The 70,480-nt window shown below is 53.1% G+C and overlaps 6 non-coding genes across 6 annotated transcripts; 3 read left to right on the top strand and 3 right to left on the bottom strand.

The window, feature by feature from the left end:
• Positions 1–7,322: 7,322 nt before the first annotated feature.
• Positions 7,323–7,395, bottom strand: TRNAF-GAA. The gene has a single exon. It is a non-coding gene; the product is annotated as a tRNA-Phe (tRNA).
• A 21,565-nt stretch (positions 7,396–28,960) lies between these two features.
• TRNAI-UAU lies at positions 28,961–29,054 on the bottom strand. The gene is made up of 2 exons: positions 29,017–29,054; positions 28,961–28,996 (listed from the first exon to the last, which is right to left on the bottom strand). It is a non-coding gene; the product is annotated as a tRNA-Ile (tRNA).
• A 1,105-nt stretch (positions 29,055–30,159) lies between these two features.
• Positions 30,160–30,253, top strand: TRNAI-UAU. Its single transcript has 2 exons — positions 30,160–30,197; positions 30,218–30,253. It is a non-coding gene; the product is annotated as a tRNA-Ile (tRNA).
• Positions 30,254–37,957: 7,704 nt separating this feature from the next.
• On the top strand, positions 37,958–38,039 carry TRNAS-ACU. The gene has a single exon. It is a non-coding gene; the product is annotated as a tRNA-Ser (tRNA).
• Positions 38,040–39,885: 1,846 nt separating this feature from the next.
• TRNAT-UGU lies at positions 39,886–39,959 on the top strand. Its single transcript has one exon. It is a non-coding gene; the product is annotated as a tRNA-Thr (tRNA).
• A 15,968-nt stretch (positions 39,960–55,927) lies between these two features.
• On the bottom strand, positions 55,928–56,009 carry TRNAS-UGA. The gene has a single exon. It is a non-coding gene; the product is annotated as a tRNA-Ser (tRNA).
• Between the last annotated feature and the right edge of the window lie 14,471 nt (positions 56,010–70,480).

Genomic DNA, 70,480 nt, shown 5'->3' with positions numbered 1-70,480 from the left:
AACACTGTCATCAATAATCCTACCCCTTCAGGAGTGCAGGTTAAAGTAGCCTCAAGCTTACAGAGTAAATCCCGGCCCATCAAAGGGATCGGACAAGCTGGGGAAAAAAGAAAACGGTGAGAAAAACATTTATCAGCATAAATAACATTTAGAGGCAAAGTGAGTCCCAGAGACTGTGGGTTGCCTTCCACCCCAGTTGCAGTATTAACCTCAGAGGATAGCCAGGGAGAGGGGGCATGATTTAAAAGAGAGAAAGTAGCTCCAGTATCAATGAGGAAAGAGACAGGCAGTCCTTGGACTGAAAGGGTTAGACGAGGCTCTTTGCTGGGAGGGGAGAAAGTGAGGAAGGAGCCAGCTAAAGACATTAAGGACATAAGACCATCACATTGTTTGCCTTCGCCCCCGGGGTACCGTCATTGAGAAGGCTGAGCTTGCTGCAGCTTCTGCTGTTGCCCGTAGTTGATCCAGGCCTGAGGAACGGGCTGGGCTGGTGGTGCAGGGGTGTATTCGTCCCTGGTGTAAGTATCTGCGGATGCGACCGGACCCTCTGGGCGTCCCCAGGGGCATTCACGTTTAAAGTGACCGGGCTGTCCGCACTGAAAACAATTTCCTGGTGGCTGGGGTTGCCAGGACCCTCTTCCCCGAGCACCCTGAAATCCCTGCCACGACGGCTTCTGCCTCGAATACCACCGCGAAAAGCTAAAGCCATCAACTTATATTCTTCCTTTTTCTTCCCATGCAAAATCAGCTACGTCCAACACTGAAGTGACTGACTCACCTCCCCAACCAGGGCGAAACTTTAAGAAATAATCCCTTACAGGGGGTACTGACTGATTCACAAAAAAACGAAATAAGAGTAGTATGCATCCTGCTGCATCTGCTTGATCTTTTGCCTAGTAATTACTCCTCCCGAGGTGTGCCCCTCCATTTCCTCCTTATCACTCTGCAGAGATTCCAATTTGGAGTCCTGCAGATCCCCCTCTGCACTCTGGAGAGAGTCCCCTTGCGGAGGAATAGGGGCAGGTGCAGTGGGGACCAACTGACGAGTTAAAACACGCTGTGGTTTACACCCTTCATCGAAATAACATGGAGGGGGTTCACTCTCGGAAGAATACCTGACTGCCATAATTTTTAAAGATTTCCACAGCTCTGCTGCTGTGTCCCAACAAAACCAGTAACATAACTGTCCCGGATGGTCTTTTTCGATCTGGCTCCTTACTCCTCTTAAGGCAGCCTGTTCGAAAGAGCCATCTGAAAACCACCTCATCTCCGGGTCGGCCAATACCGCGGTATACACAGTCCAATTCCTTACACACAGTGTGTACAACTTCCTCCTAGACATACATGTCTGTACTGGGAGTTTCCCTTCAGTCCCTAACTAATTTACAATCACCAGCGGACTCTCAAGAGGCACGCTAGTCCCTTGACCCATGGTGTCTGACAGGAGCCCTCCAACTGGCGTTTATCCTGCTGTCCAGTACACGACCCCTCAATATTGAATTGGCTGGGAGAAATCTCCCGTGGCGCCTGCCAATTCGTATGTGAGTGGTCTGACCACTGGACAGAGGCACCGCACCAGAAGGAATCCCGGACGAGCCCCCAAATTGTTAGGTAAAAAGCAAGTCCTTACTCACCTCTCCAGCACCCGAGTTTGTGCGGAGTTGGTATGGGGCTCACAAGTCTGTCAGAGACCAGACAACAATTCGTTGATCAACGGGCTCACACCATCCTTAGCTTACAGAAAAGCTTCGGAGTAAGTGTGGCAAGTTTATTAGGGTTGAGCATTAATATTTATACACAGAAGTAAACAAAGTGATTAACAGATTATAATGGTCATGCATAATCAATCAAGATTCTACAGGATAAAACAGGTTAAAATGTAAATTAGAAAAAACAAAGGGGAGATGGCTACTTAAGGGGAGGGGGGTGTCATGAGTAGTTCGCAGGTCAGAGCTTTGATTAAAAGTTTCAGACAGAGACATCAAGTCTGAGTTAAGTTTCAGTTCATCAAAAGTTCAGACCCAACACTATCTAACCAGGGCTTAGGTCACCTTAACTATATGGGTTGGGGGGGTCACACCCTGAGAGACGTCGCTCTGCCAGTTCAGTGCCCAGCGTACACCAGCCCTTAGATCCCTCTTGGTATTTCAATGCAGGCACTGACCTGTGAGAGGAAAACATCAGCTCACAAACACAGAGACTGAATTCCCACATTTAATTTTGCTGCACTTTCCAGAAAGTCACAAAATTCAATTCATTCTTGCTAGGCCAGAGAAAAAATAAGGGGTCATTCAGTCCTTTGTAGAGAGCTTCAGTTTGTAGCAAAGTCCATCCAGAGGTATGAAGCAGGACTGAAGACAAGATGGAGGCGAGGCATCAGCCTTTTATAGTCTCTTGCCATGTAGTCTTTGTCCCAAGGACACTCTATACAGCACCTGGAATAGAAAAACCTTAAAGTTCTGTCCATAGGCAGGTCCCTGCAGACCTTGCTGAGTCACAAGGCATATCTGCCTTCTCTCAATGGGTCGATTGTACAGCTGATGGTCCTTAATGAGCCATCAAACAGGCTAGACAGAACTGACACCAACTTGTCTGGGGTGTTCCCCGGAAGCAGAGCACAAGTTTGAAATATGGGCAGCATAGAGCCAATATTCATAACATCAACTACAAAAATGATACACATCTAGAGATAGCATCATTATAATCAGCCAATCAGAACCTCTCCATAGACCCCTTACACAACAACCTTTCTACCATATTGGCTGAAAATATAGAACAGTGGTCGCAACAGTGATCTATACAGTTATAGATTATGTCAATAACGTCACAGGAAGTGACACGGCATCAGTGAGACTGATACTGTAATGCTGCCTCCAGTTTTGGTGTCCTCATTTGAAAAATATGTTGTGAAATTGGAGCTGGGGCAGCAAAGAGCCACCAAATGTTCTGAGGGCTGGAGAAAAATGCCTTCTAGTGATCTATTGAATGAGCTCAACCTGTTTAGCTTATCAAAAGAAGATTGAAAGGTGACTTCATGGAAGTGTTGAAGTGCCTTAATGGAGAGAAAATATTGGGTATTAAAGGGCTCTTTAATCGAGCAGAGAAAGGCATAACAAGACCCAATGGCTGGAAGGTGAAAAGAGACAAATTCATATTACAACTAAGGCACAAATATTCAACGGAGAGGATGATTCACCACAGGAACAAGCTACCAAGGAAAATGGTGGATTCTCCATCTCTTGATGTCAATCAATGAAGACTAGATGCCTTTCTGGAATGTGTTGCCCCAAAAGTAGCTCTTGTGTCATACAGGAGGCCTGTGATATGCAGGGGGTCAGATTAGATGCTCTAATGGTCTCTTCTGGCCATAAAGTCGACTAATTTCTGAAAAACTTGAGTGTAGCATTGGGAGCAGCATCTGATGTTTCCTATCTAGCCGGCTTGCTGCCTAGAACGAACGCTCCTTGAGTGGGGTGATCCACAGGGAGTAGCTCAAACCTCCAAAGTGCCTGGCCAGGGGCAGGACATTAGCACAGCAAGGAAGGGGTGTGGCAGTGACATCACAAAGGCTTTTTGCAGGACCTCAGACTATTGGTCAAAGGTGGTGGGGAGGTGGTGACCTCACAGAGAGATGCTGACATCAGCCAGGCCGGACAGGGGCGAGGGGCCAGGGAAACCTCAGAGACCCCTGTGGCTTTGCTTCAGCAAGTCTCCTTCTCCAGGTCTCTCTTTGAGGACTGAGAGAGTATTCGGCTTCACGGACGTGAGCGCCAGGAGGAACCTCTTTCGAGTTTTCTCCTTCCCTTTCAGTGATTTTACAAGAAAACAGCCGACCTTGTTTAGAAGGTAAGAGCCTCCTCGAGGGAAGGGGTGTCATGGTGGCGTCACAGTTCGGATGCCGGTGCCCCCCACCCCAATGTATGGAAGTTCCCGCCACCCTGCTCTGTGTTCGCAGTGCGGGAGAGAGCAGCATCCATGGCAGTGATTTGCTCCTGGCTGCCGCAGCAGAGCAGCAGGCTCAGCTGTGAGAACTTCCCGGAGCTATGAAAGGGGAGGGGCCAAGGCTCTGTAGCAGGAATGCAGGGCAGGCGAGTTCACGGCAGGCATTGTGGGATACTGGAGGAGGCCAGTTATGGTGATATAATGAACAGCAGCGTCTACTCTGTCACTTTAAGTTTGCTGCAAAAAGCTCTAGACCTCTCATCAAAGTCATTTTATTTTGTCAGCAAAACAGGGCAGTTTTGTCACCAGACGTGGCATTGCAGTGTGTACACCAGCCACAAGCTGCTGACTGAGGGAGCTTAGTGTGTTTTTCACACACCTGAGCAATATAATTCTGCTGAAACAACTTTGTAGTGCAGACCTGGCCAAAGATTGACTCACACACAGCTTGCAAGGAAAACCTCACCTGCTCCTCTGCTTTGCAGAATCCAAACACAAGCAAAGCTTGTCAGGTCCCGTAGAGATGGCAGGGAGTCAGGTGTGGGCAGGGCCGGCTCTGGCTTTTGCCGCCCCAAGCAACAAAACAGCGGGGAAAAAGCGGCACGGCTGTAGCAGCAAAGCGGGGTGTGGGGCGGATACTGGCGCAGCTGGAGCGGCAAAGTTGGGGACAACACAAAAATGGGGGCTGGAGCAACAAAGCAGGGGTGGGGAAAAACAACGGCACGGCCGGCAAAGCAGGGGAAAAACCAAACAAAAAACCCTCCATGGCGGCCAGAGCCAGTGGAGTCCCTGTGCTGCACAGTGCGCACCCGGTCTAGCGGGGGGGACGGGGAGGGAGTGGGGGGAGAGAGCCGGGGGGCGGCCAGCGCGTCAGGGGCACTCACCACGTGGCCCCGACCGCCACACTGCCTGGTACCCTCACTCCTTCTCTAGACTAACCAGTCCTAATATACTGTAACATGGTTATATTCCACCTCCTTCACTGGTCACACCCAACAAAATTAATTATACAGCAGACAGAAACAATCACAGAACCAGACAGAGACCATGCAAATAAACATACAAAACAATACAGAAGGGAGGATTTCACAATTACAGATATGCCTTGTGACCTTGCTGAGTCACAATAGACAGGGTTTTTCAGCTGTGTCTATTGATAAGTGAGTTCTTGCCAGACAGGATGCTACCAAACGAAGTTTCCCTTTCTCTGGAGGTGATGGAATATCAGGGCAGGATTGTATTCCTCACAGCCCAATAGCACCCTATTTCAGTGTGACTAGTTGGGAATGTGTGAATGTGACCAGACACTTCCCAGCTTATGGCTGCCTTTGCTGCTTAGCCGAAGAACCAGGCCTCAGACTGTCACAGTAAGAGAAGGCCATTACACAGACAGACAATGATTTTTTATTCTTTCTTTTATATCTTTATAACTAGCTAAGTGATAAAAATACACCTAAATTCTTAAAGTACAGGCCTGAATATCTGTATCCTAACAGTCCTCGAGGTCAGGCAGCCTCGGGGTAAGGGGGTGGGGACTCAGATCCTTCCACAGGCCAATTCCACCAGGGTCATGTATAAACCAGGGAAGTTTGCCACAATAGCCAGACCAGATGCCCCCTTTACACTTGTGCTCTGTCCTCATTGCTTCTCTGTCTCTCTTCCCCTCATCTCTGCTGCTCCCCCTCTGGGCTTTCTCAGCACCTGGCCCCACAGCCCTTCCTGCCAGCCAGAGACTGCGCTATCTGCACTTGCAGCCTGTCTCCTGCTTGCTAAGGAAAGGAACCTTTCCAGGAAATGGCCACAGCTTCCGGGAATCCCTGTGTGGCTGTGAACAGAGTTTGGCTCCTGGCACACAAGGCAACTTAAAAGCTGAGCGCCCAGACAGGGGCTTGAACCCTGGACCCTCAGATTAAGAGCCTGATGCTCTACCACCTGAGCTAGTTAGGGAAGAGCTTCACCATTCACCACAACAGTGATTATCCCAGTGTGCAGGCAAGAGTGAGCAGGCAGGCAAAAGAGAGGCCAAAAAAAGTCCCAGGAACCCCTCCTCTTTTTCTGCACAGCCACTGCCTGTCAGCAGGATTCCTCCTCCTCCTCAGGGAGACTAAATCTCTGTGCCTAGACAGCCGGTCCATCCGCTGCACCTCAATCCCCCATGACCGAGCCTCCCTGCCAAAGCCCTGCACCTGGCCCCATACAGTTAAGTCTCACGTGTCGCTGGGAACTTAACTTCTTGTGCCCAGAGAGTCTCGGCCCCCTCAGCAGATGACCTGAGAAACACAGTGTCCAGCTTTTCCAAAGAAGTGTTTAGACCCCCTCATCATGTGGCCTAAAGGATAAGGCATCTCCCTGTGGATCGGATGATTCGGATTTGAGTCCCCTCGTGGTTGTGCTCACTTTGTGCTGCAAGTCCTGCTCCCTTCAGGGCTGGAACCTCTTCTTGGCCGCTCAGGCCAATGCTCCGGCTTCAGCTAGAGCCCCAGGAAGGAGTTGGGGGGTGGGTGTCACAAAGGCTGGGGCATGAGCCCCAGGGGCTTCCAGTCTCGCCTTTGCCCTTCCTGACTTGCCAAAGAAAATGGGCGGCTGCCCGGGCTAGCGTGTGGAGCAGTTTCCCTCTTCCAAGTGTGCGCCTGTCCCTGTGTTTGAGGGGGGTTGCTACATAGCACCTTGGGAGCCTGGGTGTTTCTCTGCTTCTCACCACCTGGGGAAAAGCCTCTTGGGGTAAAATCTCCTGCCCCACTGAAAAAGTGAGCACCTGGAGTGGGAACGGTAAGAGGCCCCACCATGGGGGCTGGCCCTGCTTTCCTACCGTCTTCTGATGTTGGCCACAAAGCATCAGCAGCCGCCCCACATGCTGGTGACCTTCAGTGGGTGTTTGGCATGGCAGGGAGCAGCCTGGCTGGGTGTTTTTGTGCCTGTCTGAAGGCCACACGTAGGCATGGTCCTGCCCTCCTCTAGCGCTGACCTCAGTTGCTCTGTGGCTTTTAACCCTTCCCTTGGAGCTGTCAGCACCAGCTGCCTCTGCTCTAGGTGCGCAGAGGAGGAGAGGTGTTGCTGGGTCACTTTTACAGATGCCCCTTCCCTGGTACTGCCCTTGCTCAGCTGCACAGAGGAGCTTCCATCCCCAATCCCTGCCTGTCACTGCCCAGCAGCCCTCTGGTGCCACTCCTGAGGGTCACCCTGCCTCACTCTCTTCCTGCTGTGTTGGGAAAGACAGCTCCCATCTCGCCTTGTTAAAGGTCAGGTGGGCCAACTAGGGGCAGAAGCCCCTTCTATGTTTTCCTACTGCAGAGCCCAAGCTCAGGGACTCACCTTGGGTGCAGGCACTGCTGTGCTCCCACAAAACAAGCCACCCCTGCACAAAGAGAGAGGAAAAGACCTGCCAAAGCCTGGGATTGAACCAGGGCCCTTTAGATCTTCAGTCTAATGCTCTCCCAACTGAGCTACTTTGGCACCTCCAAAATAGCATTTTCGCCTGTTGCTTCTCTGTCTGGGATGTTTTTGTCAGATGTTGCACACAAAAAGGACAGGAAAACGAACGGCTGCTCCACACCCCCACCGGAGGAACCCAACGCCCTTAGCTGTGGGGAGTAAGAAGCGCCGTTGGCTGACAGGGCCTGTCCCCGAGGAGCTGGAACAGCAGCTGCCGCCTCCCCCTCGGCTCCAGGCTGTGGGAAATGCTCATTGCCTGGCTGCATGGGTGGCTGCTGCTCCATGCTCTGGAGAGCGTCTGTATTGCTCTGTCAACCCCCCGTCTTCACTGAGCCAGTCTGGTAAGGTCCCAAGTGCCCCCTCCGGCCTGGCAGCTGAGAGTCTGTGCAAACATCAACCCCCCTGCCAGCCCCCACAGGCAGCAGCAGCGCCAGCCCCAGCACCACAGGGGCACTCACTGCACTTCCTGTGGGGAAATGGCTCCTTGGTGTCCAGCTGCTAGAGTGAGAGCCAGGGGAGAGCAGTGTCTGGCTCACCCTGGGGGAGAGAAGAGACCTGGTGAGTGCGGATCTCCCTCAGCCTCCCCCGCAATGCTGGTCAGTTGTATTGTCACTGTGATAGTCAGTGCTTCCCTTCAGGGCCGGCCCTAAAGGGGTGCAGGGCCCAGGACAAATCTCCCCCTTTCAACCCCAGGCCCTGTCCCCACTCCACCCCATCCCCAAGCCCCACCCCTGTCCCATCTCTTCCCGGCTTGCACCTTCCTGCCCCATTCCTCTCCCTCTCCCACCTCCTGCCGTCCCTGCTCCTCCCGCTCCCCACTCAGCGCCTCCTGCACCCCACTGAACAGCTGATCACTGGCAGGTGGGAGGGGCTGAAGGGGAAGAGGAGGAGCTTGTCAGCAAGGCCTGTAGTGGGGGGGGGGGAGCTGGCTGCCAGTGGGGGCTGAGCACCTATTTTTGCTCTGTTGGTTCTGCAGCCCCGTAGCTCCCATGGAGTCGCTGACTTGGCTCCTTTCACACCCTAGAGAGAGGAGCAGAACCAGGGCTATGGCTGATCTATGGGGCACCAGGTGAGTGGCAGAGGCTTCAGGTGCTAAGAGTTTGCCTGACCCCTCAGGGACACAGTGTGAGGGGGTGTCCCAGGGATCTCTATGAAAGGAGCAGAACAGAATTTACTTGGGGTGGGGAGAGAATTGAGAGTATCTCAGGGGGTTGTACAGAGGTGTTGCCCGGGTGAGGGACTGGCTAAAACACAGGCCTCGCTGTGAGCAGAATTTGACCCTGCGCAGGGGAACCCTATTGGATTTCGACTCCAACACCTTAACCACTCAGCCATCAGCACAAAACTGTCCCAATGCTAGAGAAACTGGTAAAGAATCACAATGTCCAGGCTTGAAGTCATCTGAACTACAGGATTCCCACAGCAAACCTGGCTCCCAAAGCACAGGGGGGATTTGGGGTTTGTTCTCTTTGCTTAGCCATGTGCAGTAGCTCATGCTCCAATACGTCTGTTAGTCTATAAGGTGCCACAGGACTCTTTGCTGCTTTTACAGATCCAGACTAACACGGCCCCTCTGATACTCCTAGTGACACTCTCCAATGGATCCCCATCCTCCACCCACCGTGAGGTAGGTAGGAGCGGATCATTATTATCCCTACTTGAAAGAGGGAGAAGCTAAGGCTGAGAAAGGAGAATTGACTTGTCTTAGGTCACACAGCCAGCCAGTGGCAGAGTTGGGAATAGGACCCAAGAGCCCTGATTTTCAAACTAACCATCAGATCTTGAATTTCAGATATTGAATGACCTGAATAAAGTGCTCTCGGATGAGCTCCAGACCAACAACAGTGCACAGTAATTATTCAGCAAGGATTTGAGGAGAACTGCAATGTTAGAGAGAATCATGAACTGCTCAGAGACAATTAATGCAGAGAAGTAGCAAAATTCATCAAACATATGACTGGTTATGACTTATTTACTTGGGCTTAAAAGAGAACAACAAAGACCTGAATCTCCTCCCTGTCAATAACCCCCTGCTCAGCCAATCAGGGTAGAGACTGAGGATGGGAGGCTGAGGGTTCTCACCAGAGATCCCAAAGGATGGCCCAGGTCACCGGTGGGGATCACTGCCCGAGCACTATTTCAGCCTCACATTTTTGAGTGGACCTCCCACAGTGCGAGCTGCCGAGCACTCCCCCGCAACACACATGCACACACACACACACCGCTCCTGCTGTTGGGAGGGGAACAGGAGAAAGGACAAAAGAAGCAAGAGACAAAGAGAAAGGAGGAAGGGATGGATGGAGGAAAAGGTGAAAAAAAAGGACAAACCCTAATGACCCCTGTGATTCTAAGGTACAAAATCCCAGGTGCGCAATAAAATTCTGCCTCCTTAAGCTCGTGTTTTCATTGCCTAAAATTCAATGGTCACCAGATGGATCAGACTGAACAGGTTTCAAACCTCGAGGAGGCTCTTACCTTCTAAACAGGGACGGCTGTTTTCTAGTAAAATCAGGAAAAGAGAAGGAGAAAACTCGAAAGAGGTTCCTCCTGGCGCTTACGTCCGTGAACCCGAATACTCTCTCAGTCCTCAAAGAGAGACCTGGAGAAAGAGACTTGCTGAAGCAAAGCCACAGGGTCTCTGAGGTTTCCCTGGCCCCTCACCCCTCTCCTGCCTGGCTGATGTCAGCATCTCTCTGTGAGGTCACCACCTCCCCACCACCTTTGACCAATAGTCTGAGCCCCTGCAAAAGGCCTTTGTGATGTCACTGCCAGACCCCTCCCTTTCTGTGCTAATGTCCTGCCCCTGCCCAGGCACTTTGGAGGTTTGAGCTACTCCCTGTGGATCACCCCACTCAAGGAGCGTTCGTTCTAGGCAGCAAGCCGCAGGGCCGGCTCCAGACCCCAGTGCGCCAAGCAGGCGTGTGGGGCGGCGTTGTTGGGGCAGGGCGGCATTTGGCTCCGGCGGACCTTCCGCAGTCATGCCTGCCGATGCTCCACCGGAGCCGTGGGACCACGAGACCGTCCGCAGGCACTTCTGCCCCGGCCGCGGGACCGGGAAGGCGGCGCGCGGTGCAGCGCGCCGCCCTGCTTGGGGCAGCGGAATTTCTAGAGCCACCCCTGGAAATCTGGCTAGACAGGAAAACATCAGACGCTGCTCCCAATGCTACACTCAGTTTTTTCAGAAATTAGTCGACTTTATGGCCAGAAGAGACCATTAGAGCATCTAGTCTGACCCCCTACATATCAAATGCCTCCTGTATGACACAAGAGCTACTTTTGGGGCAAACACATTCCAGAAAGGCAGCTAGTCTTCATTAAATGACATTCCTTGGTAGCTTGTCCCTGTGGTGAATCATCCTCGCTGTTGAATATTTGCATCTTATTTGTGTAACCCCTTTGGGGTATAGAGAGCATGGCCCCTATAAATCTTTTTCCCAGAAGGAGGGAGGAGAAAGGCAGTCTTCAGGCCCTGGAAAAGGAACGGGAAAAACCTGCGTAAAGCCTGAGAAGGACAGGCCCAGTCGGGGACAGCCCAGGACAGGAGCCAGGAGGTGCACTGTGCCAGGGGGGGAATCGCCGAAGAAGGACAGGCCGGAGCCGGATCCTGTATCATGGCTGCCCAGAGCTGCATGGGGCTGTGAGTACTGGGGCTGGTGACTCTGCATTGGGAACAAGGAGGGAGGCTGTAGCTAGTTAAGTGGGAGGGTCGCTCTCGGGGGCTTTGCAGAGAGCGGCAGAAGAGGGCACCGGAGGGGTTTGCTGGGGAGAGTTCACTGGCACTGAAGATGACCAGGAGCACCCAAGACTCACCACTGGACTGGAACATTATGTAAGCGGGGGAATGGTCCCGCTATTGTGGGGAACTTTCCTGGCTTCTGTGTACCCCGGTGAAGTGGGCTAGCGAAAGGATCTGAGTCCTCGCTCCCACTTCCTTTACCCAGAGGCCTCCCTGCCCTTGAGGACTCTCCTGTTTGGCAGAGTTCTCGTAGCCCCAACAAGACTGGGCCCAGGATTCCTGGGGGGCTCAACCCCCAACCCTGCTGTGGCCACCTAGGACAGGGGCTAAGGTGTCCCCACTCCGGGGTACCCTCTCTGCACTGGGCACCTCCCTGACCCACTGATTATTCCAGACAATTTAAAGCAAATACAAGTTGTTTACTTAACAATCAATTTAAAGAAAAGAATAAGAATAAATGGGAACGGTTACAGGGAAACAAATCACCCTGCTCTGTGGCAGGGAACATTACAAACAATGTCTCTGGACATCAAAGCACTTTGCAGTCTGTTCCTTGTAGGCCCCAGGCCTCCTTCTCAGGCCCTGGCTGTGCTGCAGGGATGCTGTGGGTGGGACACTTGAAATGGTGGTGACCACACACCTCCGGGCTTTGGGTGGTGGGATCCTTCTTTCCAGTGCCAGCCCCCCAGCAGGTTAAGGTCCCCCTCCCAGCCTGGCCTGCATGGACCCTTGGCTGGAGTGTCTTTCTGCGCTGGGCCCTTTTACCAAGGTTCCCCCCTTGGCTGGCCCCAGTTGCTCACCACACTCTGGCTCTCTGGCTGCAGCTCTGCTCCCAGCACAGGATCTGCTCTCCCTGGGATGTGCCTCTGGCTCTCTGGCTGCAGCTCCGCTCCCAGCACAGGGTCTGCTCTCCCTGGGCTGTGCCTCTGGCTCTCTGGCTGCAGCTCTGCTCCCAGCACAGGATCTGCTCTCCCTGGGATGTGCCTCTGGCTCTCTGGCTGCAGCTCCGCTCCCAGCACAGGATCTGCTCTCCCTGGGCTGTGCCTCTGGCTCTCTGGCTGCAGCTCCGCTCCCAGCACAGGATCTGCTCTCTCTGGGCTGTGCCTCTGGCTCTCTGGCTGCAGCTCCGCTCCCAGCACAGGGTCTGCTCTCCCTGGGCTGTGCCTCTGGCTCTCTGGCTGCAGCTCCGCTCCCAGCACAGGATCTGCTCTCTCTGGGCTGTGCCTCTGGCTCTCTGGCTGCAGCTCCGCTCCCAGCACAGGGTCTGCTCTCCCTGGGCTGTGCCTCTGGCTCTCTGGCTGCAGCTCCGCTCCCAGCACAGGGTCTGCTCTCCCTGGGATGTGCCTCTGGCTCTCTGGCTGCAGCTCCGCTCCCAGCACAGGGTCTGCTCTCCCTGGGATGTGCCTCTGGCTCTCTGGCTGCAGCTCCGCTCCCAGCACAGGGTCTGCTCTCTCTGCGCTGTGCCTCTGGCTCTCTGGCTGCAGCTCTGGCCCCTCTGGATCTGGCCTGGCTCTGTTCTCCAGCTCAGCTTGGGCCCCTGCTTCCTCCTTAGCTCGGCCCCACTCTGTCTGACTCCGGCACATTCCTGCTCACACACGGAGGACGGGACCCACACTGGCCTTCTGTCTCCCTGATTAGCCGGCCTGCCCTGTCAATCAGGCTGACCTGGAGCATTGGCCTCTTGCCATTGTTCCTGGGGACTGTCAGTCTCAGGGTCCTGATTTGCCATCAATCCCTCCCCTTTTAGTGCTGGGAGCTAGCAGCCAAAACACCCCCACTGAATGTTAGTAAGGGGGCAACAGTCCCCTTACATTTGCTCAGGACTCGTGAACTCTGTGCGCAGACACATTGCTCAGTGTCTGCCCTGTCAGACTGTGCTCCCACTGGGCCCTTGGGACCTGGGTTTAAATGCAACCCTGTTCTACTGCTCCCTCTATATTTCACCTTGTTGTTTTTCTCCTCTCATCCCTCTGTAAATAAATATCTTCCTTTGTTATATCCATTGTACTTTTCCTGTGGGTGGGTGTGTTCACTCTGGGGGGTTTGGAACAGGTGGTCCCTGGGGTGGAAGGGATTTTCCCCTATCCCTGCGTGGTGACATGGAGAAAATTCAAATGCAGTTCAGTCAACAGGACAGAATACTCCAAGCTGCTGGACATATTATCAGAGAAACAGTTGTGTATTTAAATCTCCACTCTAAAAAGGTGAACAGCAGGAGACCCCAAATGATGCAACTGATGGAAGTAAGTGCACATGGTCACAGGGTAGTTCAATTGTTTAAGTCAATATTGTCTCAGATGATCCAGGGATAGAATTCCACAGTAAGTGACTTGGAACTAGGCAAAATGCCCAGGTATTTGGTTCCCAAGATATTTGTGACCCAGTCCCTGCAGGAGGTTACTCCTGAAGAGATCTCCTAGCTAATCCCAACATTTGGGAAATGCTGTCTGTGATGAGGTGTATCAACCTTGAACTGGCACTTCTAGGGTTAACTGCGCCCTGTGGGCTGAAGAGGCCACACCCCCTCCCCCTCTCTGGGCATGCGCCGACTGGAGACGGAGTATAAAGGGAGCAGCTCAGCTCAGCCTGGGTGGACTGAGGAGGAGAACCAGCCTATGTTGTGGGCTCCTGCCAGAAGCTGCTGGACCCCAGGCTGCACCATCCAGCCACCCTGAGGCCCCTGCAGACACCCAGTTGACCGCCAAGGATGCGGCGCTGGATGCCGGGACATTACCGACTCTGGGCGTAAGGGGAAGTGACTCAGGGAGCGGGACTGTTGCAGTGAGAGATCAACCCTGGACACAGGAGTATTGGATCCTCAAGGCCCTGGGTCAGGACCTGGTGGAGTGGGGTGGTCCCAGGTCCCTCTTCCCCACACTGCACCCACCACTGGATGGAGTCACCACCTGAAGACAAGCTGTCTTGACCCAGGGGACAGATTTCTCCGCCCCGCCCCCAACTCCCTGCCTTCTTCCGTACATGGCCACACACCCTGTGACAGGATGTATCAACCCCACGACACTGTCCATAATGATGTAGATGTGGAGGAAACAGAAGTGGTGTTTTTGTTGAACTCACCATTTGTGGGTGATGGAACTGTGTGTAGGACGAAATCAGTGTCGTATGTGAGATGGCTGCATTTTTAATAGGAACCTCATCTCTGTTATTTTACAGAGATTCTGATCCAGGACTGTATCTAATCCAGGGGTGGGCAAACTACGGCCAGGGGGCCACATCTGGCCCTTCAGACATTTTAATCCAGCCACTGGGGAGCAGGTGCTAGGGCTTGCCACATTCCGACACTCCAGCGGGGGAGCGGGTCGGGGGCTTGCCCCGCTCCGCATGTGCTGTGGCTCCGTACGGCTCCTGGGAGCACTGGCATGTCCCCCCTCCAGCTCCTACACATAAGGGCAGCCAGGGGGCTCCACACACTGCCCCCACCCCAAGCACCACCTCCACAGTTCCCATTGTCCGGGAACTGCATCCACTGGGAGCTGCCTGGCCATGCCTCCGTGTAGGAGCCAGAGCGGGGACGTGCTGCTGCTTCCAGGAGCTGTTTGAGGTAAGCATCAACCGGAGACTGATCCCTTCCCTTGCCCCAGCCTCCCACTCTCCTAACCCCTCAGTCCCAGCCTGGAGCACCCTCCTCCACCCCCAACCTCTCATCCCTCACCCCACCCCAATCCCCTGTCCAAGCCTGGAGCCCTCTCCCACACCCTGAACTCATTTCTGGCTCCACCCCAGAGCCCACTGCCCCAGGCAGAGCCCTCACCCCCTCCCATACCCCAGCCCCCAATTTCATGAGCATTCATGGCCCCATACAATTTCCATACCCAGATGTGGCCCTCGGGCCAAAAAATTTGCCCACCCCGATCTAATCCCTAACCACAACTGTACTCAAGAGTTCACTGGTGGAAAGGGGGATTAAAGGAAAACTGCCATATATGAGAAAATTATTTAATTGTTGAGGATTTATTATTACCAATGAAAATGAAATTACACATGAAGTTACTCTTTAACGGAGAAGAGACTTAATTGTGTGATCAACTGAATTATACTGGAGAAATAAAACTTGTCTTGTTTTTCTTTTTGTTAGTAATGTAGGAAATGGGGGCTAATCCTGAAAAGCTTCTTTGATGTAATTTACCCCCCTTGGCCTAAAATGTCCGGCTGTAAAACCTCACTCCAAAGGTTGGGGTGGGGGAATGTGTGTGAGAAATAGAATAGAGGAGAAAACTGACCCAGTATCGATTTGAATGATTTGTATTTCAAATGGAACTTCTTTTGATTAGCTTCAAAGTCAATTTCTACGTAGGTGTGTTAGCAAAAAGAAGGTGGTCAGGGAAAGTGTGGGACCCTTATTGAATGGGGCAGGCAACCTAGGGACAGATGATGTGGATAAAGCGGAAGTGCTCAATGCTTTTTTTTGCCTCGGTCTTCACAGACACGGGCAGCATAGTATGGGGAGGAGGTGAGCAGCCCTCAGTGGTGAAAGAACAAATTAAGGACTATTTAGAAAAGCTGGACATGACCAAGTCCTTGGTTCCGGATCTAATGCATTTGAGGGTCTGGAGGGAGTTGGCAGATGTGACTGCAGAGCCATTGATCATTATCTTTGAAAACTCATGGCGATTGGGGGAGGTCTTGGATGATTGGAAAAAGGCAAATCTAGTGCCTATATGTCTGCACTGCAATTTTAGTCTTGCAGCCCAAGCCCCATAAGCCTGGGTCAGCTGACCTGGGCTTTAAGACAGGTGCCCTGGTGTTTTAATCACAGTGTAGACATAAGGAAGCACCCACGGCTGACTCCTGTCACATTAATCAGGGTCATGCAGCTTGGGCTGTACAGTTGCAGTGTCCGTGTCTCAGCTCAGGCTCAGTCTCCTGCTCTAGGAGCCCAGAAGATTGGGAGGGAGTTTAACGAGTGGAAATGGTGAAGTATTACCCTGGACTCAATGGCATTTCTCCATTGGTCTGTCTGCTTTGGGGCAGGGACAATAACACGTCCTGCTGCATTCGTTATTTCAAAGGGTGGTTTAGGATTTTCATTCTCACACACGGTGCACAAAGCAGGACTCAATCCTGGGTGTAAACTAAATGAGCTGCCCATGGATTCTGGCAGCCAGAATGAGCCATTTGGTGTGAGAGCCCAGACCTGCTCCTGTCCCAGAGGGAGGGGGGGTCATCTGTGACAGGCTGGACCACTGACCTATCAGGTCTTAACTCCTGAACTTTCATCAACTCTATTATCAGTGCCTGTGAGCGTAATTTAAACCATACTGGACTGGACCAAAGGTCCATCTAGCTCTCTGTTTTGTCCTCTGACAGTAGCCAATACCAGGTGCTCCAAGAGGTACTCAACAAGGCACTATTGGGAATTGAACCCAGGATCTCCTGTTTACAAAACAGGTGCGTTAGACAGCTAAGCCATGGTACCTGCCTGTGGATAGGGATAATCTCTGCCCACACCTGACTCTCTGCCATCCCCAGTGGGGACTGACAAACTTTCCATGTGTTTGGATTCTGCAAAGCAGAGAAGCAGGTGAGGTTTTCCTTGCAAGCTGTGTGTGTGTGAATCTTTGGCCAGGTCTGCACTACAAAGTTATTTCAGCAGAATTATATTGCTCAGTTGTGTGAAAAACACACAACACTCCCTCAGTCGGCCCTCTTCTCCTGTGTCCCAACCCACAGCCCCTCCTATTCCCAGTGCCCCTCAATCCCAACCTCGATGAGAGGCCTAGAGCTTTTTGCAGCAAACTTCAAGCGACAAATTGTCAGTGTAAATGCTGCTGTTTATTATATCACCATAAATGGCCTCCTCCAGTATCCCACAATGCCTGCCATGAACTCGCCTGCCCTGCATTCCTGCTACAGAGGCTGGGCCCCTCCCCTTTCATAGCTCCAGAAAGTTCTGACAGCTGAGCCGCTAGCTACACCAGGATTAGGTTGATATAACTGCATTGCTGGAGGGGGGTGGACATTTTTTACACCTCTAAGTAATGGAGTTACACCGACCTAATTTTGTAGCGTAGACCTGTGCAAAGAATCACTCACACACCTTGGGAGTAAACCTTCCCCTGCTCCTCTGCTTTACAGAATCCAAACACGAGCAAAGCTTGTCAGGGCTCAGTGGGGATTGGCAGAGAGTCAGGTGTGGGCAGACACGATGCTTTAAGTAACAGCAGGCACTGTGGCTCAGCTGATTACAGCACCTGCTTTGTAAACAGGAGATCCTGGGTTCAACTCCCAGTGGTGAGGTGAGGAGTGGCTTTTGGGGCACCTGGCATTGGCTAGTGTCAGAAGACAAAATTCAGAGCTAGCTGGATCTTTGGTCTGGCCCAGTGTGTTTTTTCTTATGGTTTAAATTACACTCACAGGCACTGATAATAGAGTTGATGAAAGTTTGGGTGTTAAGAGCTGGTAGGTCAGTGGTCCAGTCCCCTCAATGCGGTTTCACCATTTCCACTCGCTAAACTCCCTCCCACCCTTCTGGGCTCCTAGAGCAGGGGACTGAGCCTGAGCCGAGACACGGACACTGCAACTTTACTCCAGACCAAGCTGCATGACCCTGATTAATGTGACCCGGGCCAGTCATGGGTGTTTCATTGCACTGGAGACGCAGGCTAGTGTTATGTCTACACTGTGATTAACACACCCAGGGCACCTGTCCCAAAGCCCGGCTCAGCTGACTCAGGGTAATGGGGCTTGGGCTGCAAGACTATAAAATTACAGTGCAGACAAATGGGCTTGAGCCCAACCTCTGAGGCCCCATGAGGGGTGAGGGTTTCTGAACCCAGGCTTCAGTGTGAACACAAATATCTGCACCACAGTTTTTAGCCCCTCAGCTTTAGTTCCATGAGCCCAAGTCAGATGACCCAGGCCAGCCCTGCTGCCATCTTTATCCCAGGAGAGATGGACTCTAAGGTACGTCTCCATTGCAGTGTAAGCCCAGGTGTGGCACGCTGTGCTCAAAGCAGCACCCTGCAAGCCCCATATTCACCACTCTCATATAATGATGCCATGGTTTGTACAAAGTCTGCCTGGTGAGGTGTCATTTCAAAAGTCTTGATCTGTTGAACATTAATATCGTGTTGGATTGTGTGTGCTCGCATTGGTTGGGAAGTTATGAAGTTTTGCTCTGTGTGTGTTACTGAGATATGTTATGAGGTTGGGAAATGCCCCCACCAGCCTTTCAGGTGCGACAAGGGAGGAGCCAGACTCGCTGCTGGCCCATTGAAGGGATCCACACTCCCAAGGACTATCCCAGGAACCGTGTACAATGCAGACGTCTCCGAGATAGCACAGCAACAATGGACACTGCTTGAGTCACATGGTAACAAAGGAGCTTCCTAGCAAGTTGGAAGAAACTATGAAAGAGGGGAAGAGACATCATGAATTGGTCTCGCTCCCCCACAACTCAGCATCTGGAAACACACCTGGAGGACAAAGACTGAACTGATTCAGAAATCAGAAGAGAATAATAACAATAATACTTGCAAACCAAAGTCCCCAACCAGACTAGTATTAGTTTTTCAGCAGAAAATTTTCAGTTTGGGGAATTTTGTTTTCTCAGTCAGACCTTGCCAAGGGAAGCAGAGAGAAAATGTTGGAGTTGCCTCCTTCAGAACAGCTTGTCCTAGACACTAGCTCTGGTTCACTTGCTCGGGTTGAGGGTATTTTAATAATTTGGGCAGGTCCCAGAGTGTTTGGGGGAGATGATGAGGATGTTACCTCTTGAGATAAAAACTAAGAAATACAGCACTAGAGAATTTCTTTTTTAAGAAATCTGGGATTTAGACATTTTATTTAAAGCAAGGGAGTTCTGAGTTTCTGAGAAGGTTTTTGTTTGCAAGAAACAACATTGTTTGATCTGTCATTGTACCAAATGGGGAGATGGTTGTCTATAAAGGATGGGCGAAGACTAAATGCATCTGATGAGAATGGGATTCCAACCCATGCATGCAGAGCACAATATGCAAACAAATAGATTAGCAGTTCATCACCTTAAGCACTCAGCCACCTCATGAGAAATGTCATGAAAAAGACAGGAGGGGAAATCTAAGGCCGGCAGAGACAGGGGCAATAAGGCATTTTTAAATACTAAGCGGAAGCAGAGGCTGAATGAGCTCCCCCCTCACATCTAGTGAGGAGCTGGGGGAAAGACTTCAGGAACAGACCGTGTTTGCACAGACACACCTACTCTGCCTAGCTATGCAGCATGATGGGGCCACTTTCCCAAAATGACCAGTTTTGGCTGGTGGTGGGTTACAAATCACTTTAGGATTGAGTGGAATGAAATGTTATTATCCTTCCTGCATGAGTGAAGGGCAGCAGAACATACCTAGTCGGTCCTGATGGAGGGGTAGGTGGGTGGGTGAGGAATAGCTTTTATTGGACTTCATAGAAGTGATTGAGAAAGTCATCCTAAACGAGTGGTCCCCAAACATTTCACACTGTGCCCTCTTATCCAGTTGGGGGAGGGCAAAACCAGAGCTTGAGGGATTCAGCCCTGGGTGGTGGGGCTCAGACTTTTGGTTTCAGCTCCTGGCCCCAACAAGTCTAATGCCAGCCCCGGCAACCCCATTAAAACAGGGTTATGACCCACTTTGAGTTCCTGACTCACAGTTTGAGAACCACTGCTCTATGCTAAAGGGAGAAAGTTTTGCTGGGGGTGTAGTTAATCCACTTCCCAAGAGGTGGCAGCTATGTCAGTGGGAGAAGCTATATCGGTGGGTGTGCAAGCTGTGGTGTTTGCCACATTTAAGAAGTTTAATCAAACCCCATTTTTAAAACCACCTGTGGTCTGGGAATGGCAAAGGAGCTCGATGAAGCAGGGTCTGTCCTTCAAAGTCCTGAAAATCATGATTCCATAGTCCTGTTGTCATGGGGATATTGCTCAGTGTTAGAGTGCTTGACTGCAGTTTAAGTAGTCCTCAGTTCAAACCCCCCTGTTCCTTTATAACCCTCTTTCTTTTTTTTAAAAAAAAGGAAAACATTTTCATTTCCATTCTCCATTCTGTTCAGGAGCTCCACTATACGGGGATGCTTCATATGAATGTAAACACTCAACATTTCACTGTCCAAATGCATTAAAAACCTAGCGAAGCTGTCCATCTGCTGAAATCCGTTCCAATCCTCTAAGTGTCTAGTTTATGTTTTCATCAATTAAACAAAAGTATCATATGAATGTACATTTGCAGATCCCTCTTCTCCAGGAGCTGTGCTGTGCAGAAGAACAAGAACCACATCCAGCTGCAGTTCACAAGTCTGATGACCAAAGAGCCACAAAATGTTCTGAGGGTTGGAGAAAAATGCCTTCTAGGGAGCTATTGAACGAGCTCAACCTGTTTCGCTTATCAAAAGAAGATTGAAAGGTGACTTCATTGAAGTGTTTAAGGGCCTTAATGGAGAGAAAATATTGGGTATTAAAGGGCTCTTTAATCTAGCGGAGAAAGGCCTAACAAGACCCAATGGCTGGAAGGTGAAAAGAGACAAATTCATATTACAAATAAGACACATTTATTCTACAGCGAGGATGAATCACCACAGGAACAAGCTACCAAGGAAAGTGGTGGATTCACCATCTCCTGATGTCATTTAATGGAGACTAGATGCCTTTCTGGAATGTGTTTTCTCCAAAAGTAGCTATTGTGTCAGACAGGAGGCCTGTGATATGCAGGGGGTCAGATTAGATGCTCTAATGGTCTCTTCTGGCCATAAAGTTGACTAATTTCTGAAAAACTGAGTGTAGCATTGGGAGCAGCGTCTGACGTTTTCCTGTCTAGCCGGCTTGCTTCCTAGAACGAATGCTCCTTGAGTGGGGTGATCCACATGGAGTAACTCAAACCTCCAAAGTGCCTGGGCAGGGGCAGGACATTAGCCCAGCAAGGGATGGGTGTGGCAGTGACATCACAAAGGCCTTTTGCAGAACCTCAGACTATTGGCCAAAGGTGGTGGGGAGGTGGTGACCTCACAGAGAGATGCTGACATCAGCCAGGCAGGACAGGGGCGAGGGGCCAGGGAAACCTCAGAGACCCCTGTGGCTTTGCTTCAGCAAGTCTCCTTCTCCAGGTCTCTCTTTGAGGACTGAGAGAGTATTCGGGTTCACGGACGTGAGCTCCAGGAGCCTCTTTCGAGTTTTCTCCTTTCCTTTTCCTGATTTTACTAGAAAACAACCATCCCTGTTTAGAAGGTAAGAGCCTCCTCGAGGTTTGAAACCTGTTCAGTCTGATCCATCTGGTGACTGTTGAATTCTAGGTATGGAAAACACGAGCTTAAGGAGGCAGAGGCAGGAAATGGGCCCTTTGCCCACAGAAATGGTCTATAATGGACGGCTGCAGGCAGCAGGCCGAGAGATAATCTCATCAAAATTATTAGACTACTGGGTAAAGGAATGTCAGGGGTTTCTATTGGCACTTAACTTGCCTGCCTCTGGCTGTCTCTCATTGTACAAGATGTCCGTGTAATCAGGGTACAGTTGTGTAAAAAAGAGTACTCGCACTGCAAGGGATGTTAGGCAAAAGAGAACTTTGTGTGTGATGATGTAAGGTTTTAAGGACCTAAACTGACACTCATGGTTTGTAAAACTCTTGTTTTGAAGGTTCAAGGTGAATTGGTTTGGTTCTGCTTTGTTGGTTTTTTTTTATAATGCCACTGAAAATCCATTTGAATCATTCAAAGTGGCAAAACTGCCGGACACCTTTTGCCAGACACAGGTAACTAGTGTTGTTTGGGTTTGGGGTTTAGCATTTAACCCTTAAAGTACCTCACTACTCTATAAAGTTCAAGACTAGAGTTATGGCTGTAGTAAGGGGCAGCCAGAACCAGAAAGATGGAGAAAGAAACATGGACAGATGGACAAACCGAATAATTAAGCCTCTGTTTAAAAAAAAAGGCTTAAAAACATTAAAAGGAAAAAAGGGGCAAAATGTTTCCCAGTTTACCAAAAAACCTCAGCCTAGCTCTGCCCTTGGGGTTTGGGGTGGGGGGTGACAATTGCGGGGTTCGCCTGGGGCGCCAGGTGCTGGCAGCTAGTCCAGGGCTGCCCCTGCCCAGAGGCCTTTATCCCTCCAGCCTGCGAGGACAGAGGGGGTGTCAGGAAGTTGCCCCTTCAAACCCACACACAAAACCCCTTCTTAGGAAAGGCAAAATCCTGAAGAGAAAAAGTAACATTGAGAAGGACTCCGGAGACAGAGCTTTTTGAAACCTTGGGGAATAGTTGAGTGTCTGACCAGGGACTTGAATTCTTGACTCTCAGATTAAAAGTCTGACACTTGGTCAACTGAGCTAGCCAGGCTCACAGTGAAAGTGAGAAAGTTCATGCAGAGGAGAAACTATGGAAGAAAAAGGGAGCAGGAAACAATAGGGAAAACCTGCTGGTCTCTCTCTCTCTCTCTCTCTTCCCAGCCCTGGCCCTGGCCTGCTCCTCCCGCCAGCGCCCTGAGGCATTTTGCCAGCACCATGCCCCAGTCAGCTCCACCCTCCCCAGACGCTGGCAGGCCCAGCTCAGGGACCTGGCCGCTCTCACAGCCGCCTCTTCCGCCCTGACCAATAGGAAGGGGGATTGAGTCTCCCTCCCTCAGGCCTGTGCCTCAGCATTCCTGGGGAAAGACCAGCGCCGCCAAAGTGACTTTGGGCCAGTAGGTCAACCAAGAGGGCGGCCTCCCGTGCCTGGCTGCAGCCCAGCTGCAGAACTCCGAGTAAACCCAGGAGACAGCCCCCTTGGTTGACCTACTGGCCCAAAGTCATGTTGGCCATGTTGGTCTTTCCCCAGGAATGCTGAAGGGCGGGCCTGGGTGGGGGTGTGCGCAACGTCACACCCTCCTCCTGAACTTACTGCCAGAGGCTTGGACACTGTCCATGGTGGAGACGGGACACCTAAAATCCCTGCTTGTCTCTGGTCACACCCCCTTTCAGTACCTTTAAATGTATGATGTCCTACATGGGTGTTCTAGCAAGGTACGGGGTTCCTGGTCCCCGGCTGCCTGAAAACATGTTGGGGTGTATCATTGCTAACAGAGTGCAGACAGCAATATCTGTTAACGTGTAGGTGTCTTGGCATTTAGCCACCAATGTGCCTCGGTTTCCCCTCCCACACAGCAGCGTAGGCCTGTTATGCTTTTGCTGCTGTGCCAAGCTTCCAGCCTATTTACAGGTATGAGTTGAAAAGAAACAATTCTTGTGGGACTGTCTTGTCACCATCCCTAGCATGTACAAAAGGTTTTTTTCCCCCACAAATCAGGTATGTCCCACATCTTTAAAGGGTTTACCACTAGTATTAACTCCTTGGTCTTGATGACGTAGCAAAAGACCCCCAGATTAACAGCAAATCTATGGCGGACAGGTTTTGTTCACACAATTTAACTTGTTTAGTGTCTATTACATTTCCCAATTCCTTTGTGTACCCTCGTAAGTGCTCTGATGCAGATTGTTCTGCCTCTTTGGAATAGTTTTTAAATTCAGGCATGTGTTTGAGGTGTTGGCAAGGAAGGGTGCACTGCAACCATGCTTGCCCTTGGCCCAAATCACACATTCCTTCAAAGCTTGTAATGTCTTTTCCCCTCACCCACGTATCTAACAAATCTCTCATTTCATTTACATAAGCCACATTACTGAATCCAGATCCCCTCTTAAGACTCCTGAATTTAACCCTGTAGGTTTCAGGTGTCATCTGAAACTGTTTTAAAACTAGTTCCTTACATTTACCATAGTTTGTAGCATCATCAATAGGCATCTCATTCAATATGTCCATAGCTCTTCCAGTCAATTTGGCTACCAATGTGACCATTTTTTGATCACCAGGGATTTCACAGAGGTGCAGAGTCTCTCAAAGGTGATGAAATATTCAGCAATATCACTGGATTCATCATACTGTGGACATAGTCACTCCCATTTGTGGATTTTTGGGGAAGTGGAGCCAGCTGCTAGAGGGTTTTGTCTCTTCCACTCCATAACAGCCAGTCCATGCTTCTGGGCCTCAGTTTGGGCCTCTATTTCTCTGTCTCTTAACTCCAGGGCTCTTGTGTGAGCAGCTCCCTCCCTGGCTGCCTCTGCTTCCATAGCCCTTCTGTGCACAGGTGCCTCTGCTTCTTTGAGCTTCAATTGAAACTCCCGGTCCTTTGCCTTCTCTTCTGCTTCCAGTCTGGCCAGCTCTAGTTAAGTAGCTGCCTCTCTGGTAGTCATTTTCCTCCTTTCTTGTGCTGAGACACCCCCTCTGCAGTTCACTGAAACTGGGATGCACTCAGCTCAGGGGCTTCTTAGTTAACAGAGACTTTCCCAGCGCCCAGTGTTCAGCCTTTCTGGGCAGCAACTTGCAACCTGTGCAGTTCCAGCTTCTTCTGCTCTTCACTCTTCATTAGTTTGCTTATTTTTCTTTCCCTATTTCCCTTACCCGAAAGGAGCAAACAGAAAATCATAAACCAGTAACCACTTTGTCTGTTCTCCAGCCACCACACCCAACTCACTACCAGTCTCTCAAAGCAATCAGCTGTGAGTCTGGAGGTCAGGACTGGGATAGCAAGGGCTGCGTGTCAGGAGTGAGGGGCACCGTCAGAGCTGGAGGGAGCCCAGGGGCCTGCGAGTCGGGAGTGATGGGCACAGGTAGGGCTGGGGGAAGCCGAGGGGCTGCGGGTCGGGAGTGAGGGGCACCAGCAGAGCTGTGAGTCTGGAGGTCAGGACTGGGATAGCAGGGGCTGCAGGTCGGGAGTGAGGGGCACCATCAGAGCTGTGAATCTGGAGGTCAGGACTGGGATAGCAGGTGTAGCGGGTCGGGCATGAGGGTCACCAGCAGTGCAGTGACTGGGGAGCTCAGCGGGAGCCCAGGGGGCTGCAAGTCGGGAGTGAGGGGCACCAGCAGAGCTGTGAGTCTGGAGGTCAGGACTGGGATAGCAGGGGCTGCAGGTCGGGAGTGAGGAGCACCAGCCGCTCAGTGACTGGGGAGCTCAGCGGGGAGCCCAGAGGGCTGCGGGTTGGGACTGAGGGGCACCGGTAGGGCTGGGAGTGAAAACTGTGCAGTTCAGAATGTGAATAGTGACCTCGTCTCCTTCCTGCACCTGCTCTACATTGCTCCACAGCAGCTTCTCCACCTGCAGAGTCACCCCAGCACGGCAGTGCAGCCGCCCAGGGTTCAGCAGGGGCCCCTGGCAAGGACCGTGGGTGCAGCTAACAGCCCGGTGTGCCTGGCCGTGAGGCAGCTGTTAAAAAAGCAACACCTGCCCCAGAAGTACAGAGACTGAATTCCCCAACTTTAACATCATGACCCCCTGTAGAAAGCCACACGTCAGTTGTATTTTCACAGGGAGATGCAAAAATCAAGTGACATCAATTTTCAAGTTGAGTAAATAAAGTTGAGGAGATAGTTATTAACCTCACAAAAATATACTAAAGATCCCTCAACATAACACCTGAAGGTGAAATATGAACAGAGACAAACCTTGCCAGCAAAGGCTCATTTCCCAAACGATCCTCAAAATGTTACTAATTCCCACCCCTCCTCCACAGGAGCTCTGTGCAGTGTCACTGTTCTGCAGGCAGCTTCATAGAATCATAGAATCATAGAATTCAAGATCAGAAGGGACCATTATGATCATCTAGTCTGACCTCCTGCAAGATGCAGGCCACATAAGCCGATCCACCCACTCCTTAGCAAGCGACCCCTGCCCCATGCTTCGGAGGAAGGCGAAAAACCTCCAGGGCCATTGCCAATCTTCCCTGGAGGAAAATTCCTTCCCGACCCCAAATATGGCGGTCAGCTGAACCCCAAGCATGCGGGCAAGACTCTCCAGCCAAACCCTCTGGAAAAGGTTATATCATACCATTGACCCATTGTACTATTACCAGTGTGGCACTTAATTGACCTATTGACTAAGCCCATTATCCTATCATACCATCCCCTCCATAAACTTATCTAGCTTAATCTTAAAGTCATGGAGGTCCTTCGCCCCCACTGTTTCCCTCGGTAGGCTGTTCCAGTATTGCACTCCCCTGATGGTTAGAAACCTTCGTCTAATTTCAAGCCTGAATTTCCTGACTGACAGTTTATATCCATTCGTCCTCGTGTCCACATTAGCACTGAGCTGAAATAATTCTTCTCCTTCCCTGGTATTTATCCCTCTGATATATTTAAAGAGTGTAATCATATCTCCTCTTATCCTTCTTTTGGTTAAGGAAAACAAACCGAGCTCCTCAAGTCTCCTTTCATACGAAAGGCCTTCCATTCCTCGGATCATTCTAGTGGCCCTTCTTTGTACCCGTTCTAGTTTGAATTCATCCTTCTTAAACATGGGAGACCAAAACTGCACACAATACTCCAAATGAGGTCTCACCAACGCCTTATATAACGGGACTAGCACCTCCTTATCCCTACTAGAAATACCTCGCCTAATGCAACCCAAGACCGCATTAGCTTTTTTAACGGCCACATCACATTGCCTACTCATAGTCATCCTGCGATCAACCAGGACTCCTAGGTCCTTCTCCTCCTCCGTTACTTCCAACTGGTGCGTCCCCAGCTTATAACTAAAGTTCTTGTTAGACATCCCTAAATGCATAACCTTACACTTCTCACTATTGAATTTCATCCTGTTACTAATACTCCAGTTTACAAGGTCATCTAAATCTCCTGGAGAATATCCCGATCCTCTTCCGAATTGACAATACCCCCCAACTTGGTGTCATCCGCAAACTTTATCAGCCCACTCCTACTCTTGGTTCCCAGGTCAGCAATAAATAGATTGAATAAAATCGGACCCAAAACCGAGCCTTGAGGAACTCCACTGGTAATCCCCCTCCAACCGGACAGTTCCCCCTTCAATACTACCCTCTGCAGTCTCCCTTTAACCAGCTCCTTATCCACCTCTGGATTTTCATTTCGATCCCCATCTTTTCCAATTTAACCAGTAATTCTTCATGCGGTACCGTATCAAACGCCTTACTGAAATCCAGATATATTAGATCCACCGCATTTCCCTTGTCTAAAAATCTGTTACTCTCTCAAAGAAGGAGATCAAGTTGGTTTGGCACGATCTACCTTCGTAAATCCATGCTGTAATCTATCCCAGTTGCCATCGGCCTCAGGCTCCGAACCACTCTCTCTTTAAGATTTTTCCATGACTTTGCATACTACAGATGTTAGACTAACAGGCCTATAATTTCCCGGGTCACTTTTTTTCCCCTTCTTGAATATAGGAACTACATTAGCTAATCTCCAGTCAGTCGGTACAATCCCCGAATTTAGGGATTTATTAAAGATTATCGCTAACGGGCTAGCAATATCCTCCCCAATTCCCTTAATATTCTAGGATGAAGATTATCCGCCCCCGATTTACTTCCGTTAAGCTGTTCAAGTTTGGCTTCTACCTCAGATACCGTAATGTCTACCCCATATCTTCATTCCCATCGGTCCCTCTATCACTATTCCTTAGCCCTTCATTAGCCTCATTAAAGACCGAGGCAAAGTATTCGTTCAGATATTGTGCCATTCCAAGATTATCCCTAATCTCCACTCCGTTTAAAGTTTTAAGCGGTCCCACTTCTTCTTTCTTGGTTTTCTTCCTATTTATATGGCTAAAAACCATTTGCTATTGGTTTTAATCCCTTCGCTAGGTCCATCTCCACTCGTCGCTTTGCCTTTCTCACAGCTTCCTGCACCCTCTGACCTCAATAAGGTAGGTTTCCTTGCTGATCCCTCCCATTTTCCACTCCTGGTACGCTTTCTGTTTTTCTTAATGACCCCTCTAAGACGCTTGCTCATCCAGCTCGGTCTAAAACTGCTACCCACGAGCCGCTTTCCCTTCTCGGGATACATGCCTCTGACAACTCCTGCAACTTCAACCTGAAGTAACCCCAGGCGTCATCTGCCCTTAGATCCCTAAATATGTTAGCCCAGTCCACTTCCTAACTAGTTGCCTTAATTTAGTAAAATTAGCCCTTTTGAAATCATACACCCTAGTCTCAGATGCACTATTGATTATCCTCCCATTTATTTGGAAACGAATTAGCTCATGATCACTCGAGCCAAGGTTGTCCCCTACAACAATGTCCTCAACAAGGTCCTCGTTACTCACCAAAATCAAATCTAAAATGGCATCCCCCCTCGTCGGTTCAGCAACCACTTGATGAAGGAATTCATTAGCTATCACGTCTAGGAAAAGCTGAGCCCTATTATTATTACTAGCATTTGTTTCCCAATCTATATCCGGGAAGTTAAAGTCCCCCATGATCAAGCAGTTCCTATTAGTGTTTACCTCCTTAAAAACATTAAAGAGCTCTCTATCCCTCTCTAAGCTAGATCCTGCCGGTCTATAGCACACCCCAATCACTATCCCGGGTGAGGCTCTGGTAGTTTTCTTCCCCAATGTGACCATTGCCCAAACAGACTCTGTATTGTCCATTGCAGTGCTAGTTATCTGATTACATTTTACCTCATTATTGATATACAGTGCTACTCCCCCACCTTTACCTTTGCATCGGTCTTTCCTAAACAGCTTCCCATTCAATGCTGTTGTGGGACATTCCCAGGCCTGGAAATGTACCAACGACAGAATTTGAAGAGCAAACCTGGCTCCCTGCACCAGGCGGGATTTGAGTGTTTTGTCCCTGTCACTTAGTCTGTGTCAATAGTACAGACGCCAGGGGCAGGACTCCAGGCTCTGCTTGAGGGATCCTGGCACAGGGGCTGCAGGAGGGAGGGGGGCAGAAAGGATTGCAGGTTCTGACCTGTGCTCTGGAGAGGAGGTAATAAGTGAAGGGGGTGTTTTTGACTATTCCCCTGCCTCAGGGTCCCCAGGGCTAGAATTCTACATTCCACAGGGCCAAATGAGGGGGTGATGCCATGTGGTCAATGAAAACCAGTGCTCCAGGTGAGGTTTGAACTCACAACCCCAGCATAGCTCCTCTCAGCACTGCCCTATAAGTACTGCGCACTAACCAATTGCACCACTAGAGCACCTGTTAATTATAATTCTGAGACCCCCCTGGGCTGATACAGGCAAGGAGTGACCCCAAAACAGTCTCAGTGGAGGTGAGAGCCGGTAGCGACAAGTGTTGTACTCAGTGGGGTGGATCCTTCTTAATGGTTCCAGGCACCATTTGACACCTTGTGGTCCCACCAGGAGCAGAACAGGCTCCCTAAAAGCAGGGCCGCCCAGAGGATTCGAGGGCCTGCAGCAAAGCGGGGGAGCAGACATAAAAAAGGTGCCACCCGCTGTGGCGCTTGTACTCACTGGGTGGCGTCCGAGTCTTCAGTAGCAGCGGGTCCTTCACTCGCTCTGCGTCTTCGGCAGCACTGAAGGACCCGCCACTGAACTGCCACCGAAGACCCGGACTGCTGCCAGGTGAGTAAAAATTAAAAAGGCGCCTCTAGCCAGGGAAGGGATTCTTGGCCAGGGCTTGTGGGGCAAATTGCCCCACTTGCCCCCCGCACTTGCCCTGCCTAAAAGTAGCAGCCACCAGAGCCCAAACAGTAGCCCCACCCCTTCCACTCGAGGCCACGCCCCTGCCCCACCCCTTATTCCCAAGGACCCAGTCTTACGCTGCCTCTTCCCCCAAGACCCCGCCTCCCGCTCACTGCTCTCCGCCCCCTCCCCACCCTCACTCGCCCTCACGGTCATTACAAAGTGGCAAGGCAGAGCCCTCCCATTTTTAAAAGCCCTGGGGTGTTGTTCCCCCCTGTTCAGGCACCCCTGGGGCCCTGCACTTCACACAGCTCTCCCTGATTTCAGCTGTTAGTGAGGGAGCCTCACTGCGAGCGCAGACTGGGCAGTTTCTTGCAGGAGAGACACTGTCCCAAAGCAGGACTAATGCTTAGAGCTGGTTATCAGTGATTTCAGATCTGTTGGTCTGCAGCAAGACTCTCCATTGAGTCTTAACCAGCTGGGTTATTACACAGGGAAGAACAAAAGGGTGAAATGGGGCCTGGGACCCTTAAGAAGAATCCACCCCACCGAGTACAACACTTGTCGCTACCTGCTCTCAGCCCCACTGAGAATGTTTTGGGGGTCACACCTTGGCTTTATCAACCTAGGGGTCTCGGAGAATGATAATTAACAAGTGCTGCAGTGGCACAATTGGTTAGCGCACAGTACTTATAGGGCAGTGCTGAGAGGAGCTATGCTGAGGTTGTGAGTTCAAGCCTCACCTGGAGCACTGGTTTTCATTAGCCAAGTGGCATCACCCCCTCATTTGCCCCTGTGGAATGTGGAATTACAGCCCTGGGGACACTGAGGAGGAGTCAAAAATGCCCCTTCACTTATTACCTCCTCTCCAGAGCACAGGTGAGAATCTACCATCCTTTCTACCCCCAGCCCCTGTGCCAGGATCCCTCAAGCAGAGCCTGGAGTCCTGCCCATCCTTCACCCCTGAGCCTGGAGGGGGAGGAGCAAGGAGCCATTGTTAGAGGCTTTCCCTTCCCCCGCCCACTTCCCTGGCTCTAGTCACGCAGACAGCAAGCAGCAAAAGACCAGAAGTCGGAAGCGCAGACAAAGGGATGTTTACTGGGGTTAGTTTCCCAGCAAGCAGATTCCGAAGCCCTTCACACCAGTCGGGCTTATCTCTATACACCGACAGAGTCTGTTCCCCAGTGTCCCCCTTCCCAGCTCTGACACCGCAGTTCTGAAAGTCTAGGCCTGTACAGGCAGCCTGAATATCTCTATTCTAACAGCCATCGGCCCCTGTGGGAAAATGATCTATTCAGGGTTGTCCCTAGACATTTTGGTGCCCTAAACAGCACCCCTGTCCCCCAGCCTGAGCTGGCAGAGCGGAGCAGGCTGGGGCCAGGTCACTCCACATCCCGCCGCCCGGTAATTGCAGGGCAGGCCCGACCCCACACTCACGGGGCGGCGGGAAGTAGAGTGATCCGGCCCCAGCCTGCTGCACTCTGCTCCTGGCCTTGGCACTTGGGGGTTGGGGGGAAAACACCCCCCAGCACTCACCAGTGGCGCGGCTGGGAGCTGGTGGAGCAGAGCAGGCTGGGGCCAGGTCATTTCACTTCCCACCACCCGGTGAGTGCCGAGTGCACCTGATCCCTCCTGCAGTGCACCGGGATGTAGCTCAGGGAAGGGGCGGAGTGGGGATGGGGTGGAGCAGGGGTGGGAAGAGGCAGCATGGGGGCAGAGCAGTGGGGGGGGGCTGTGGGGAAGAGGCGGAGCAGAGGCAGGGACAGCTTTCCTGGCCGGCTCAGCCAGCCGGGGGATCGGGCTGGCCGCTGGAGCAGTACGCAGCTGCGTAGGGCACCGGGAAATTTGGGGCAATTTGGTGCCTCACATTTCCTGGCGCCCTACACAGCTGCGTAGTTTGCGTTTGGGTAAGGACGGCCCTGTATCTATGTAGCTCACTGAGGGGTTGGTGGGCTGAGCTTCCCCCCCCTGGAGCTTTCCAGGGATGAGATTTTGATGAATTGCAGCAAGAAGAAAATCTCCCCTGTTCCTGTTTGTCACCTTGGCCCCTTCTTGTGCCCCCCTGAGCCTCTGTTCTTCCTGCTGGGGGAGATACAGAGCCAAGCCCCCATCTGCCTGAGTCACAGAGTCCGTGGCCACCTCTGAACTATTGCCGCTGGCGAGTGTGGCTCCCACTGCTTCCCCAGAGGGGCTGCAACAGCAGCTCCCCAGCTGGGTCTGGGGGTGTCAGAGATCCAGGCTATAGGGTGCAGGGGATCCAGGGCCTGTGAGTCCCCTGCCTCAGGGGAGGCCAATGCGTGTGGTGGCCATAAGCACCACAGGTTTAACCCCGTCTGCTCCCTTCCCCACGGCTCTGATTTCGGTGACACTGACGTCCCCCTGTGGCTGGGGAGATGGATTTGTGGGCCCAGCACAGTGCAGGGGGCTTCCAAGACAGCCTGTAATTCAGCAAGCGCTTTGCAGCTGGGCCTTGGGCTGGGGGTGATTTTCTCTCCTCGCAGCGGATGGGGGATGCGCTGGGACCAGCTCCTGGCTCTGTTTCTGGGAGCTGGTTTCCCGTGAGGACACACCAGACATCACTGCTCTCTGCCTAGGGGAGAACCACCTGGGAATGTGCTCCTGGCCCAGCCGATCTGGAAGGTTAAACGGGATCGTGGCCAGCACAGCAATGTGGGGCTAGGTCCCTGAGAAAACAAAGCGGGTGAGGTGAGAGCAGAGACGAGAACTAGAGATGGGGGAGGAGACAGGGTCTCGAGGGAGGGAGCAGCTGGAGAGAACCAAGGAGCGCAGTGGACAAGTCTGCCCTGTGAATACTAGTGGTCACAGGTGTTCTGCAGAAAACCCACAGTCAGCTGGTCCCATGGGGTGATGGTCGGCCCTCAGGACTCTGACTCTCATAGTCCCAGTTCAGAGCTTGGCAGGATCTGCTGGAGCCGCGTCGTATTGGTACGAAGCCCTGGAGGCCCTACTGCTCAGCATCCTCATCGCACAAAGGTCTCTCTTTTCCTTCCTGCTTGGTTACTAATGCCTACTCAAGGGAAATCTTTGGTCCAGATGGCCCCATGCTATTGAACCTGAGAGTCCAGCTAGAGATGCCTTCCCTCCTTTGGGCTGTCTCATAGCTGCATTCCTGGCTGCCTCAGCTGATGACCACAGGCTCTTCGGCACCCCGGCCCCGAACCCAGGGCAGGTGGAGGGTTTGGAGCTCCCCATAGTGGCTGGGGCTCCCTAGGTGGCTTTTACCATGGCCCTGCTTCAGCGTCTGTCCTGGCTTGGGGGCAGGGCCTCCAGGGGAAGAAGAGAGTTGGGGCCATGGAGAAGGGCAGGGCCGCGTGGCTCCCCCACTTCTACCGAGGTTCCGGTGCTTTTGCTCAGGAGCAGAGGCTGCATCATTGTTTAAATCTAAACCAACCCCAGATGGGGATGGAGACATTCCCCGGGGATCTCAGGCCGAACCTGCAGCCCTCAGCTGTTGCTGCTGGAGGGCGTGAAGCCCTTTCACTCGTATTGCCTAGTGCCCCTAGCTCTGAGGCCTTTCTCTCTCCTCGTCCTGAGGGACCTTCCACTCCATTCCCAACCCACCTCCTAATTATCCAGGGGCTCTTCTCCCAGAAGGGGATCACTCGGGGGCTGGATCCCTCTTTGCCTTTTCTCTGTGTCTAGCACAGTTCGAGGTGCCCATGGGTGGGGTGTTTGATCACAATGACCCTCCGTGGAGCTGCCATTCAGCTTCCCTCATTTGGTCTCATCTTTCACTGAGTCCAACATTTTTTCAATCCCTCATCACCATCCTCCCAAGCACATTTCAACTGCCTCCACATCCCTTAACCAGGCAGCGTCCCTGTAGTGTGGGCTGTCTGCATAGGCCCTTTCTCAATCTTTCTCACCCTCTTGTCTCCAGTCTCCTGTGTCTCTGCTTTCTAAGCACAGACTAACTCTGGCTGTTCAGAGGAGGGCAGGACCATGCCTATGCATGGCCAGCAGACAGCGACAAAGACCCCTGGCCAGCCTGCTCCCTGCCATGCCAAACACCCACTGAAGGCCACCCACAGACCAGCATGTGGGGAGGCTGCTGATGCTCTGTGGCCAACATCAGAAGACGGTAGGAAAGCAGGGCCAGCCCCCCTGGTAGGGCCTCTGACCGTTCCCACTCAAGGTGCTCAGTGGGGCAGGAGATTTTACCCCAAGAGGCTTTTCCCCAGCTGGCGAGAAGCAGAGAAACACCCAGGCTCCCAAGGTGCTATGTAGCAAGTACCCTCCAGCACAGGGACAGGCGCACACTTGGAAGAGAGAAACTGCTCCACACTCTGGCCCGGGCAGCCGCCCATTTTCTCTGGCAAGTCAGGAACGGCAAAGGCGAGACTGGAAGCACCTGGGGCTCATGCCCCAGCCTTTGTGACACCCAACCCCCAACTCCTTCCCGGGGCTCTAGCTGAAGTCAGAGTATTGGCAGGAGCTGCCAAGAAGAGGTTCCAGCCCTGAAGGGAGCAGGACGTTCAGCCCAAAGGTAAAACTGGACAAGCACAACCACGAAGGGACATGAACCCTCAATTGCCTGATCCAAACTCAGATGCCTTATCCATTAGGCCACATGGTCACATATAGTCTCTCCAAGTACTTCTTTAGAGAAGACGGACACTGTGTTTCTCAGACTCAGGTCATCTACTGAGGGGGGTTGAGACTCTCTGGGCACAGAAGTCAAGTTCCCTGCGAGATGTGAGACTTAATTCTCTGGAGCCAGGTGCAGGGCTTTGGCAGGGAGGCTCAGGCATGGGGGATTGGGGTGCAGCGGATGGACCGGCTGTCTAGGTGGGGAGATTTAGTTGCACTGAGGTACAGGAGGGAGAAGGAATCCTGCTGATGGTCAGTGGCTGTGCAGAAAAAAGGGTGTTGATTCCCCCATCCTAAATGGGCTGGTTGGCTTGACCCTTCTCCCCTCTGCAGAGCATGGTGGGGACTGCAGCTCACCCTCTTGTGGGGCAGGAGGGCACAGGTGCAGGGCGTTGGGCTCCAATGTACTCGGAAGGCAGCTCCAGTGCGGTGGGGCAGGGCAGGGCCTGTGGTTTACGTTCTGCGTTGCCTGGTGCTGGGCCATTGCACAATCCCCAGCCACGCCGCACAGCGCACCTCGAGAGGCGGTTGGGGGCCAAGCAGATGATCCAGCACGAGGGGGGAGAGGATGTGTGGTTGGGGGGAGGAAAGGCCTTGGGCTGCACTGGGGGAGCGCAGAGCAGGGGTGACACCCCAGAAACCTGCAGCAAAGGGATGGACAGGTGGACTGGATGGATAGAAGAGGCAGCGAGCCTAAAAGGGGAGTGGGGTCTAGTGGTCAGAGCAGGGAGGGGGCTGGGCACCAGGCGCCAGGGACCTCTGGGTTCTATCCCTGACTCTGGGAGCAGAGGTGGGTCTAGAGGTCATAGCAGGGGGACTGGGAGCCAGGACTCCTGGGTTCAATAGTGGCGGCTGCTTTTTCCTGTGTCTCCCGCCCTACAGATCCCAGCCCAGCCCCCTAGCAGAATCTGACTGGGGGAGGGGGTTGCCCTGCCACTCCAGACTCGTGATTCGAACCACTCTCACCATAGGCTCTGACATCACGGAATCTCCCCCCCAAGACAGAAAGTAGGAGCCCCTCCCTTCATGTGGCACCCACCAGACACCCACTCATGGTTGCAAGGAGACCCCCCTGCACAGCTCCCTGCTATGAGGGGCTGGGGGTGCCCAGCCAGGGTCAGGAGGTGAGATGGGGTTGCAGTGGCAGGAAGGGGGCAGAGCTGGGGGTGGTGCCAGGTCTGGTGCTGGCTACACGGGGAAAAACCACACTGCTCCCCCATAACACACACACACACACCTCCTGGTCTTGGGAGGGGAACAGGAGAAAGGACAAAAGAAGCAAGAGACAAAGAGAAAGGAGGGATGGACGAAAAGGTGAAACAAAAAGGACAAACCCCAATGACCCCAGTGATTCTAAGGGACAAAATCCCAGGTGCAGAATAAAATTCTGCCTCCTTAAGCTCGTGGTTTCCATGCCTATAATTCAACGGTCACCAGATGGATCAGACTGAACAGGTTTCAAATCTTGAGGAGGCTCTTACCTTCTAAACAGGGACGGCTGTTTTCTAGTAAAATCAGGAAAAGGGAAGGAGAAAACTCGAAAGAGGTTCCTCCTGGCGCTCGCGTCCGTGAACCCAAATACTCTCTCAGTCCTCAAAGAGAGACCTGGAGAGGGAGACTTGCTGAAGCAAAGCCACAGGGTCTCTGAGGTTTCCCTGGTCCCTCACCCCTGTCCTGCCTGGCTGATGTCAGCATCTCTCTGTGAGGTCACCACCTCCCCACCACCTTTGGCCAATAGTCTGAGGTCCTGCAAAAGGCCTTTGTGATGTCACTGCCACACCCCTCCCTTGCTGGGCTAATGTCCTGCCCCTGGCCAGGCACTTTGGAGGTTTGAGCTACTCCCTGTGGATCACCCCACTCAAGGAGCATTCATTCTAGGAAGCAAGCCGGCTAGACAGGAAAACATCAGACGCTGCTTCCAATGCTACACTCACCTTTTCAGAAATTAGTCAATTTTATGGCCAGAAGAGACCATTAGAGCATCTAATCTGACCACTTGAGGATCACTTGAGCTGCAGTCAAGCACTCTACCGCTGAGCTATACCCCCACAATGACCTGAGTAGGGAATCGTGATTTTCAGGACTTTGAAGGACAAACCCTGATTCATCGAGCTCCTTTGCCATTCCCAGACCACAGGTGGTTTTAAAAATGGGGTTTGATTAAACTTCTTAAATGTGGCAAACACCACAGCTTGCACACCCACCGATATAGCTTCTCCCAGTGACATAGCTGCCACCTCTTGCAAAGTGGATTAACTACACCCCCAGGAAAACTCTCTCCCCTCAGCATAGAGCAGTGGTTCTCAGAGTGTGAGTCAGGACCCCAAAGTGGGTCATAACCCTGATTTAATGGGGTTGGCAGGGCTGGCATTAGACTTGTTGGGGCCTGGGGATGAAGCCAAATTTCTGAGCCCCACCACCCAGGGCTGAATCCTTCAAGCTCTGGTTTTGCCCTCCCCTAACTGGGGCAGGGCTCAGGCTTTGTCTTCCCTGCCTCTGCCCAGTGTGGAGGGGCCTGGTCCCTCTTTCCAGGGCCATGGAGTAAGTTTTTTTGGGGCAGAAGGGGGTTGCAGTGAAAGGAAATTTGAGAAACGCTGGCATAGAGCCTCTGAATATGTCTAGATTGGCTCCCTGTGGCAGATCAGACACGGAAAGTACAGCCATGGAGACACCACACACCAGCCTTGCCTAACAGGCAAGAATCAAACCTCCACAGAAAGACGCCTGTTGCTTTCTAACCCATCTCCCTAAGCCCTCAGCCACCACCACTTAACAAAGGGGCTTTTCTACACGATGGTTCTGGTCTCACTGAAGGGTCATTTCCAATTGTTTGCTCAGACCAGCATTAGGGAAAATGGTGCCCTGGGCAAAGCTTGTACTTTGGCACTTCCCCATTGCCCCTGGACGATCCCCCTCCCCCTTTACCGCTAGCTCCTGCACTCCCACCCCTTGCACCTCCTTCACCCCTAACTCCTGCCCCCTCCTGTGCCCCCTTTGCCCTTAACTCCCTGTGCCACCAGCCATTGCCCCTCTCCTGCAGCCCCTTCACATGGCTCCAGTGCTGGGGGCCCGCACTTGTTCTCCCTTTCCCTGGGCTTTGGCATCACTAGCCCCTGCTTAGCGAGTAGGGTTCAGTGGTCCCCAAAATGTGGGGCATGACTCCTAGGGGGACACAGAGGAACATTCATGGGGGCACCTCAGGGCCTGAGCCAGCCCCCATGGAGGGAGCAGCACTCAGCCCCACTTGTCCCAACTCTTCCCAAACCGCAACGTCAGCCTGGGGCTCTGGCTCCCAGCTCGGCCTCGACCCCCTTATCCCTGTCTGCACCCCTCTCCCCAGCAAGCAACAGCCCCACTCCCAGCCTCAGTTCTTGACTGCGGCTTCCAAGGGGCCACAGCCATGGCTAAGAGGGCACAGAGTGAAATGTTTGGGGACCACTGGTTTAGGGTGATGTTCTCAATCACTTCTATGAAGTCCAATAAAAGCTATTCCTCACCCACCCACCCAGCTCTCCATCAGGACGGACTAGGTATGTTCTGCTGCCCTTCACTCATGCAGGAAGGATAATAACATTTCATTCCATTGAATCCTAAAGTGATTTGTAACCCACCACCAGCCGAAACTGGTCATTTTGGGAAAGCAGCCCCATCATGCTGCATACCTAGGCAGAGTAGGTGTGTCTGTGCAAACACGCTCTGTTCCTGAAGTCTTTCCCCCAGCTCCTCACTAGATGTGAGGGGGGAGCTCATTCAGCCCCTGCTTCTGCGTAGTATTTAAAAACTCCTTATTGTCCCTAGCTCTGCTGGCCTTAGATTTCTCCTCCTGTCCCTCTTTAACAGCTCAGATGAGGTGGCCGAGTGGTTAAGGTGATGGACTACTAATCCATTGTGCTCTGCATGCATAGGTTCAAATCCCATCCTCATCGGATGCATTTAGTTTTCACCCCTCCTTTGTAGACAACCATCTCCCCCTTTGGTACAATGACAGCTCAAACAATCTTGCTTCTTGCAAACAAAAACCTTCTCAGAAACTCAGAACTCCCTTGCTTTAAATAAAATGTCTAAATCCCAGATTTCTTTAAAAAAGAAATTCTCTAGTGCTGTATTTCTTAGTTTTTATCTCAAGAGGTAACATCCTCATCTTCTCCCCCAAACACCCTGGGACCTGCCCAAATTATTAAAATACCCTCAACCTGAGCAAGGCCAGAGCAGTGAACCAGAGCTAGTGTATAGGCCAAGCTGTTCTGAAGGAGGCAACTCAAACATTTTCTCCCTGCTTCCCTTGGCAAGGTCTGACTGAGAAAACAAAATTCCCCAAACTGAAAATTTTCTGCTGAAAAACTAATACTAGTCTGTTTGGGGACTTTGGTTTGCAAGTATTATTGTTATTATTCTCTTCTGATTTCTGAGTCATTTCAGTTCAGTCTTTGTCCTCCAGGTGTGTTTCCAGCTGCTGAGTTGTGGGGGAGAGAGGCCAAGTCATGATGTCTCTTCCCCTCTTTCATAGTTTCTTCCAACTTGCTAGGAAGCTCCTTTGTTACCATGTAACTCAAGCAGTGTCCATTGTCACTGTGCTATCTCGGAGACGTCTGCATTGTACACGGTTCCTGGGCTAGTCCTTGGGAGTGTGGATCCCTTCAATGGGCCAGCAGCGAGTCTGGCTCCTCCCTTGTCACACCTGAAAGGCTGGTGGGGGGCATTTCCCAACCTCATAACATATCTCAGTAACACACACAGAGCAAAACTTCATAACTTCCCAACCAATGCGAGCACACACAATCCAACACGATATTAATGTTCAACAGATCAAGACATTTGAAATGATACGTTACAAGGCAGACTTTGAACAAACCATGTCATCATTATATGAGAGTGGTGAATATGGGGCTTCCAGGTGCTGCTCTGAGCACAGCGTGCCACACCTGGGCTTACACTGCAATGGAGACGTACCCTTAGAGTCCATCTCTCCTGGGATAAAGATGGCCCACACTTGACTCTCTGCCAATCCCCACTGGGCCCTGAGAAGTGTTGTTCGTGTTTGTATTCTATAAAGCAGAGGAGCAGATGAAGTTTTGCTCCCAAGGTGTGTGTGTGATTCTTTGGACAGGTCTACACTACAAAATTAGGTTGGTGTAATTACATGGCTTAGGCTGGCAATGCAGTTCTATCAAGCTAATCCCGGTTAGATAGTGGCTCAGCTGTCAGAACTTTCTGGAGCTATGTAAGGGGAGGGGCCCATGGCTCTGTAGCAGGAATGCAGGGCAGGCGAGTTCACGGCAGGCATGGTGGGATACTGGTGGAGGCCAGTTATGGTGATATAATGACCAGCAGCATTTACACTGACATTTGTCACTTTAAGTTTGCTGCAAAAAGCACTAGGCCTCTCGTCGAGGTGGTTTTATTTTGTCACCAAAACAGGGCAATTTTGTCGCCAGATGTGTTATTGCAGTGTGTGCACCAGCCAAAAACTGCCGACCGAGGGAGCGTTGTGTGTTTTTCACACACCTGAGCAATATAATGATGCTGAAGTAACCTTGTAGTGCAGACCTGGCCAAAGATTCTCTCTCTCTCTCTCTCTCTCTCACACACACACACACACACACACACACACACACACACACACACACACACACACACAGAGAGAGAGCTTGCAAGGAAAACCTGACCTGCTCCTCTGCTTTGCAGAATCCAAACACAAGCAAAGCTTGTCAGGCCCCAGTGGGGATGGCAGGGAGTCAGGTGTGGGCAGACACTGTGCTGTTGCCACAGGCAGGCACCATGGCTTAGCTGGCTAAAGCACCTGTTTTGTAAACAGGAAATCCTGGGTTCAATTCCCAGTGGTGCCTTATTAACTAGCTCTTGGGCAACCTGGTATTGGCTACTGTGGGAGGACAAAACACAGAGCTCTTTGGTCCAGCCCAGTGTAGTTGTTTAAATTATACTCACAGGCACTGATAACAGACTTACTGAAAGTTTGGGAGTTAAGAGCTGATAGGTCAGTGTTCCAGCCTGTCACAGATGATCCCGCTTCCTCTGGGACAGGGGCAGGTCTGGGCTCTCACACTGAATGGCTCATTGTGGCTGGCAGAACCTGTGGGCAGCTCATTTAGTTTGCACCGAGGGTTGAGTCCTGCTTTGTGCAACGTGTGTGAGAATGAAAATCCTAAACCGCCCTTTGAAATAACGAATGCAGCAGGACGTGTTATTGTCTCTGCCCCAAAGCAGACAGACCAATGGAGAAATGCCATTGAGTCCAGGCTAATACTCCACTGCCATTTTACCTTTTTTGCTTGCTAAACTCCCTCCCAACCTTGAGGGCTCCCAGATCCCGGTATTGAGCCTGAGCCGAGATGTCTACGCTGCAAATTTACCACCTCATGGCCCTTGCCTGGGATCCTGCACTGGCACGGGACACCCGTGGGTGTTTCATTGCAGTGCGGACATAGCCTAGCATTATGTCTACACTGCCATTAACACACCCAAGTCACTATTCTCAAACCCTGGGTCAGTTGATTCAGGCTTGTGGGGCTTGTTCTGCAGGGTTATAAAATGACAGTGTAGACACTTGGGCTTCAGCCCAGCCTCCGAGACCCCACGAGGGGTGAGGGGCTCGAAGCCTGGGCTCCAGTCTGAACCCAAATGTCTACGCTGTAGTTTTTAGCTCCCCAATCTGAGCCCATAGGAGCCCAAATCAGACCATCCAGGCCAGCGGGATTTTGTCACAGTCTAGATGCCCTCTCAGGGTATGTCTACACTGCAATGTAAGCCCAGGGTTAGCAGAAGTCATGTCAGCAGCCCCAACACATAAACATAAACCACGAGGGAAAGACCCACCCCCCAGATAAGCTGGGCAGTGTCCTTCTCCCTACGGTTCATAAGTCCAGCAACCAAAAGTCCTTTAACATGAGCCATCCCCTCTCTGCACCCCACTCACAGCTGTTGTCCTTAGTCAGTGCAAGCCCAGAGGTGCCTCTGTAGAGTTCACCTGCCATCCTGGGTGGAAAAGAGGGGAAAATAAGAAGGCACCATACTCACTATGTTGTCTAGGGACTCACTCATCCCTCTACAGCCACCCTGTCCTAACGTTGGTCTGATACCTACATTTTAGTATTGGGACCCAGACCCCAGCACACTTGGCTTTGGAACCCCTGTCCCCTGCCTAGCAAGTGCTATTGAATTGAGGGTGAGTCCCTCAGTCGGGGTCTGCCAAGCACAGTTGTGCTGCCCTCGATTCACACAACAAGGATAACAACCCTTTATTTCTCCTGCCCCTGTAACATGGAGACTGGGAATCTAACACCAGCCACAAGTGATCATTTCGGCAAGCAACCCAACCTATTTCCAACATACTGTAAAATCCACATGCAGACTCATACACGAAACCTTGCAAGAAAATCTTCCTGAGGGGGTCTGAAGCACCTGCTGCTGGAGGGAAGGAGGGAACCGTGGGTTGGGATTGAGGAGCAGCATGAGGAGGAGGGGCCTGTGGGTTGGTTCTGAGGGGCACTGGGAATAGGAGGGGGCTGTGGGTTGGGATTGAGGGGCACTGGGAATAGGAGGGGGATGTGGGTTGGGACAGAGGAGAAGGGTGAAGAGGAGCAGGCTCTGGTTGGGAGTGAGGAGCAGTGAGCATAGGAGGGACTGAGGGTTGGGATTAAGGGACACTGGGAAAAGAGAGGTCATGGGTTTAGGCTGAAGAGCATCCTCGTTTGGGGATCCAGCAGGACAGGGGAAGGCAGCAGATGATTCTAATTCCTTAGGGATATTCTGTTTGTGTGTGTGTGTGTGTGTGTGTGTGTGTGTGTGTGTGTGTGTGTGTGTGTGTGTGTGTGTGTGTGTGTGTGTGCGCGCGCGCGCAGGGGAGGAACATGCTCTATGCCCAGAGGCCTTTATTCCTCCAGGCTGCAAGGACAGAGGGGCTGTCAGGAAGTTGCCCCTTCAAACCACACACAAAAGGGCCCTTCTGAGGAAAGGGAAAATCCTGAAGAGAAAAAGTAACATCAAAGTTGACTCCAGCAAGACTGTGTAAGATCTTGGGGAGTAGTTTATCACCTGACCAGGGACTTGAAACCTGGACCCTCAGATTAAAAGTTTGATGCTCTGCCCACTGAGCTAGCCAGGCTCACAAAGAAAAACAGCAAGTTGGTGCAGAGGAGAAACTAGTCAAGAAAACAAGAGCGGGAAACAATAGGGGAAATCTGCTGCTCTCTCTGGCCTGGTCAACACTACGAGTTTATATCGAATTTAGCAGCATTAAATCGCATTAACCCTGTACCCATCCACACAACAAAGCCCTTTATATCGATATAAAGGTCTCTTAATACCGGTATCTGTACTCCTCCCCGACGAGGGGAGTAGCGTTGAAATCGGCATTGCCATGTCGGATTAGGGTTAATGTGGCCACAATTCGACGGTATTGGCCTCCGGGTGCTATCCCACAGTGCACCATTGTGACCGCTCTGGACAGCAATCTGAACTCGGATGCACTGCCAGGTAAACAGAAAAAGCCCCATGAACTTTTGAATTTCATTTCCTGTTTGCCCAGCGTGGAGCGCTGATCAACACAGGTGACCATGCAGTCCCAGAATCAAAAAAGAGCTCCAGCATTGACTGTAGGGGAGATACTGAAGCTGATCTTTGTATGGGGAGATGAATCTGTTCTATCAGAACTCCGTTCCAAAAGACAAAATGCCAAAACATTTAAAAAAAATCTCCAAGGCCATGATAGACAGAGGCCGCAACAGAGACTCAACACAGTGCTGAAACTTAAGGAGCTGAGACAAGCGTACCAGAAAGCCAAAGAATGAAATGGACGCTCATGGAGGGAGGGGCGACTGACAAGTGTAGCTATCCCACAGTTCTCGCACTCACCGAAAACCATTTGAATTCTTGGCTGAGTTCCCAAAGCCTGAAGGGTCAAAAACATTGTCACGAGTGGTTCAGGGTATATGTCATCACCACCCCCGTGAAAGCAAAGGGGAAAAATCATTTTTTGATTTATGTCGACTGGATGCTGCTGGCAGATGTGGTGCTGCAGCGCTACACAGCAGCATTGCCTTCCCTTCCATTCTGGCCGGCAGACGGTACAGTAGGACTGTTATCCGTCATCGTTGTCCCGTGAGTGCTCCTGGCTGGCCTCCGTGAGGTCGCCCGGGGGCACCTGGGCAAAATGGGAATGACCATTTACTCTCTGGTTCTTTAGTAGGTTTGCCCGATAGTCCAGACAGGACTGACTCTCCCATTAGACAATACTTAAGGAAGGGAATGACCTGGGGAGTCATTCCCATTTTTGTCCCTGTGACCCCAGCTGACCTCACCAAGGCCGGCCAGGAGCACCCATGACAGCAGCAGACGGTACAGTATAACTGGGAACTGTTATTGTCAACTTGCAAGGCAGCAGACAGGACAGTATGGCTGGTAACCGTCTCTGCTAACTTGCAAAAGGCAAGGGGATGCTGCTGTGTAGCACTGCAGTACCATGTCTGTCAGCACCATCCAGTAGAGATACGGTGACAGTGAAAAGAGGCTGAATGGGCTCCATGGTTGCCGTGCTATGGCGTCTGCCCGGGCAATCCAGGGAAAAGGGTGTGAAATGATTGTCTGCCGTTGCTTTCATGGAGGGAGGATTGAGTGACAACATTTACCCAGAATCACCCACGACACTGTTTTTGCCCCATCAGGCACTGGGATCTCAACCCAGAATTCCAATGGGCAGGAGAGACTGCGGGATCTATGGGATAGCTATAGCATAGCTACCCACAGTGCAACGCTCCGGAAATCAACGCCAGCCTCGGTACATGGACACACACGGCCGAATTAATGTGCTTACTGGGGCTCCGTGCACTCGACTTTATACAATCTGTTTCCAAAAAACAGTTTCTGTAAAATCGGAATAATCCCATAGTGTAGACATACCCTGTGGTTAACAACTTTGGTGGCTAATTGAAAGGCTGATGGTTCAAACCCAAGTGAAGATGGAGATGGTTTTTTTTTAGTGATGAGAATCCAGTACATTTTAACAGGCAGAAAATCTTCTCAATGCTGCTCTAGCCTCATTGGGCAAGCATAAGTATTGCTTTTCTTAGATGCATTGGTGGTATAGTGGCGAGCATAGCTGCCTTCCAAGCAGCTGACTTGGGCTTGATTCCCAGCCAATGCAGGGATGTGATGTTTTCTCTGCTGGGAATTGGTTTAATTTCAGTCACATTGTATCAGTTTACCAAGGGAATGAGAGAATCAATGTCCTGCAGGTCATTCAACACACAATGGAGGAAGAAAGGGGCGGGACTATACAATGAGCTGTTGGAGTTATCCTGGTATTACAATGTTTGGTTTATTTTTTTTTTAATTTCTTTACTTCCCTCTCCCTTTTAGACTCAGAGCCTTTAAGGTCAGAAGGGACCAGTGTGATCATCTAGTCCAACCTGCTGCACCTTGCAGGCCAAAACACGCCACCCACACACTCCTGTAATAGACCCGGGAGCGGAGGCAGCTCTGTGCACTGCCCTTACCCCAGGTAGCACATGGAGGCCCTCTGCTCCCCTCCCCATGGGTGTGCACAGATGTGCCAGCAGCACTGAGGTGGCTCCCTGCCCACTCTGCCTCCGTCACTCTGTGCCGCTTCCAGAAATGGCCGGCATGTCCCAGCATCCCCTGGTGTGGGGGGAGTGTCTCCATTCACTGCCCCTGCCCCGGGTACCAACTCCGCAGCGCCCATTGGCCAGGAACTGCAGCCAATGGGAGCTCTGGTTGCGGCGCCTGCAGGCAGCGGCACACGGAGACCCCCTGGCCCCACCCACCTACGAGCTGCTTATGCAGGGTTGTGTGTACCAGTCACTTTGGGAGCTGCAGTGCCCAGGGTAAGCGCCACCCCTCCTGCACTCCAACCCCCTCCCCCAGCACAGAGCCCGCACCCAAATTTCCTCCCAGAGCTTTGCTTGTCTTCCTTTCACCCAGAACCATCCTTCTTCTCCTGGGCTGCAAGTAGCCATCCCTGGGAAGCCAAGAGGCAGGCACAGGATTCTACCTCCCAGCAGCCAACCGCACCTCCCCAGGCTTTGCAGAACGAATGGTGATGCTCTACTAACCCCACTTAGCCGCACTGAGGCGCTTAGCTTCTGCCCTGCCTTCCTCAGCTCGACTTTCCTCTTTTGCCCCGTTCCTACCTCACTCCCTCCTTTGGCAAGTCACACAGAGGAGGCAGCAGGAAGAGCCGGCCGCCATAGGCCAACCTCCAAGGGCAGAGGAGACCAAGCCACAAGGCTTCAAAAGGTGACTGGCCAAGATCCTCTAGCTTTCCCCTGTTGATGCCAAGGCTTTTTCCTCAGCTCATTTCACCACCCGCTGCCATGCAGGGGTTGGGGTTTATCGCAGGTGTTACCCGAAATTGGGCCAGCTAGTCAGCGTAGGGAGGACTAATGACCCACCAGAGTTTGGCAGAAAGCAGCACATTTGTTATAATGACAGCTAAGCTCAAAAGAAGAAGGGGGAGAGGGTGTCACACTCGCATACTCACGCTCCCAGGACTGGCAGGGAACTGGAGATGTCAGGATTCTGCAAGGTAAGTGTCCCACAGCACAGCTATGGATGGTGCGATGAAGGTAACTCTCCCTGAGGCACAATGAAATACAATGCAGAGAACCACTGGGCAGGCGGTCCGGGCAAAGGGCATTCACTGGAGGTACAAGCTTGTGAGTGCTCTCCTGAGCACAGGGCCCCTCCCCCTTTTAAGGGCCTGCACCTCATGGCCTGCGACTAGAGATGACTTGGCTGCATGTGGTTGGTCACACTCCACCTTGGGCAGTGTCCATGCTCTGGGTGTGTGAGTGCTGCCTAATTAGAGTCCCAGACACCTTGTCTACCTGGGAGCTCTTCTGCTCTTCAACCAGAACATTCATCCCACCAGCATTCCAGGAGGGAGCGGGAGGGGAAAAGCCACTTCACAGGCATTCAGAGAGGGAGAGGAGACAAAAGTGGGAGCAGGGGAAGTATAACAGACCTTCTGCGCATAGAAATCACTCCTGCTCTTACAACAGCAGAGATAGGCCAGTAGGAGCTGGGAAAATTAAGCCATTGTGTTTCTGTCTGGTTTCAAACCAGGGACCTTTTGCGTGTTAGACAAACATGATAACCACTACACTACAGAAACTCTGTCACAGGGTTTTGCCCCTCCCTTCATAAGAACATAAGAATGGCCACACTGGGTCAGACCAAAGGTCCATCCAACCCCACATCCTATCTGCCAACAGTGGCCAATGCCAGGTGCCCCAGAGGGACTGAACAGGTAATGATCAAGTGATTTCTCTCCTACCATCCATCTCCACCCTCTGACAAACAGAGGCTAGGGACACCATTCCTTACCCATCCTGGCTAATAGCCATTCATGGACTTAATCTCCATTAATTTGTCTGCAAAAAGAAAGAGGAGTACTTGTGGCACCTTAGAGACTAACAAATTTATTTGAGCATAAGCTTTGCTGGGCTAAAACCCATTTAATCGGATACATACAGTGGAAATAAAGCAGTAAGATATATATATACACAGAGAACATGAAAAAAATGGGTGTTGCCATACACACTCTAACAAGAATGAGCAGTTAAGGTGAGCTATTAGCAGCAGGTGAAAAAAACCTTTTGTAGTGACTATCGGGATGGCCCATTTCCAACAGTTGACAGGAAGGTGTGAGTAACAGTAGGGGGACAAATAAACATGGGGAAATAGTTTGACTTTGTGTAATGACCCATCCACTCCCAGTCTTTATTCAAGCCTAATTTAATGGTGTCCAGTTTGCAAATTAATTCCAATTCAGCAGTCTCTCATTGGAGTCTGTTGTTGAAGGTTTTTTGTTGTAATATTGCGACTTTTAGGTCTGTAAATGCGTGACCAGGAGATTGAAGTGTTCTCCGACTGGTTTTTGAATGTTATAATTCTTGACATGTGATTTGTGTCCATTTATTATTTTACGTGGAGACTGTCTGGTTTGGCCAATGTACAGGGCAGAGGGGCATTGCTGGTACATGATGGCATATATCACATTGGTAGATATGCAGGTGAATGAGCCTCTGATAGTGTGGCTGATGTGATTAGGTCCTATGATGGTGTCCCCTGAATAGATATGTGGACAGAGTTGGCAACAGGCTTTGTTGCAAGGATAGGTTCCTGGGTTAGTGTTTTTGTTGTGTCATTGCTGGTAAGTATTTGCTTCAGGTTGGGGGGCTGTCTGTAAGCAAGGACTGGCCTGTCTCCCAAGATCTGTGAGAGTGAGGGATCGTCCTTCAGGATAGGTTGTAGATCCTTGATGATGCGCTGGAGAGGTTTCAGTTGGGGGCTGAAGGTGATGGCTAGTGGGGTTCTGTTCCTTTCTTTGTTGGGCCTGTCCTGTAGTAGGTGACTTCTGGGTACTCTTCTGGCTCTGTCAATCTGTTTCTTCACTTCAGCTGATGGGTACTGCAGTTGTAAGAACGCTTGATAGAGATCTTGTAGGTGTTTGTCTCTCTGAGGGTTTGGAGCATATATGTGCTTGTATCTTAGAGCTTGGCTGTAGACAATGGACTGTGTGATGTGGTCTGGGTGAAAGCTGGAGGCATGTAGGTAAGTATAGCGGTCAGTATGTTTCCGGTATAGGGTGGTGTTTATGTGACCATCGCTTATTAGCACTGTAGTGTCCAGGAAGTGGATCTCTTGTGTGGACTGGTCCAGGCTGAGGTTGATGGTGGGATGGAAATTGTTGAAATCATGGTGGAATTCCTCAGGGGTTTTCGTTTCCATGGGTCCAGATGATGAAGATGTCATCAGTGTAGCGCAAGTAGAGTAGGGGCATTAGAGGATGAGAGCTGAGGAAGCGTTGTTCTATGTCAGCCACAAAAATGTTGGCATACTGTGGGGCCATGCGGGTACCCATAGCAGTGCCCCTGACTTGAAGGTATACATTGTCCCCAAATCTGGAATAGTTATGGGTGAGGACAAAGTCACAAAGTTCAGCCACCAGGTTTGCTGTGACATTATCGGGGATACTGTTCCTGAAGGCTTGTAGTCCATCTTTGTGTGGAACGTTGGTGTAGAGGGCTTCTACCTCTATAGTGGCCAGGATGGTGTTTTCTGGAAGATCACCAAAGGACTGTAGTTTCCTCAGGAAGTCAGTGGTGTCTCGAAGATAGCTAGGAGTGCTGGTAGCGTAGGGCCTGAGAAGGGAGTCTACACAGCCAGACAATCCTGCTGTCAGGGTGCCATTGCCTGAAATGATGGGGCATCCAGGATTTCCAGGTTTATGGATCTTGGGTAGCAGACAGAATACCCCTGCTGCTTTTTTGGCCTGCTGCTTCTCTGTCTGGGATGTTTTTGTCAGTCCTGGCACAAAAAGGGCATCATTGCGCGCCCATGAAGGCAAGATGAATTTTTCCTGCCTTGCTCAGCTTGACTTGCTTCCTCACCCCATTCCTGCTTAGATCCTGGGTCACCTGGTGGCTGAAGATGGTCCATTGTCTCTAGCGGTGCCAGAGCCTGACACAGTGCCCCGGGAAGCCTTTGCTTTGCACATGCCGGCCATGCACATTTGCAAATACTTTAAAACTCCTGTCAGTAAGTTCTGGGCACAGTTGCTCACCTTCAGAGGAAGCTCCTTAAAATTGACCTGTCTCACCCAGTGGTACATTGATCTCTGTTCAGACTGAGCCGAAGGGGGCCTTGCTGTTGTGGCTGCCACTGCTGTGAGGGTGGCCCCTGTTGCGGATGAAGCCATCCTACAAGCACCTTCCACCTAGCCACCCACTGAAAATCCTGTAGGATGTAAGGTGGGAATAGAAGAACACTGGGGGAGGGGAGGTTTCCTAATCTCCTCCCCCCTTCTGCCACCATCGGCCATCCCATACCTGGTGCTGCACCCAGTGGGGTAAAAAAAAAAATACAGCCATATTGGAAGAGTCGGTTGTGTTCTTCGTGGTTGCCCCACCATTCCCCTCGGGCCTGACCTGCCCTCCAGCTCAGCCACCCACTGAAAATTGAAAAACAAAAAAGTAGAGCCGTAAAAGTCTTCAAAGCCCACCAGGCCCAACCCCTCTTCTAATACAACAGAAAAGCCGCACTTCTGACTAGGTAGGGACGTCCTATGGCCCCACAAGAAGTGGAAGGTCATCGTGTTCGGTCTCAGCAGCACTCGTGGAGCAGGGGGAAATACCTGGCTGAAGATATTCCCCACAGATGGGTCTTGAGCATCACAACTTTGTAGGCTAATGACAAGGTCCACCTACATCACTGGCTGAGTCATTCCTCACAGGCCACCAACCATTTCTCCCAGTTCGTGTTCCCCACGTCATCCCCAACCGAATGCTAGAAGGCCCAGCTCATCAACCTGCCCACTCTTGCAGCCCTTCTCTTCCGCCCTGACTGATGGCGGGGGTATTGAGCGTCCCTCCCTTAGGCCCTTCAACATCCCTGGGGAAAGACAACACCGCCCGAGTGACTTTGGGCCAGTAGGTCAACCAATAGGGCTGCCTCCTAGGCCAGGCTGCAGTCCAGCTTCAGGACTCAGAGGAAATGGAGCTCACATCCCTACCTACAGGACTCCAGTCACGGCCAGGCTTCTGGATCAAACATCCCCTCTTGTGCTCAAGTCACAACAGCTAGCGGGCGAAAGACAGGCTTTCATGGCCTTTGAGAGAGCAAGACAGAGCCTTGGAAGACCCAGCAGGGTTTGTGGCACAGGAATTGTCCTCAGATCCCACTAAGACTTCAACTCAGATTGCAGGATTCAAAGTCCCCAGTGCTGGCCCTTACACCATGGGACCAATAGGAAACACCCAGACCTCTGGTGAGGATGACCCTGTGCAGGCAGCCCTGCATTTGCTCACCAAGTTGTCATGCAGCAGTTTGCTGCAGCTCCCAGAGGCCTTTCTTAATCCTGACTGAGAGGCCAGTGGGCATGTGAGGAAGTTGCCCCTTCAGTCCCAGGCAGTACATGGCCCTTCCTAGTGAAAAGCCAAGTACTGGGGAAAAAAAGGTGATGCCGAATAACATCCTGGAGAGACACTTTCTTCCATTTTGAGGGGAAGGGTTCCTTCTTCATCTGACCAGGGACTTGAACCCTGGACCCTCAGATTAAAAGTTTGATGCTCTGCCAACTGAGCTAGCCAGGCTCACATATAAACAAAACCAAATTTCATGCAGAAGAGAAACTAGTCATGAAAATGAGGGCAGGAAACAATACAGAAAACCTGCTACTCTCGCTCTCTTAGCAGTCCTAGCCCCAGCCTGCTCCTCCATCCAGCGCCCTGAGGCCTTATTCTTTTTTTAGTTAAATATCAAATCCAGGAGAAAACACAGTTATACAAAGCAAAACGAAATCACAAACAGAAATGTCATTGGAAATAAAAAACTAAAAAAGGAAAATGCAATCCCCATCACTTTATCTGTCAGGGCCATTCCTGTATCAAGAGCACCCGCGAAGGTCCCTGTCTGCTTATGAGAAACCTGGAGGAACTCATACCACAGCCTGAACATGAAACTCAACTGCTCCCAGGTGCTGCAGTAAAACCCTTTCCCTGCTGTGATGTTGATGATTTTATGAAACTATGCTAATGAGTGTGAATATAATAGGAGTACTTATGGCACCTTAGAGACTAACAAATTTATTTCAGCATAAGCTTTCATGGGCTACAGCTCACTTTAGATGCATCCGAAGAAGTGAGCTGTAGCCCATGAAAGCTTATGCTAAAATAAATTTGTTATTCTCTAAGGTGCCACAAGTACTCCTGTTCTTTTTGCGGATACAGACTAACACAGCTGCTACTCTGAAACCTGTGAATATAATGTAACTGGAACATGCTTCATGCAAAAGGTCCCTTGTACAGTATCATTACAAAGCTTATTATCTATTGTGTGTGTTCATCCTATTTGTATGACTCAATCATTCTTGTATCTGAAACTAGAAATATGAACTATAACTCTGAGGTCCTGTTGTAATGATGCAAAGTGTGGGCCATTAATAGTGGTTTGGACTCTTGATGGCTCCCATTAACCAGGACAATTGACTGGAGATGGCTCTGTCCTGCACCATCTGTGAGTCAGGCCAGGAAGAATGAAGGCTTGGGGGTCTCACAGGACATGTGACCATGTCACCTGGTACAGGAATCCATCTTAAACCTGGGGCTCTTCCCCAGGAGAGAGACAAAAGATTCCTGCCTTGTACCAAAGCTATATAAGGGGGTGGAACAGAAGAAAGGTGGCTGCAGTCATGAGACATCCCCTAGCTACCACCTGAGCTGGAACAAGGACTGTACCAGGCGAAAAGATTGGGCCCAGACAAGAAATAAGTCTAGTCTGCGAAAGAAGCTTATTGGAAGATCTCTGAGGGTGAGATTTGATCTGTATTGAGTTTCATACTGTATTAGGCTTGGACTTGCATGTTTTTGTTTTATTTTGCTCTATGGAGAATACAAACTGCACAGAGAAGGAAAAGTTAATGCCTTAGAAAAGTCTGTGTGTGTGTGTGAGATGGGTGGGAGGGTGTCTAGAAACCACTCTCCTATAGTTTCTTTTCTCTGATTTCCTGTAGAAAATCTGAAGCAGGGAGCAAAAGCCACTGCCTTCTCTGAGGCTTGAACTCAGGACCTTTAGATTATGCAACTGACACGCTGCCAACTGCGCTAAAAAGGCTTGGAAAAGTTTGAGGCTCGGTGTATATAGGACCCTCCTACAGCCATGACTGGGGCAGGGAAGGAGCCAGAGATGTGCTGGAAGAAGCAGGGAGCTCTGGTGACCAGAGACTTTTCATGGCAGCTTTCACAGCAGCAAAGAAATCAATTCAGGCTGCCAGTGAACAATCTACTGGAACTAATGGCAACACAGGGGGGATGTTTCCAAGCTATGCACCTACTGCCACCTTTTAGAACTTAGTCTCCTTTTCCTAGTAGGGCACTTTCCATGCGAATTAAGCAAAGCAAGTTGGGGAAACTACACAGGTAATAAAAACCAGTGCTCCAAATAAGGCTTGAATTCATAACCCCAGCAGTAGCCCCCTCTGCGCTAACCAGTTGCACCAGTGCAGGTGCTTCTTTGGCAAAGCTGGGAAGCAGGCAGTTATCAGTCTCTGTGATTCACACCTTTGCCTGGTAATTGAAAGGTTGATGCATCAAACCTAACTCAAGATGCGGCTTTTCAGCCATGAGACTCCAGGACATTTTGACAGAAAGAAAATCTCCTCTGTTTTGGTTTAGCCCCATTTGACTCCTTCTGCTCGTCTTCTCCCACTCCCTCCAGTCTCTTTCCTTCCCCACTGGGGCCGTGCAGAGAGGAGCCCCAGTCAGTCTCTGTCACAGAGTCTGTATCCCATAAAGGGAGGGAGGGGTTGCTCCAAAACATTGATAATGGGGGGAGGGGTGGGCATGGTTAGGGGGAGAAAGGATGGAGAATTAACAGTGGGGCCCAGAGAGATTCCCCCAGATTGGGGAGATCCCCTGCTGCCCCCCATCAGCCAGCTGTGGGAAGAACAACTTGGGATTGCTTGGGGAAGCCACCTTTAAAAACACAAGTGTAACATGCTAGTTACATTTTAATAAGACCAAAGCCTCCTCAATCCCAGGGTCACGATCACTGGAATGATTTTGCCTTGATATTTTACCAGCCGCAGACACAAAGCGAGTCAAATTACAGTTTCCGTTCAGACTCAGTGCACACACAAGAATCCGGAGGCTTTTAATTCCTTAGGTTCTGCTGCCATTTCATTTCTGTCCTGTTCCAAGATTTATCATTGTGCAAAGCAACGTTAGGCCCTTGGGAGTGTCCCCCTCAGTGCTGCCTGCCACCCTTGGGCAATTTAAAAGGGCCCAGGGACCCCCGCCACCACCGCCAGCAGCACAAGGGGACTAAGGCAGTTTCCTGCCCGCCCTCACTCCATGTGGCACGTCACTCCCGGAAACGGCTGGCACCTCCCTGGTGTGGGGGAGGTCTCCGTACGCTGCCCCGCCCTGAGTGCCAACTCTGCCAGCTGTGGCAATGGGAGCTGTGGGGGTGAAGTCTGCGGGCAGCCATGCACAGAGACACCCCTGGCCCTCCCGCTTAGGGGCTGCTGCCAGAGGAGGGTGCAGGTTGCTTTTGGGAGATGCCCGAGGTAAATGCTGCACCCCTCACCCTCTCCTGCACCCCCAATCCCAACCCAGACCCCACACCTGCACCCAAACTCCCTCCAAGAGCTTGCCCCCTGCACACCCTCCTGCAGCACAACCCCCTGACTGAGCCCAGGCCCTGCACCCAAACTCTCCCAGAGCCCAGCCCCTCTCCCTCCCACACCCAAACTCCCTCCCAGAGCCTTAGGCAGGTGTGTGGGGGTGGGGGCAGGACAGTCCCATTCTGGGCACCACCAAAAATTGTACAAACCTGCCGCCCCGTCCAGCCCAACCTTCTGCTGATGCACCTCAGCCCACACCCGTGCAGGGTTTGAAGCTTCCATTGCTTAAACTCCAGGACACTGAGGGATTTCAGCTCCCCTTTGCCCAGAGGGAACCTTCACCCCACTCCCAGCCAGGTTCTTGTCCATGGGATCACTGTACGGGGGCTGGGTCCCGCTGGGTCTTTTCTCTCTCTGTGACAGGCCAGGGTGCAATAACTGGGGCATCTGAGCACCCAGGACCTTCTGTGGGGCTGCCATTCCCCTTCCCCTTCTGTGGTCTCATCTGTCATTGACTCCAGACTCTTTTCTATCCATCGTCAGCACCGTCCCAAGCCAGCTGCACTCACCTCAAAAAGACAGTGTCCCCTGTTGGGTGTGAATCACTGACCTCTCTCCTCCCTGAGCACTGACTGCCCCTCTGTTTCCTTGCCTCTCAGTCTGTGCAGCAAAATATAATACCGTCTATTGAAGCAGGCAAGTGCTGCTTCTGCTTTCCACTTTTAATTGACCCTTGTAATCTTGTGGTGCCAACGTGTTGTAGCTTCATTTTATATCGGCTTACAGGGCGGGAGCGGGGGAGGAGGCACCACCAAAAGGTTATACAAGCCTGCCACCTCCGGCTGTGCTCCCAGAGAACAAACCATCTCCTGCACAAAGGGGATGAAAGGACCTGCCTTAGCCTGGGGTTGAACCAGGGACCTTTAGACCTTCAGTCTACCGCTCTCCCAGCTCAGCTACTTTAGCAGCTGTGTGACAGCTGTTTGGCCTGTTGCTTCTCTGTCTGGGATGTTTTTGTCAGCAGTTGCACACAAAAAGGACAGGAAAACGAACGGCTGCTCCACACCCCCACCGGAGGAACCCGGCGCCCTTAGCTGTGGGGAGTAAGAAGTGGCTGTTGGCTGACAGGGCCTGTCCCCGAGGCAGGGGCGGCTCTAGAAATTAGGCTGCCCCAGGCAGCGGGGAGCGCTGCGCCGCCCTTCCTCGGTCCCGCGGCGGGTCCCCTCTTCCCGCGGCTCCGGTTGAGCTCCCGCGGCAGGTCCACCGGAGCCCCGGGACGAGCGGACCTGCCGCAGGCATGACTGCGGGAGCTCCACCGAGCAGCGGGAACACCGAACCTCCCGCGGGCACGGCTGCGGGCGGGCGGGTCCGCGGCTCGGCGAGCTGCCGCAGTCATGCCTGCGGGAGGTCCAGCCGAGCCGCGGACGAGCCCCCTCCGCAGTCATGCCTGCGGCAGGTCCGTCGTCGCGGCTCCGGTGGACCTCCCGCAGGCATGACTGCGGCAGGTCCACCGCCCAGCCTGCCGCCCCCTAGATTTGGCCGCCCTAGGCAACAGCTTGGTTTGCTGGTGCCTAGAGCCGCCCCTGCCCCAAGGAGCTGGAACAGCAGCTGCCGCCTCCCCCTCGGCTCCAGGCTGTGGGAAATGCTCATTGCCTGGCTGCATGGCCGGCTGCTGCTCCGTGCTCTGGAGAGCGTCTGTATTGCTCTGTCAACTCCCCATCTTCACTGAGCCAGTCTGGTAAGGTCCCACGTGCCCCCTCCGGCCTGGCAGCTGAGAGTCTGTGCAGACATCAGCCCCCCTGCCAGCCCCACAGGCAGCAGCAGCGCCAGCCCCCCAGCACCACAGGGGCACTCAATGCACTTCCTGTGGGGAAATGGCTCCTTGGCGTCCAGCTGCTAGAGTGAGAGCCAGGAGAGAGCAATGTCTGGCTCACCGTGGGGGAGAGAAGAGACCTGGTGAGTGCGGATCTCCCTCAGCCTCCCCCGCAATGCTGGTCAGTTGTATTGTCACTGTGAGAGTTGGTGCTTCCCTGCAGGGCCGGCCCTAGAGGGGTGCAGGGCCCAGGACAAATCCCCCCCCCTTTCTGTACCAGGCCCTGCACTCACTCCACCCCTTCCCCCAAGCCCCCACCCCTGTCCCATCTCTTCCTGGCCTGCACCTTCCTGCCCCATTCCTCTCCCTCCCCCATTTCTTACTGTCCCTTCTCCTCCCCCTCCCCGCCCAGTGCCTCCTGCACCCCACTGAACAGCTGATCACTGGCAGGTGGGAGGGGCTGAAGGGGAAGAGGAGGAGCTTGTCAGCAAGGCCTGTAGTGGGGGGCGGGAGCTGGCTGCCAGTGGGCGCTGAGCACCTATTTTTTCTCTGCTGGTTCTGCAGCCCCGTAGCTCCCATGGAGTCGCTGACTCAGCTCCTTTCACAAGCTAGAGAGAGGAGCCAGAACCAGGGCTAATCTATGGGGCACCAGGTGAGTGGCAGAGGCTTCAGGTGCTGAGAGTTTGCCTGACCCCTCAGGGACACAGGGTGAGGGGGTGTCCCAGGGATCTCTATGAAAGGAGCAGAACAGGATTTCCTTGGGGTGGTGAGAGAATTGAGAGTGTCTCAGGGGGTTGGACAGAAGAATTGCCCGGGTGAGGGACTGGCTAAAACACAGACCTCGCTGTGAGCAGGATTTGAACCTGCACAGGGGAACCCTATTGGATTTCAACTCCAACGCCTTAACCACTCGGCCATCACAGCTCTGAGCCTAAAACTGCCCCAATGCCAGAGAAACTGGTAAAGAATCCCAATGCCCAGGTGTGAAGTTATCTAACTACAGAATTCCCACCACAAACCTGGCCCCCAAAGCACAGATGGGATTGGGGGTTTGTTCTCTTTGCTTAGCCACGTGCAGTCGCACAGAGAGCGCATTTAAAAGTCTCCCCTCCCACAGAGCAGGAAGGGGAAATGATTCTCAACTTGGAGCCTGATGTAGGGTGACCAGACGTCCTGATTGTATCGGGACTGTCCCGATATTTGCTTGTTTGTCCCACGTCCCGACTGATGTTTGGTCGGGACACTGGACAAACAAATAATTGCCCTCTGCTCCGGCACACAGGCAGATCCTGGAGGACACTCACCCCCGACCCCGCCCCTCCTTCCCCATTGGATCCCTCCCCAAATCCTCACCCTGGCCCTGCCCCCAGCCCCACCCCTCACTGCCCCATTGGATCCCTCCCCAAATCCCCACCCTGGCCCTGTCCCCATCCCCACCCCTCACTGCCCCATTGGATCCCACCCCAAATCATCGCCCTGGCCCTGCCTCTTCCCCAAGCAGGCAGCATCCTCCTCCCTCCCAGGTTTGCACACGGGCCATGGCCGGGAGCGCAGCATGGAGGCTGCTCCAGCCCTGGAGCCTGGAGGGCAGCGCAGTGGGGCTATGGGCTGTGCTGAGCAGGCAGGACCCATGTGGGTGGGGGGCGGGGAGACACGTGAGGCAGACACACTCCTCAGACCTGTCTGTCCTCAGCTCTGCAGGCAGAGGGGAAGGGGCATGATGGGAACACACACGCCCCATTCCAGACACCATGCAGCATCCACAGGGCTACCAAAGCACGTCACCTTCGGCCAAAACCATCCCCCACCCCGAGGGAGCAAAAAGCCTTTGTGAGCTCGGCACACACAAACCAGGAAAAGATTAACACCCCCACCGAGCCCAGCCAAAGTGGGAGCTTCCCCCACTTCCCGGCCACAGGCCCACGGGGCTCATGGATGGAGGAGTTTGGGGGGCTGTGGGGGCCCCTGAAGGACTAGCTCAGCGTGTGAATGAGGGACTGGGATGTATGTGGGGGCCGGACTGTGGGTTGGGGTGTCCAGGAGGACCCCAGGGAAGGGACTAGGGGGATTAGGGATAGAGGAGGGTGGGGTTACCAAGGTGCATTGTGGGAATGTGGGATTTAGAGCCCAGAGTGTCTGGGTGGGGGCGGGTTGGAGGACCCCCCAGTGGCTGAAAAGTGGAACCCGGCAGGTTGGGGGGCAGCAGAGATTGGAGATGAGGAACCTCACACCCTGGGGATGGACTGGGGCAGTGGGGGGATGGGAAAGTGGGGCCCAGCAATGGAGAAATGGGCTGGATGCAATTAGGGGCAGGGCGCTGAGGACAGGGATGGGGAGGAGGAGGAGGAAGGGGGCAGGGTGCTGAGGAGGATGTTGGGGTGGGGCTAGAGGAGGAGTTTGGGGTCGGGGCACTGAGGACGGGGGAGGAGGAGGAGGAGGAGGAGGGCAGGGGGGTGAAGGGAAAGGACAGGCAGATCGGACAGGGTGGGGGAGGGGATGCTGGGGGCCGAGGGATCCCCACAGGTGGGGGTGGGGCTGGCGTGAGGGTCACAACAGAGGACGGAGGGACATGGGGGGGCAGGTTGGGGGGGCTTGAAGGGGCTGTTGGGGCCCTACAGAGGAGGAGGAGGCGGGGCTGAGCCCTCTCCCCGCTGCTGCCCCCAGGCCCAGCTGGGGTGAAGCCCTTTCACTCCGCGCTGCCTCTGCCCTGTGCCCCCAGCCCGGATCCCAGGCGGGATGCGAATCCCAACGGCCGCAGCGCGCGCCCGGGGTGGGGGGGCAGCGAAGCATGGGGGGGAACCGGGGCCTCCCCCCACGCGCCGAGTCTCTGTCCCGCGCTCTCTCCGCCAATCAGGGAGCGGGGAGGGGCGCGGCGAAGTGACGAGTTACCGCCCCTCCTCCAATAGAGGCCGCGTGTGTGAAAGGGAGAACTACGCTTCCCAGAGTGCACCGGGAGGGGGCGTTGTCTGAGCAACTGTCCGTCACTTCCGCTCTGAGACGAGCCAGGAACTACAACTCCCAGCCTGCCCGGGGCACCTCCGTCCTCCCAGCCCAGGTGAGGCGGGTCCTGGGTCAACCTGACACCTCCCCGCAACGCAACTCCTCATCCCCGCCCCGCCCCGTGCAGGGTGTGACGCTGCCCAGCGCAGGAACGTGCTGCATCGCTTCGCCCCTTTCACCCCCGGCACAAAGCAGCGGGGCGGGAGCGCGCAGGGGCGGCTCCGGCCGTCGAAACGCCTCCCCCGGCGGGCGGGGCCAGGTCTGGCTCTGTGCGGGGCTGGATCCACGTGTCCGCCCGCGGGATGTTCCCGGCGCCCTTGTAACCCCCGCCGGCTGGGTGTGAGCGGGTCTGGGTGGGGCCGCCGGGCCCAGGCACCGGCCGCGTGTCACCCCCGACTCCCGCTGCCCCCGCCCCGCCCCCTGCCCCGGGGAGCCCGGCTCCCAACACCCGCTGCAGGGACAGCGACACCCCCGGACCGACCCGCCCCCGGCCGGAATGAGTCCTTCCCCAGCCCCCGCTGTGCCCGCCCCCAAAGCCCCGCCCCGCTGTACCCGCCCCCAAAGCCCTGCCCCTGCACCCCCGCTGTGCCCGCCCTCAAAGCCCCGCCCCTGCACCCCGCTGTGCCCGCCCTCAAAGCCCCGCCCCCGCTGTGCCTGCCCCCAAAGCCCCGCGCCCCGCTGTGCCCGCCCCCAAAGCCCTGCCCCTGCACCCCCGCTGTGCCCGCCCGCAAAGCCCCGCCCCGGACCCCTTTCCCCAAAGCCCTGCCCCGCTGGTCCTGCCCTCACATCGCCTGTTCCCCTAATCCCCGCCCCTTTCCTGAAGTCCTGCCCGCCCCACCCCTTCCCGCAAGGCACCACCCTCGCATTGCCCCTTTTCCCCAGTACCTCACCCTCGCTCTGCCCCTTCCCCGACTCCCCACTCCCACATTGCCCCCAATACACCCCTCCCTGCACCTTTTCCCCAAGGACCCACCCCACATGGCCCCTTCCCCGAGTTCCCACCCTTGAGCTTCCCTTTCTCCTCGAGACCCTGCCCCTGCACCGCCCCTCCCCTGAGACCCCGCCCTGCACCGCCCCTTCCCACTGGGACCCCACCCCTGCACCGCCCCTCCCCTGGGACCCCGCCCCTGCACCGCCCCTTCCCCTGGGACCCCGCCCTGCACCGCCCCTCCCCTGGGACCCCGCCCTGCCCCGCCCCTTCCCCTGGGCACCGCCCTGCCCCGCCCGCCCCTTCCCCTGGGACCCCGCCCTGCACCGCCCCTTCCCCTGGGACCCCGCCCCTTCCCCCTGGGGCCCTGTCCTCACATTGCCCCAAGACCCCACCCCTGCACCACCTAATCCCTGCCCCTGCATCGCCCCTTCCCCAAGACCCTGCCCCCGCAGCGCCACACCGCGCCCCTCCCGCCTGCTTCTCCCTTGGCCTCCTCTCTCCCAACTAGGGGTAGGGGCTGTTGGATTGAGCCATATGGAAATACGGGGGAGGGGCAGGGCTGGGAGCCAGGACTCCTGGGTTCTCCCCCAGCTCTGGGAGGGGAGTGGGGGAGGTGTGGGGCTGGGAGCCAGGACTCCTGGGTTCGCCCCCGCTCTGGGAGGGGAGTGGGGCGAGGGGGGTAGAGTGGGGGAGGGGCTGGGATGCCTGCTGCCCTAGTGGTGACCAGCAGAGCCCCCTGCAGCTTGCCCCCCAACCAGGCACTGGGTGTGCTGGTGCCTGGAGCTGCCCCTGGTTCTAGCCCCTCTGCCCAGGCAGCTCCCCCAGCCTGACACACACACACCCAGCCCCTGCACCCGTCCCACTCCAGGTCTCCTCAGCCCAGAGGGGAGCCCCCCGGCTGAGTGGGGAATCAGAACCCCCGAAATTACCCTGGGACCAGCATGATCAGCCTCCGCCCTGCCCTGCTCCACATGTATTTGGAGTGAGTCAGTTTCCCTGTCCCAACATGTGTCCTGCCCTGTGTCTCTTCTCCTCCCCAGTTCCCTCCAAACCACCCCATTTCCCCTGCACCCCGGGCTGGGTCTCTGCCAACCCCCCTTCTCCCCTCCTGCCCCCAATAGCTCCCGGCCCCTACAGGTCTATAGGGCTGGATCCCTCCCTCCCCCCTTCTCCCCTCATTTCCTGCCTCTGGGGGTCTATGGAGATGGGTATCTCCTCTGCCATCCCCTCTCCTACCCCCCCATATCCCGCTGCCTCTAGGGGTCTATGGGGCTGGGTCTCTCCCCCCTCCATCCCCTCCCCTGCCCCCAATATCCCTCTGGGGCTCTGTGGGGCTGGGGCTCTCTCCCTGCCCCTGTGCTCCCCCCTGCACACGATGTCCTGGGAGTGACTCAGTTTCCCTGGACCAACATTTCACACCCTCCACTCCCACCCGACATGTCTCCCTCCACCCCACCCCATTTCCCCTGCACCCCGGGCTGGGTCTCTGCCAATCCCCCTTCTCCCCTCCTGACCCCAAGATCCCCTGTCCCTGCAGGTCTATGGGGCTGGGTCTCTCCCTTCCCCCTTCTCCCCTCATCCCTTCCCCCAATATCTCCCGGCCCCAGGCTGTCTATGGGGCTGGGTCTCTCCCTGAAGCCCCGCCCCCAGCGCGGGGCTCACAGACAATCCCCGCCCAGCGGCTGTGACGTGCGCTGGGACTGTGACGTGCGCTGACGTGTTCACTCCCCGCGGGCAACTCATTCACTGGAGACCAAAACGACAGAAGGTGTCACGTGTCCATGGGCGGGGCTATGCAGATGAGCAGTGTCTGGCGGCAGGACGGGGAGCAGCGAGAGGAACCGAAGGAGCCCGGCGGAGAGAATTCTCTGCGTGTGGACAGAATCCGGTGTGGGGAGTTCGTGCTGTGGGTGCCTGCGCCGGAGTCACTTCGGGGCAGTGATTGCCACTGAGCTACGTAGTGACCAAAGGGGTGTGAATGGGGTGTGGTGCCTGGCCGGGAGCAGCTCATGGTGAAAAGAAAGCAGCAGAGCCTGTCCTAGCGGTGGTTTGTGGGGGTTTCTTTGCAACCATGAGTGGGATTGTTGTGGGTGCAACTAGACCCCCCCTTCTCTGGTGGGGCGGGGCTTCTACTGTCTGCCTTGGGGAGGGAGGGGTCCATGATGTCACAGCCCATGGTGGAGGGGAGGTTGAATCATGTGGGGGAGTAACTTCCCCTGCTCCCACTCACTCTCCACTAGGGGGCGGGGCTGGGATCTCTAGGGAGGGAAGTACAGAAAAAAACAGTCTCCCCTATGGAACCCAGGAGTCCTGGCCCCCAGTCCCCCTGCTGTAGACCCCCTCCACTCCCTGGGCCAGGGATAGAACCCAGGGGTCCTGGTGCCCAGCCCCCTCCCTACTCTGACCACTAGACCCCACTCCCCTCCCAGGTGCAGGGGTCACTGGGTCTGTGTCCCAGCTCTGCTAAGGGCCTTGACTGATTTTCCCAAAGTGCTTCCTTCTGAATCCAGCACATCTGCCCTCCCCGCCCGGCCCTGTCACTGCCCACCCCCGTGCGGGGGCACCAGCACTGTGCTGAGTCGTGATGGGAAATTGTCCACGCTGGCCCAGGAGAGACGTGTGTGTCCCTGCTGCCCCCTGCTGGTGGGGCTGAGCCCCGCTCTGTGTGTGTGTGTGGGGGGGGGTGGCTTTGCAGGATTTTGTATCCAGCAGCAAGTGACACACACACACACATTGACGCACAAAGGGACTCAGACAATCCCAAAAACACTCACACACAACACACCCAGAGAGGCATGCTAGCCCAACCCGCAAAGAGAGAAATGATCACACCCCCAGCCACACTCACAATCACACACACACCAGAATATTCACAACTGTGCTCAGAGACACAACCACACACAGTTCACTCCCACTGCTCCCAACACAAGGACTTCCTGCCCCACACAGCGTGTGCCGAGGCCTGTGGAACTCACTGCCACTGGACAGTTACCAAGGAGAATGGACCTTTCCAGGAGACCAATAGACATGGCCGTGGTGACAGAGGGGGCTGGCTCCCAGGGTCTGACCCGGGCTGAGACTGGTTCTGACCTAGAGGGGTCTATCCAGCAGGGGGCAGCGTGACCCACACACAAACCCACCAGAAGCGCCTTTCTTAGCGGGTCTCCCAGGCCATCCCCCACCCTGCCCCGGGTTGGGTAACAAAGGGGCAGCACAGGACTCTGGGCTGTGTCACAACCGGCCCCAGCCCCTCGCTCCCACACGCTGGTGAGTTGGGTAACTGCCGAGGGATTGCACAAGAGAGTCAGAGCCAGGGAGAGAACCCAGGAGTCCTGGCTCTCCCCCTGACACACTCTAACCACTGGACCCCACTCCCCTCCCAGGGCTGGAGATAGAACCCAGGAATTCTGACCACCAAACCCGCCCCCCCCCCCGCTCTGACCACTAGACTCCACACTCCCCTTTTAGATGTGAGTCTCGCTGCCTCTTCTATCCACCCCCCCCCCCTGTCCATCCCATTGCTGCAGGTTTCTGGGAGTCACCCTGCTCTGCGCTCCCCAGTGCAGCCCAAGGCTTTTCCTCCCCCAGCCACATATCCTCTCCCCCCTCGTGCTGGATTGTCTGGCACAGGCTCCTTCAAGGGTTTGCATTTCTTGGTAGTTTTTAACCCCATCACCACTTCCTGCCCAGCTCCCTCCTGCTGTGCAAGATGGTTTGGGGGGGATGGGAAGAACCCAGGAGTCCTGGCTCCCAGTCTCACCTGTGCTAACATATGAGACTCCACTCTAACCCAGCGCTGGGACTGGAACCCAGGAGTCCTGACACCCATCTTCCATTCCTCTAACCACTAGACCCCACTCCCGCCCTTTTGGGAGCCAGGGCTCCTGGGTTCTGTCCCCAACTCTGGGAGCAGAGTGGGGTCTAGTGGTTAGAGCAGGAGGAAACCAGGACTCCTGGGTTTTATTCTCAGTGCTGCTGTGTGATACTGGGCCTCTGTTTCTCCTCCCACTTTTTGGGTGTGGAGCCTGTAAACTCTCTGGGGTATGGCCTGTCTCTCGCTGTGTCTGGGCAGCGCCTGGCCCAACGGGGGCCTTGATTCTGCGCCGGTCTCTGAAGGTGCTGCTGTTGTACAGATAAATAGTCGTGATACTAAAAGATGTGGCAGTGCGTGAGTGCACCACCATTACCGTGCAAGGGCTAAATGTGATTCTTATCCCTGTGACCTCCCGTGCACCCTTCCCCCTCCCCGATTCTGCACCCTGAGCCCCTTGTGCCGCTGCCCTTGTCAACGGCAGCGCAGGAAGCCACCCAGCCCTAGCCCTAAAACAAGAAGATGAGAGAAAAAAAATAAAGCTCACACCAACAGGAAACCAGCCCCAGCAGTTTGTGCCTTCACGTCCCAAAATATTTTACACACACACACACACACACACACACACACACACACACACACACACACACACACACACACACACACACACACACACCCCTGCTCAAACAGCCCCCTTTGCCAATGCACCACCTCACCTCGTCCAGGCAGGTCTAGGCGGGAAGCTCCGTGTGGGAGCGGTGATGGACGGCACCATCAAGGTAGGTTCTGCAGATGGTCCTCCAGGTACGGGCGTCTCAGCTCCAATTGGCACTGGGCTCACGCTGGGCTGTGTTCAGTTCCTGTCTCTGGTGTGCGCCCCGGCTCCACAAACGCCCCCGCCCCCTGCTCTTTCCTTCTGGTACAAAAAATATCCTCTTCCTTCGCCCCAGAGAGAGACACCCACGGTGCTGCTCAGCACACGGCTTCCCCCCACCTTTCCCCCATTCCCAGGAGCGTGCGGGGAGGGGGTCAGGATTGGGGAGAGCCCATGTCCCGAGGGGAGGGTATGGGGGGGCTTGTCCCCTGCTCAGAGCATGGGGGTACCAATAGGCACCTATGGATGGTCCCCCCAAGCAGGGCCAGGACTGAAATGGGAGGCCTGTGCCCCCAACATGGAGAATCTGGGGTGCAACCTTACTTAACGGGTCAGTCTGTCCTTTCTCTGACTCTCCCATTCCAGCTTCAACTAGCGCTTGTGGTTCATTCGTTCTTTTTCATTCCTTTCCTTCTCTAGCTTGTATGTTCTTGCTTTCTTTTTTCCCCTCTGCCTTTCACGCTCTTCCTTTCTTTCCTTCTTTTTCTAATATTTTTTCTCTCCCTTTATTTCTTTCTCTGCCTTTCACGTTCTTTTCGCTTGCTCTGTCACAAGTTATTTTGTTCACTTGCTCTTTTTCCTCGCTCCTTCCGAGCCAAGTGGGTTCTCCTCGCACACAGATTTTGACAGGTTTTCCTCCTGATCAGCAAGTGGATTAAGCACGTCTTCAGTAGGGGTTTGCCATGCCAGGGAGCAGGCTGACCGAGTGTCTTTGTGGCCGTCTGCTGGCCACACATAGGCATGGTCCTCTCCTCCTCTGTCCCTGCCCTCGGTTGCTCTGTAGCTTTTAAGCCTTCCCTTGGAGCTGTCAGCACCAGCTGCCTCTGCTCTAGGTGCCCAGAGGAGGAGAGGTGCTGGGCTCCAGCCTGGGACTCTGCCTCCCTCCTGCCTAGCCCTGACTATGAAGCCTGGCCCTGACCCTCCTTCCTTCAAGTGCCAGGTGGACAAGAGGTAACGTGGCTGCAAGCAAAATGGCCAAACTTGTGGGCCTCATGTGAAGCAGCAAGAATCCCAACCACCTGGTCAAACCACAGGAATCAGGGTCACAAGTTCTAGAGCCCCAACCAATTTTGGCCATTCACCACCCAAGACCTAGCTCCAGTGGGCAAGTCATCCAGCAGGAGGGGAAAGATTGGCTCTTAGACAGCTGGAGACAAGGAAGTTGAGCACTGGGAGCTTTACCACAAGCCAACACAAGGTCCCACTGAGATTTGAACTCAGATTGCAGGATTCAGAGTTCTGAGTGCTGCCTGTTACACCATGGGACCAGCTTGTGCTGCTTTCTCTGCACATTGGTGACCCTCACTGGACTGGCTCATGTAAGGGACAGTAGGCCCCTTACTAAAACTTAGTGGGGTTTTTGGTTGGCTAGTTCCCAGTCCCAATAGAAGGGGGAAGGGCCAATGGGAAATCAGGCCCCTGAGACTGACAGTCCCCAGGGGCAATGGGGAGAGGCCAAAGCTCCAAGTTAGCCGCACTGACAGGCCAGGCAGTGTAATGAGGGAGTCACCAGGCCAGGGGGTCCCATCCCATCACACACACACACACACACACACACACACACACACACACGCCTTGCAAGGAAAACGTCACCTGCTCCTCTGCTTTGCAGACTCCAAAGACAAGCAAAGCTTGTCAGGCCCTGGTGGAGATGGCAGGAAGTCAGGTGTGGGCAGACACTCTGATTTAGCCACCCACAGGCACCATGGCTTAGCTGGCTTAAAGCATCTGTTTCATAAACAGACTATCCTGGGTTCCACTCCCAGTGGTGCCTTGTTGACGGGTTGTTAGGGCATCTCGTATTGGCTACTGTCAGAAGACAAGATTCAGAGCTAGATGGGCCTTTGGTCTGGCCCAGTGTGGTTTTTCTTATGGTTTAAATTACACTCACAGGCACTGATAATAGAGTTACTGAACGTTTGGGAGTTAGGAGTGGGTAGGTCAGTGGTCCAGTCCCCACACTGATGACCCCTGTCTCCCTCTGGGACAGGGGCAGGTCTGAGCTCTCACCCAAATGCTCATTGTGGCTGCCAGAATCTGTGGGCAGCTTGTTTAGTTGATGCCAAAGGTTGGATCCTGCTTTGTGCACCATGTGTGAGAATGAAAATTCTAAACTGCCCTTTGAAATAACAAATGCAGCAGGACGTGTTATTGTCCCTGTCCCAAAGCAGACAGACCAATGGAGAAATGCCGTCGAGTCCAAGGTAATACTCCACTGCCATTTTACCTTTTTTGCTTGCTAAACTCCTTCTTATCTGCCCGGCCCAGGCTGTCCTCTGCCTCAGCTGCTGCTCCCGGCCTGCTCTAGAGTCAAACACACAGGGCCCCCAGGGGAACAGAGGCTGGGACAGGGCAGCAGCCTGGGCTGGGCTGGGAAGATGCTGGGAGTTCTCGTTCCCTGAGAACTGGCCAGGCTCCCTTCTCAACAGCAAACAAATCAATTCCATGTCCCCTCCCCAGAAAAACCAGCCTGGAGCCAAGGGCAGCAGGGGACGATTCCCTCCAGTTCCCACTGAGGCAGGAGAGAAGCCAGGGTGTTTCTAGCAGAGCTTATGGAACTGACATGGGGAAACCAGCCTTTAATAACAGGCAGTTCCTGTTTAAGCTCAGTGTTTTTAACAATTTCTACAACATTAAATAACCCTTCAATCGTAGTGTCACCATCCATAAAATTGCTTCAGCCTTACAGGTTCCCAAGTGCACAACTAAACATCTCTTCAAATCCAAGGGAGTGGAGATCAGTCAATGTTCAGAGTCATCCCACATAAAAGAACCATGTTGTGGTACATACTGGCCCCATCATGTGGCCATCACCTTTCCCTCCTCCTCCAGAGTCAGAATGTGATCAGCTCACACTGAGGGGGTGCAACACCCCTTCCTTGGTCTCTGTGCCAGAGCTCCTATCAGCTCAGTGTCCTTCCCGCAAGAGTTGGCTGCTGAGAGGCTTGCAATGGGGTAAATGAAGGCAGAGGAGGATTGTTCCTCATGGGTTTTCTTTGTGTTGCTCTGTGATCCTGCTGGAGGAAGCATCATTTGTGTTTGTTTCAGTGTCTTGGGTTGGGCTCAGGTTGTGACCCTGAGTACAGGGATTCCTGCACTTTCTGCTCTTAGCCCCATAGGGAATGGACAATGGAGCAGCTTCAGAAATTGGATAGAAAGTAGCCTAAGAAGAGCCTGGTCTACACTAGGCGTTTAAATCGGTTTTAGGAGCGTAAAACCGATTAACGCCACAACCGTCCACACTAGGAGGCACCTTATATCGATTTTAATGGCTCTTTAAATCAGTTTCTGTACTCCTCCCGACGAGGAGTAGCGCTAATATCGGTATTAACATATCGGAATAGGGTTAGTGTGGCCGCAAATCGACGGTATTGGCCTCCGGGCGGTATCCCACAGTGCACCAGTGACCGCTCTGGACAGCAATCTGAACTCGGATGCACTGGCCAGGTAGACAGGAAAAGCCCCGCGAACTTTTGAAATTCATTTCCTGCTTGCCCAGCGTGGAGAGCTCATCAGCACAGGTGACCACGCACAGCTCATCAGCACAGGTAACAATGCAGTCTCCTGAGAATCGAAAAAGAGCCCCAGCGTGGACTGCACGGGAGGTACTGGATCTGATCGCTATATGGGGAGAGGATTCAGTGCTAACAGAACTGCGTTCCAAAAGATGAAATGAAAAAGTATTTGAAAGAATTTCTAAGGCTATGACAGATAAAGGCCACAGCAGGGACTCAGTGCAGTGCAGAGTGAAAGTTAAGGAGCTCAGACAAGCCTACCAGAAAACCAAAGAAGCAAACGGAAGGTCCGGAGCAGGTCGAAAAACATGCCGCTTCTATGCTGAGCTGCATGCAATTTTAGGGGGCTGCGCCACAAGTACCCCACCCCTGATCGTGGATTCCGAGGTGGGGGTTGTAATCTCTGCCATGGCTGAGGATTATGCAGACGGGGAAGATGAAGATGAAGAAGAGGAGGAAGACCTAGCAGAGAGCACACAGCACTCCGTGAGCCCCAGCAGCCAGGAGCTTTTTCTCACCCTGACGGAATTACCCTCCTCCCAGCCCTCCCAAGCCACTATCCCAGACAATGACGCCATGGAAGGGAGCTCTGGTGAGTGAACCTTTGCAAATAGCAAACATTGTTTTTTAAGCAAGCCTTTTTTAATGATTGATTTGCCCTGAGGACTTGGGACGCATTCGCAGACAGTATAGTTACTTAGAAAAGTTTCTTAACATGTCTGGGGATTGAGAGGAAATCCTCCAGGGACATCTCGATGAAGCGCTCCTGTAGGTACTCCAGAAGCCTTTGCAGAAGGTTTCTGGGCAAGGCAGCCTTGTTCCGCCCACATTGGTAGGACACTTTACCACGCCATGCATGTAGCAAGTAATCAGGTATCATTGCATGGCAAAGCATAGCAGCGTATGGTCCCGGTGACTGCTGGCATTCAAGAAGCATCCGCTCTTTATCTTGTTGTGTTATCCTCAGCAAAGTGATATCGTTCAGGATAACCTGGTTAAAAATCAGGAATTTAAGTAAGGGGGGTGGCCATTTTACTACTGGGTTTGTGGACTGCAGCAGCTTAAAAAAAAACCTTTCCTGCACGTAGCGAAGCGGGGGGAGGGGAGGAGTGAAATGCCAATGATCTTTTTTGTGTTTGGTCACCGGGGATCTTCCCCAAGCTACCAGCCACGCAGTGGGTGGGGGGGTGGGAAGGTTGTTGATTAGCAGGGAGCTAGCATGGTATTAGCCGTGCGTTGGGGGGGAGGGGTAAATCACTACAGAAGCCGAAAGACAGTGGCTTACCATGGCCGCATGCAAGCTGAATTCTGATGCCTGGACCTGTGTCTGTGAGATCTGTAACTCCAGGGCTGCAAGCACTCACTATTAAGATGAAAAATGCGACCTTGTAGGGAAATCATATGTGCTAGGTGAATAGTGCTGTTCACTGTGAAAGAGTATAACCATTGTTCTGTAAAATGTATCTTTCTAAATATTTCTCTCCCTCATGCAGCTGCAAATTTTTCAACCATCCCTCCTCCATCCCAAAGGCTAGCACAGATAAGGTGGAGGAAAAAGAAGACGCGAGATGAGATGTTCTCGGATATTATGGAAGTTACACGCAAGGAAAGAGCTCATCTGAATGAGTGGAAGGACGTGGTATCAAATTACAGGAAAGAGGCCAGTGAACGTGAGGACAGGAGGGATGAACGTGAGGACAGGAGGGACAACCAAGATGAGAGGTGGCGGCAGGAAAATCAGCGGTGGCGGCAGGAAGATCAGCGGTGGCGGGATGCAACTCTGGGGCTGCTGCGTGATCAAACTGACATGCTCCAGCGTCTGGTGGAGCTTCCAGAACGGCAGCAGGATCACAGAGTGCCGCTGCAGCCCCTGTATAACCACCCTCAACCCTCACCATGTTCCACATCCTCCTCACCCAGACGTGTAAGAACGCGTGGGGGGAGGCTCCGTGCACCCGCCCACTCCACCCCCGTGGACAGCCCAACCAGAAGGCTGTCATTACTGTGAATTTTTTTAATGGCCTTCTCCATCCCTCCTATCCTCCTCCCAAACCACACCCTTACTTCTCTCCCTCTTTTTATAATGAATTAATAAAGAATTCATGCTTTTTAAATGAGAGTGACTTTATTTGCATAAGTAAGCTGTACTCGAAGGGGGAGGGGGAGTTGCTTACAGGGACTGAGTCAATCAAGGGGGTTGGGTGTTCATCAACAAACACAGCAGTCACACTGTACCCTGGCCATTGATGAAGCTCGTTTTCAAAGCTTCTCTGATGCGCACCGCTTCCTGGTGTGCTCTTCTAATCTCCCTGGTGTCTGGCTGCGCGTAATCAGCGGCCAGGTGATTTGCCTCAGCCTCCCACCCCGCCATAAAGGTCTCCCCCTTACTCTCACAGAGATTGTGGAGAATACAGCAAGCAGCAATAACATAGGGGACATTGGTTTGGCTGAGGTCTGAGCGAGTCAGTAATGTGCGCCAGCGCGCCTTTAAATGGCCAAATGCACATTCCACCACCATTCTGCACTTGCTCAGCCTGTAATTGAACAGATCCTGACCACTGTCCAGGCTGCCTGTGTATGGCTTCATGAGCCATGGCATCAAGGGGTAGGCTGGGTCCCCCAGGATAACAACAGGCATTTCAACATCCCCAACTGTTATTTTCTGGTCTGGGAAGTAATTCCCTTGCTGCAGCCGTTTAAACAGAGTAGTGCTTCTGAAGACGCGAGCGTCATGAACCCTCCCTGGCCATCCCACGTGGATGTTTGTGAAATGTCCCTTGTGATCTACCAGTGCTTGCAGCACCATTGAAAAGTACCCCTTGCGGTTTACGTACTGGGTGCCCTGGAGCTGCGGTGCCAAGATAGGGATATGGGTTCCATCTATCGCCCCCCCACAGTTAGGGAATCCCAGTGCAGCAAAGCCATCCACTATGGCCTGCACGTTTCCCAGAGTCACAACCTTTCGTAGCAGCAGCTTAGTGATTGCTTTGGCTACTTGCATCACAGCAGCCCCCACAGTAGATTTTCCAACTCCAAATTGATTCCCGACTGACCGGTAGCTGTCTGGCATTGCAAGCTTCCACAGGGCTATCGCCACTCGCTTCTCTACTGTGAGGGCTGCTCTCATCTTGGTATTATGGCGTTTCAGGGCAGGGGCAAGCAAGTCACAAAGTTCCATGAAAGTGCCCTTACGCATGCGAAAGTTTCGCAGCCACTGGGAATCGTCCCACACCTGCAACACAATGCGGTCCCACCAGTCAGTGC

Source organism: Mauremys reevesii, unplaced genomic scaffold (genome assembly GCF_016161935.1).
Source record: "Mauremys reevesii isolate NIE-2019 unplaced genomic scaffold, ASM1616193v1 Contig71, whole genome shotgun sequence".
NCBI lineage: Eukaryota > Metazoa > Chordata > Testudines > Geoemydidae > Mauremys > Mauremys reevesii.
Note: the sequence above shows the minus strand (reverse complement) of the source record. Positions and strands in the feature narration are given on the sequence as shown.